General features: G+C 45.7%; 9 protein-coding genes and 2 long non-coding RNA genes across 14 annotated transcripts in view; 6 read left to right on the top strand and 5 right to left on the bottom strand.

The window, feature by feature from the left end:
- LOC136478316 (transcription factor SPATULA-like) overlaps positions 1-1,892 on the bottom strand; it is a 3,695-nt gene extending 1,803 nt beyond the window's left edge. The window contains exons 1-4 of one of the 3 annotated variants that reach the window (XM_066476718.1): positions 1,312-1,892; positions 1,064-1,159; positions 892-957; positions 710-775 (exon numbers count right to left, since the gene is read on the bottom strand). In XM_066476718.1, coding sequence (XP_066332815.1) covers positions 710-775; positions 892-957; positions 1,064-1,159; positions 1,312-1,380 — 297 coding nt within the window. In that variant the 5' untranslated portion in view covers positions 1,381-1,892. Of the gene's footprint in view, positions 1-709; positions 776-891; positions 958-1,059; positions 1,160-1,311 lie in introns of those variants that run through there. The other 2 variants (XM_066476719.1, XM_066476720.1) reach the window with 2 other exon arrangements.
- Positions 1,893-3,747: 1,855 nt separating this feature from the next.
- Positions 3,748-7,441, bottom strand: LOC136470711 (protein CHUP1, chloroplastic-like). Its single transcript, XM_066468459.1, has 8 exons — positions 7,361-7,441; positions 6,626-6,820; positions 6,452-6,541; positions 6,184-6,307; positions 4,848-5,931; positions 4,529-4,694; positions 4,270-4,437; positions 3,748-4,180 (listed from the first exon to the last, which is right to left on the bottom strand). Exons 1-8 carry the CDS (start codon positions 7,439-7,441, stop codon positions 3,854-3,856), a joined length of 2,235 nt encoding a protein of 744 aa, XP_066324556.1. The 3' UTR covers positions 3,748-3,853.
- Positions 7,442-7,926: 485 nt separating this feature from the next.
- On the top strand, positions 7,927-9,367 carry LOC136475143 (F-box/kelch-repeat protein At1g67480-like). The gene has a single exon (XM_066472697.1). It carries the CDS (start codon positions 8,048-8,050, stop codon positions 9,224-9,226), a length of 1,179 nt encoding a protein of 392 aa, XP_066328794.1. The 5' UTR covers positions 7,927-8,047; the 3' UTR covers positions 9,227-9,367.
- Positions 9,368-9,517: 150 nt separating this feature from the next.
- LOC136475142 (3',5'-bisphosphate nucleotidase AHL-like) lies at positions 9,518-12,453 on the bottom strand. The gene is made up of 4 exons (XM_066472696.1): positions 11,810-12,453; positions 10,544-11,228; positions 9,939-10,305; positions 9,518-9,861 (listed from the first exon to the last, which is right to left on the bottom strand). The coding sequence occupies exons 1-3, from the start codon at positions 12,165-12,167 to the stop codon at positions 10,002-10,004; spliced, it is 1,347 nt and encodes a 448-aa protein (XP_066328793.1). The 5' UTR covers positions 12,168-12,453; the 3' UTR covers positions 9,518-9,861; positions 9,939-10,001.
- A 13,454-nt stretch (positions 12,454-25,907) lies between these two features.
- Positions 25,908-29,108, top strand: LOC136475141 (uncharacterized). The gene is made up of 3 exons (XR_010763104.1): positions 25,908-26,323; positions 27,663-27,823; positions 28,884-29,108. It is a non-coding gene; the product is annotated as an uncharacterized lncRNA (long non-coding RNA).
- Positions 29,109-29,341: 233 nt separating this feature from the next.
- On the top strand, positions 29,342-32,565 carry LOC136475140 (uncharacterized). Its single transcript, XR_010763103.1, has 5 exons — positions 29,342-29,563; positions 29,654-29,785; positions 29,912-30,014; positions 32,084-32,284; positions 32,365-32,565. It is a non-coding gene; the product is annotated as an uncharacterized lncRNA (long non-coding RNA).
- A 7,818-nt stretch (positions 32,566-40,383) lies between these two features.
- Positions 40,384-43,242, top strand: LOC136475139 (3-dehydrosphinganine reductase TSC10A-like). Its single transcript, XM_066472695.1, has 3 exons — positions 40,384-40,981; positions 41,104-41,251; positions 42,778-43,242. Exons 1-3 carry the CDS (start codon positions 40,442-40,444, stop codon positions 43,077-43,079), a joined length of 990 nt encoding a protein of 329 aa, XP_066328792.1. The 5' UTR covers positions 40,384-40,441; the 3' UTR covers positions 43,080-43,242.
- A 2,809-nt stretch (positions 43,243-46,051) lies between these two features.
- LOC136475138 (uncharacterized) lies at positions 46,052-48,430 on the top strand. Its single transcript, XM_066472694.1, has 2 exons — positions 46,052-48,099; positions 48,207-48,430. The coding sequence occupies exon 1, from the start codon at positions 46,472-46,474 to the stop codon at positions 47,402-47,404; it is 933 nt and encodes a 310-aa protein (XP_066328791.1). The 5' UTR covers positions 46,052-46,471; the 3' UTR covers positions 47,405-48,099; positions 48,207-48,430.
- A 329-nt stretch (positions 48,431-48,759) lies between these two features.
- LOC136475137 (uncharacterized) lies at positions 48,760-52,027 on the top strand. 2 transcript variants are annotated; one of them, XM_066472690.1, is made up of 6 exons: positions 48,762-49,076; positions 49,177-49,356; positions 49,721-49,802; positions 49,881-49,988; positions 51,233-51,391; positions 51,605-52,027. In XM_066472690.1, the coding sequence occupies exons 1-6, from the start codon at positions 48,819-48,821 to the stop codon at positions 51,799-51,801; spliced, it is 984 nt and encodes a 327-aa protein (XP_066328787.1). In that variant the 5' UTR covers positions 48,762-48,818; the 3' UTR covers positions 51,802-52,027. The 2 variants fall into 2 exon arrangements, with proteins under 2 accessions (XP_066328788.1, XP_066328787.1); XM_066472691.1 differs by lacking the exon at positions 49,881-49,988 and having other exon boundaries at positions 48,760-49,076.
- A 796-nt stretch (positions 52,028-52,823) lies between these two features.
- Positions 52,824-54,633, bottom strand: LOC136478313 (uncharacterized). The gene is made up of 4 exons (XM_066476717.1): positions 54,315-54,633; positions 53,611-53,722; positions 53,472-53,522; positions 52,824-53,306 (listed from the first exon to the last, which is right to left on the bottom strand). Exons 1-4 carry the CDS (start codon positions 54,476-54,478, stop codon positions 53,241-53,243), a joined length of 393 nt encoding a protein of 130 aa, XP_066332814.1. The 5' UTR covers positions 54,479-54,633; the 3' UTR covers positions 52,824-53,240.
- A 135-nt stretch (positions 54,634-54,768) lies between these two features.
- Positions 54,769-62,286, bottom strand: LOC136478312 (protein ACTIVITY OF BC1 COMPLEX KINASE 3, chloroplastic-like). Its single transcript, XM_066476716.1, has 17 exons — positions 61,748-62,286; positions 61,453-61,656; positions 61,191-61,357; positions 60,924-61,101; positions 60,775-60,827; positions 60,512-60,655; positions 60,261-60,365; positions 59,751-59,876; positions 59,463-59,660; positions 59,042-59,148; positions 58,690-58,852; positions 57,172-57,237; positions 56,964-57,057; positions 56,712-56,824; positions 56,441-56,511; positions 55,764-55,968; positions 54,769-55,652 (listed from the first exon to the last, which is right to left on the bottom strand). The coding sequence occupies exons 1-17, from the start codon at positions 62,136-62,138 to the stop codon at positions 55,167-55,169; spliced, it is 2,871 nt and encodes a 956-aa protein (XP_066332813.1). The 5' UTR covers positions 62,139-62,286; the 3' UTR covers positions 54,769-55,166.
- Positions 62,287-67,445: the final 5,159 nt, after the last annotated feature.

Below are 67,445 nucleotides of genomic sequence, written 5' to 3'. Positions count from 1 at the left end.
CCGTAAGCAATTGTAAAATGTTTTTCTTTCAAAGGAGCCATCATTTTGGCACTTTTTAAGTAATTTTGGCATTAATCTGTTGCATGATTCATTCTCATACACGTGTAAGAGGAATTTGATAATTTTTAGGCAATTCACTTCGGTGTAAGATCAGCTAAATCTACAATATAGTGGCACCGCAATTTCTCCCAAACTTGTTTTTGTCACGAGCATCTAACTTCATGCTTTCACAGTTTGATTGTTTTGCAGAACATTCAGCTACTTCACATCCTGATATTGCCTTGTCAATCTAACTTCATTCGTTCACACACTTTGACCGTTTCGCAGAACATCAGCTACTTGACATCGAATATGGCCATATCAACTATTATTAGGGGGTGTTTGGTTCGAGCTACTAAACTTTAATAGCTACTAAACAGTTTAGTCACTTTTAGTAACTCCAGAGTTACTAGAGAGGACTAAAGCCCTTTTAGTAGCTTTTAGTCATAGCTTTTGGTTAAAAAGTTACTGAAATGACTAAAAGCTACTAAATTTAGTAGCTACTAGACGAACCAAACAGGCCCTTAATCATTTAGCGAGCCTACCAGCTACATATAGTCTATTCATATGTGTTGCTTACTACCAGGCAGTCCAGCATATCCCAAATTGTAGGTAATTAGTAGTAGTACTAGCAAGTAGCAAACAAGCAGTGTGGTGTCAGTTTGGTCACCTGCACCTGGAGCTGAAGCTGCTTCAGGTACTCAATGGCATCATCAAGCATGGAGGCCTTGTCCGTCTGCACTTGCGAAACATTCGCCAAAAGCAGCAGAAGCAAGATTAGCTCCCAAGTTCCAGGGGAAACGCAGAAACCGCAAGAACCAAACAATATGACAGGAAAGGAGGGGAGCCGACCTTGCTCGAGTTGGGTACGAGGGTCTGCAGCGCCTTCATCTTCTCGTTGATCCTGCTCCTCCTCCTCTGCACCAGTCTCATCGGCGGTCAGGACATAAGTTCTCACCTACCAAACGGTCCAGTCCAACGGCGGAAAGGAGCTAGGAGAGACAAGGACCGGTCACGCACCCACCTTCTCGGAGAGGTTGTGCACCTCGGCAGCGCGGCTCCTCTTGCCGCGCGGGCGCGCCGGCCTCGCGGGATCAGACTCCGACGACCCCAGCGCGTCCTGCAACAACCACCACCACCAAACAACCCAACCGAGCAAAACCCGGGGCAGCGACCAACACACCAATCAGAACAAGAAGATGATGAAGGAGAAGAAGCGAAAAGGTGGAATCTTGGGACGCGCGGGGAGGGAGAAGGAGACAGCCACGCCACCTCGCTCTCGCAGACGGTGGCCATGCTCTGGTGACGCATGACCAAATCCAGCTGCTGCTGCGCGTCCATCGCGGCACCGGCTGCGATTCCACTTCCACCGCCGCCACTCCACAGCAGCAATGCTTGCAGTTGCAACTAAACACCCGCAACAGCGAGGGTTTCTAGCACGAGGAGCCAGCCCAGGAGCACGCGAGGACCGAGACAAAGAGTGGTCGCCGCTCTCCTCCGTCCCTGACACGCCTATGGTTTGAGCCCATGCCTCGCTGCCGTGAGCATGTCCTCACCAGCGACAGCGCCTGCGCGCCTCAGCTTTCTCTCTCTCTCGCCTTCTCTTCTCCCTGACCCTCTCTCTATCTCTCTCTCCTGCAGTCCGTTTGTCTGTTTCGGCTTTTCTCCGCCCCGAGAAAGCTGCCAGCGGAGCGCAGAGCTTTTGAGACTTGTTGAAAGGGCCAGCGGCCAGCCAGCCTTTCGATCGGTTGCCGTTGCTGCCGGCGGGCCTCGGTCGCGGTCCTCCCTCTCCTCCGGCCGCGTCGTCGTCCGTGGCATCGCATCCGGCGGGTGCATTTATCGTTGGCGACGGGACGGTTCGCTCGGCGCTGCTGCTACATGCCCTACATTTATGCCCGCCTTTAATGGCGTGGCGTGCCCAGTTCAGTGTTCACCTCCCACAGTACTCCCACCCCAGCACCAAAGACCAAACAGTACGCCCTGTCACTCGGAACAGTGCTCGCAGTACCAGCTTACTGTTTACTACGACAGCCTACAACAGTGCTACTCCTGGAATGTTTATATAGGCCTGATTAAGATTTTAAGTTTTTTCATTCTCTCTCCATCACATCAAATCTTTGATACATGCATGGAGTATTAAATGTAGATAAAAAAATAATTAATTACATAGTTTGATTGTAAATTACGAGACGAATCTTTTGAGCCTAGTTAGGCCATGATTGGACAATAATTATCAAATACAAACGAAAGTGCTACAGTGCCAAATACTTATTCTCAACCATTATCGCAATATACACGCATGCCGTAAATGACGGTAGATTATATCAGGAACGTAATTTTTCTCACACACCAAATTAGTTAAACCAGACGACAGTAAATAATCTATGATTCCATACAATTGCAAGATACTCCATGTACTATCTTCGTCATAGAAAGTAGGACCACGCTATTTTACAAGTATTAAATCAATCTGTTTTCCCCATTTTATTTTCGACTAGAAAAACAAAAATATTTATATGACATTAAATAAGCATGTATATATTTTTTTTGGCTATATCTAAGGTAGTCCTAACAAAAAAACTAGGTGATATTTATGTTCATTAATTATGATGCCAACTAGAGGTGAGAGCTGTGGCTGTATGTTTCGTGTCACTTGGACCTCTAAACACGGGAGGCACATCCGGCTATGTCAGTATAACACAGTCTTTGCTTTGATCCAAACACAGTTCATGACATGCTGTCACGCCTTTGTGCTGTACTAATCCAAACACGATCCTCAAATATCTTCCCTTTATTTTTCAGTCTGCTCATGACATACAAAGCATATATTTTGTAGGTACCATTTTTATGAAAGTTTGCATGATTTTCATAACCCATTGAAGAATTCGATGAGAGGTACTATAATTAGGAGTAATAATTGTATTGTAGTGTTGCAGATGTATTTACGTGCAATTTTCATGGGCTGCGACCTAAATAGAGCTACAAATATTTCGGGATGGCCATACAACCCATCATGCTAATCATAGGCACGACACGACACGGCATGAGATTTTGGATCGTGCTGTTCTTGGGCCGTGACAAGAGACCATCGCCTGTTCGTTTCGGCTGAAATGATCGTGGATTATTATTACTGGTTGATTTGGTGAGAGAAAAATACTGTTCTGACTTATAATCTACGATCGTTTACGACCAAACGAATATGCTGCATAGCTTGGCCCGTCCCAAGTCTCAGCTCTAGTAAAACTAAGCAAAATAGTGGCGTGGCATTGAAACTAAACAAAGAGTTGAGAAAATAGTTTCTTAGACGAGAAACTATATGTCTGAAAAGGAACTAAGATATAAAGAGATATGATAGTTAGACGGCAGAAAGAGAAGACACGTGGTTGGATAAAAAAAATTATTCTGAAGAAACTATTAATTGAGAAATATGGTTTCTAGGTGTAATGTCTATATGATTTTAACAAATATAGAAACTATCTCTTAATTTATGAGTTGGAACTATCAATTGGGAATCATGACTGGATTTGGATAAAATTTATTTAAACTTAAAATAGTGTGACTTGACCGAGACAAAGAACTGTATCTCTTGGAGACGGAGTGGGTGTATAGTATGGCTTCATTCGCGTGTCTTTAAACTTAGCTTAATCTGTTTTTTTTTCTTTCAAAATCATGTTTTTCTCTTATAGATTCCTCCCGCATTTCTTCAAACCATCCAAATTTCTCCGAGCGAAGAGGCTCTGTGACTGCACATAACATGACACGTACTCTTTCTCGCGTGTACACACCGAAGTACGTACACGTCGCACGTGAAGGTTTACAGGCGCCGCGCCTCGATCTCGTGCGCCAGGATGCTCGTCAGCCTGTCCGCCCGTTCGTCCTGACCTCCGGCGAAGCTGTACACCCGGAAGGCTAGCTGGAACACCCGCCACAGCATCCTCGACGCCCCATCGCCGTGGCTGCTTGCCCACTGCGCACGCGTCGTCGTCGTAGTCGTCGTCTCTCTGGCGTCCTGGCTCTCCTTCAAGGCGAGCTCCATGCAGGCGGATGACAGGTCCACCATGCCCTCCTTGATCCGGACCAGCACGCTGAAGTCGAAGTGGACGCCGTGGGACTGCAGCCGCTTCGTCTCCTCCTCTTTGACCTGCACGGAGTCGCACTCGCACGCATGAGCAGCGTTCGTACCACCAGGCATTCTCCAGTGGCCACTGGCCAGTGCAGCAGTGCACGGACCTTGTTGAAGTAGCTCTCGACTCTGTCGAGCTGCGGCGAGACGGGGCCAGCGGTGAGCTTCCAGCATTTGAGCCTCGAGGCGGCGCCGTCCAGCTTGGAGTAGAGCGCGGCCGCCGTCCTCAACGCCTCCAGCTTCTTGGAAGGGAAGCCCTTGAACCTGGCCAGCACCTGCAATGCGGCATGCAGTTCGACGGCGCGTCAGAAAGGCTTAAGGCTTCGCCGAAGCACGGCTGATGGCTGAGCTCCAGGGGAAACTAACCTGTGTCTCGTCGGTCAGGGACACCAGCTGCTGCTCGACGTGCTGATGGAACCTCACCAGCTCGGCCATGTCCTTGGACTGGAACGAGCCGATGTCGTCCTTCACCTCCAGGATCGCGGCCGCGTGCTTCTTGGCGTCCTCTTCGATTTGCCGGAAGTACGCCGATCTTTCAGTTTCAATTTCGACATACAGGATTTTATTAGCATAAAAAATGTTTACTTTCATTTCATCGTCACCAAGGAACGAAGGAAATGAACTATACTGCTCCATGGCTGATAATGGCAGCGTTTCCTTTCCACGCAAGCGCATGCAGAACTACCTCTTGGTCATCTCGGCCAATGCATCTGCCATGTTCTGGCCGCCGGCGTCGCTCTTGGGCGCGCCCGCCGTCCGGAGCCTCTTGCCGTTCTGCCGTCTCTTGCCCCCGTGCGTGCTGCCAGAGCCTTCCACTCTGTCACGCAGGCGTCTGTACAGGCTGCCCATCTGCGACGATCGTTTCAGCTTGGTCGCAGCTCTCTTAGCGCGCACCGCTGCGGAGATGCTTCCAGGGGGCGGCGGCGGCGCTGACTTAACTTTGGCGGCTGGCGGTGCCCCTTGCACTACAGACGGCGGCGGAGGTGGTGCGTCTGGCACTGCCCGCCCGGCTTCGTCCGTAGACGGCACCTCTTGAAATCTGTCTCTGTGCGCCGGTAGTGGCGGCGGCACGTTTGGCACAATGGCATTGCTGTCCTGCACTAATGGCTGCGTACTCCCATTGGGTGAAGGTGAATCCATGGATGGCTGACCAGCTTCAAGTGATGCAGAGCTCGTAGAGCCTTCCATGCTGGTGCTGACGGGCATGGTGTCTCTCGGTGCCGTCGTCGGCGCTGCCTCAGAAGGCTGTGCGACGACTGTAGGTTGCACAACTGCTGCGGCGGCGTGGCCATCTTGCATTGCCTCCCAGGATTGCAGAAGCATGGGCAAGCCAACAACGGGCATGGGGAACGGTGGCGGCGCCGACAGCAGATGTGGGGACACCGACGACGGCGTCGACTGCAGCAGTAAAGGGTCAACAGTAGGACTAGGAGTTGACGGTGGTTCATGCCTGCTGCTGCTGGTTTGCCCATCCTCCTCCAGCCCAGGCGCCGGTGTCCGAACTTTGCAATGTCCTATGTGCCTCGCTGTGCCGTCTTGGCGAGGCATCGCAACCTCGTCACCGTCTGATGGACGATGGCTGGCACTTCCGCGATGCGCCGGAGATCTAGTGCGACAGAGAACAGGAGGGAGGCTCCTTCTTTCTGGGAGATCCTCAGGCCAAGCTGATGATGCAGATGCTGCCGTTGCAGAACTGGAGCTTTCCATGAAACTGAACATTTCTTTCACCACTGGAGTCACCTGATCAATCATCTCAATGACACGCTCACCTACAATTCCAGTTTAAACAGCGAGTAATGAACTCGACGGACGGCGACAGTTCAGTATGATGGCATAAGCTTTCTGCGCCTGTTCGTTTGGGCTTGTTTGGCTTATAAGCCATACTTTTTCAGCCAATGAACAATATTTTTCTCACACCAAATCAGTCAACGGTACTTTCAGCCATGACTTATCATCCAAACAAGCCCAAACGAACAGGGCAAGACAGCTAAGTATCAACATGGGCAAGACAAACTGCATACCTACATGATCTAAGCTCTCGCTTCCTATGATTGTTTGCTTCTCAGAGCCTGAGCTAGGAAATTGCTTGTTTTTTGAGTGGCAATCCTGGACCAACATGAGGACCCTATGGAGGTGAACAAGACCCTGTTTGTTTTTCAGTAGCAGATGATGGATCAGACTTATTTAACACAGCATGGAGAAAAGGGATAGCATTTTTTTATGAACATGTGTCCAGGAGACGTTTTGCAAGTAGGGTACAGATAAAGGGATTCAATTCAGATGACAGACCTCCCGTACAGAAGATGTATGATTTCCTGATAGACCTAATAAACATTTGGGATATGCAATCTTCAGAACCCCCAGGGTATCCAGAAGCAACTGCGTTAAGTGTGGAGAACAATTTGTATACGCCCATCATGATGTCTGCCGAAATGGGAAATGATGTCAAGTTTTGGCATGAACCTGATCCAATACGTCCCATGAACTTTGACATGGCAGATCCAGAACCTCTCTCAGCCGGAGGATCTTGCTGGTGAGACTTTTCTCCAACGCCGAGTGGTTTGGCAATGGAGGACTAGGATTGCAGCAGTCAGTGCCCTCAGCAATTGTCGTCAATAATGCCAGGCCTTCAGGTCTGTTGGACACAGCCGAGGCGTCCTGTAAAATTTTAATTCAGATTATTTTTTCGCCAGTACAATCCAATTCCCATAATCGGGACCTGTAACGGTGACACATCACGGCGATGAAGCGTCGGGTTAGAGAATGACAATGCACGGTGAAGGATGATTGGCGCCATCCTTGTCACTCTCACCCACTTCTCATTGGATCAATGCAACCTACATCCCTTGGGGCCTTGTGGCACAATCACAACAAAGAAGACGAAGAATTATCTGATTCTGAGAGGCAGAATCATCCTGTGTGATGGTTGTGCTGTTGAATGATGTGGATGGCAAACAAAGGGGGGAGTCTCAGAGAAATTGGATGGCCCCATCACAACAAGGGCAATGTGCAAGGATATATGCAAGAAGAGAGGAAGGAGTATGGAGGGACCAAAGAAACTGATGGAGAACGGCAAGGACTTATTGAGACAGGAACAGAGCAATAGAAAATGGAGAAAGGCTTATTATTAGTGGCAGGAGTTAGCTAAAATAAGGGTCTGTCTTAAAGTAAACAACAATCTAAAATAAGGACAAGAACCGAAGGAAACGCATCAATGCTTGCTAGAAACTGAGTATCGTCCTGTATTTTGTTCAAGCTGTCCTTGCACACCGTGGCCATTGACCGCAGCCTCTGAGGCTTTGAGTTTAGATGAGTCTGTGGGCTCTGGACTAACCAGAAATGCCTAAATTATAACATAAAGTTCAAAATAGACCATGCCAGTAATTTGGTGGTGGCCTCTCGGTCAAGACCTACTATCACCTTGGTCGCTCATAATGTTCTTACTAAATTGCATGCCTCTTTGTTACTAGTATTTTTATAAAAAGAACCACTACAATTGGTTTGCAGTTGCAAGGACATTTCGCTATGGAACATCTGAATCTGTCCTCACATTGGTAGAACCTATGCATGGGTACAAATAGACGGGCTTACAGACGCTGTTCATGCAAGCAAGAAGACAAGCTCTAGATGCTCGACAAATTCCACGGAGCGGCCGGAGTTTCCAATAAGCTCCTTACAATGCCTCGCATCGATCACTCCGTCCACCAGAAGCCACATGGCAAATTGCACAACGGAGTTGCCACACTGCAAACCTGTATAAATAGGCACTTGCCTGCACCTTTGCAAACTCCCCCGGCTAACCCAGCTACACTAATCGCAATGGTAACCACTTGATGAGCATTACAAGAGAAGGCATAGATACCAGCTCGTACCTGGTTTAGAGCCATGGGCTCCTTGTACTGCGACGTCGCCGCCTCGCCGTCCTTCTCCAGCACCGGAAGCAGCAGCGGCAGCAGTGGCAATGTTGCCGGCGGCGGCGATGGCAGCGTCAGGATATACGTGTGCTTTGCGCTCGGCAGCTCCAACAGCCTCGAGTGCTACGAACCTGGCGCCAACACGTGGCGCCGCGTGGGCGCGCTCCCGGGCGTCCCTGACGGCCACATACTGAAGGGGTTCGCCGTGGCGGCGCTGGGCGAATCCGTGTACATCATCGGCGGCCGGCTCTGCCGGAGGGAGCGTGGTGCCGAGGCCGGCGAGTACCACGACACCGACGTCGGCGTGAGGGCAGACGTGCTGCGGTACGACGCCCGCCGGGGCGAGTGGCACCACTGCGCGCCGCTCCTGGTCCCGCGATTCGACTTCGCGTGCGCGCCGTGCCGGGGCAGGATCTGCGTGGCCGGCGGGCAGTGCTCGCTGTCCGGCGCCCGGGGCACGGCGGCGGCCGAGGTGTACGACGCGGAGAAGGGGCAGTGGTCGGCGCTCCCGGACATGAGCACGCTGCGCTACAAGTGCGTCGGCGTGACGTGGCAGGGCAGCTTCCACGTCGTGGGGGGCTTCGCGGAGAGCACGCTGACGGCCAGCGACGCCACCCTCCTGCCGCCGGGAGCCACCGTGCTGCAGTCGTCGGCGCTGGAGCGGAGCTCGGCCGAGGTGTTCCACTGCGCGAGGGGCACGTGGGAGATCCTCCCGGGGATGTGGCAGCTCGACGTGCCCCCGAACCAGATCGTGGCGGTGGCCAACAGGCTGTTCAGCTCCGGCGACTGTCTCAACAGCTGGAAGGGCCACGTCGAGGTCTACGACGGCGAGCTCAACATCTGGAGCATCTTGGACCACTCCGCCCTGCCCGACCTGTCGCTGCTCGCCAGCCTCCCGTCTTCAGCCCAGCGGCTCTACCTCACCATGGCCGTCGTCGGCACGCAGCTCTACTTCCTCGCCGGGTACCAGGTGCCGTCGGGCGATGATAGCTTCAGAACAGTCTCGCTGGTGCACAGCTTCGACACCAGAGCTGCGCCAGGTCTGGTGCCGGCGTGGAGCAGCTTCCGGCCCGAGACGAGTCAGGAGGACGCCGAGGACGGCGGCAAGGAGCTCTTCAGCCAGTGCTGCTCGGTGCAGCTCTCCAGCTAATCACATTTACAGTCTCAGTCCTCCAATCCAATCACAGCATATGCATCACGGTTCTGAACTTTTTTTATCATAGCATCATGCATTGTGTCTCATCTACAGACTTGCTATTTATCTGGTATATAGTTGTGCTCATGTGGTGAATCTGTTTGATCCATACAACACAATCTGCATGAGAAAATGTGGACTGTCTTCTTTAGTTCTTTCTGACCTGAAATGGACTGGTAATTCATATGCAGGAAAGCATTTAATAAAGCGAAAACTGAAAGTGTTAACATGGTAGATGAAAGAAAACTGGCGGACAATAACTCATTTGATGAATCAGTTGAAGGTTCTAACATTATGATTGTCAGCAAATGGTGCTACACTGTCTTAACCAATATGCCTGACGATTGACAGGCATAAGTTGAAAAGAAACAGATCAATTAGTAAACAAAAAAAAAGCATGCGCACATGCTTTTCATCAACAGACACCTATACAAAATTACATATGGCCCAACAATTTGTCAACCTCGAGACAACTTCTTGTTTATATGAGCAGACAAGCTATTACTACCCTAGATGCTGCACTGTTTCACCTCATAGTCACAAGTCACAACAGCACCACAATGAATACTTAAACCAATTCCCCAAGTTACCTGTATGAGATATCAGAATGTAAGGCAAAAGAAAAAAGATTGGATCTAAGGATGAAACAGTTATTTGTAAAACTAACCTTAGCATGCTATGACCAACACGAGGCCATTCTCTCCAAAGATCTTATTGTCTGGACTCTGGATCATAGTGTTGATGAGTTCCAACTCGCATCAACAGCATCTAAAATTCTACGATGAAGCAATGCTCTGGAACAAGCTATTATGCCTCTATCCAAACCTTCCAGGTAAACACCCCTTGAGAAGTCCAATGGGCGGCCTCCAGCATCTGTGACCACTCCACCAGCCTCCTGAATGATAACCACCCCTGCAGCATGATCCCATATCTTCTCTTTGTATCCAGCTCTTGCAAATTTCATGAAGATCTCAGCATCACCTCGTGCTATTGCAGCATATTTCACCATGCTGTACACGCGCAGAGGTTGATTCCTGGAAACAAAGCAAAACGATGTGAATAAAACAGTACAATCAAAAGAACAAGTTGAGCAACTGTACAAGAGTCACATTTTGGACAATATTGCACTAAATTTGAGATGAAAAAGCAGTGTACTATTCAACAAAAACCAGATGTTGACTAATGGATGCCATATACAAATGTATGAATGAATTTTTCATGCTAATGAAATGATATCAGCAAGGTCAGACAGAAATGAAAGAAAGAACTGACCTTAGTCCTACACTTTGAGCAAGTCCTGCTGTGAAGGAATGGCTTGAGTTGGCTTTCTCAACTGGTTCACAGAACGTAGCTGAGATTGGATCACTGATGGATGATACTTGAATCTCCCTTGGGTGGTGCCAATTTAGCTTACCGAAGTCATGGACCAGTGGCTGCATCCAAGCTTGCCCACAACCTTTCTGGGCGTACATCACACAACCCTTATGCCAGGATCCCAGTGGAGGAGGAGCAACCTTAGACATCAACCTGTAGTACTTTTGATGATAGTTGAGCCACTCTTTCTTCATTGGATAATTTGGGCACCCAAGAACACCAAGTATAACTTCTCCATCTTCAATCAAGGCTAGAGCAATAGCATATTGGTCCCCTCTCACAAAACCAAGGGTGCCATCGACAGGATCAAGCACCCAAAATCTTCCTTTCGGGCCTCCAGTTGAGCTGCATTTCCGTATGGCTTGAATAACATCATGAGCTCCGAGCTCTTTCTCAGGGGATCTCAGCCCATAGTTTCGAGCTTCAACAAGACAGCCATTGACAGCCTCAACAACAGATTCAAGCAAAGTTGCACCATCGCTACTAGACAGTGTCTCATCATCTTCTTCGGCAACGATAGATATGTTCTCATCATGAAAGAAACTGGAAAGCAGCCAGCTTACTGTCGCTTGAACACCCCAATCTGCCATAAAGTAGGAAAACAAAAATTTCAAATTACAAGGGCATAAAACACTGCACCCAGATATTAGCCTATCAGGTGTAGATTTCCTAAACACATAGAGCAAGTAAGCGACTAGCTGTGCAGCATTAGTTTTATGTATGAGTTACTCCTGGGTATCCTGGAGCAATGATTCTATCTCACTCTAATGATCCAACCAAGCAACTAGATTGCAGTTCATAAGCTAGTGCTGTAACTGATCAACCAGTCCAAGTGCAAATACAGTATATCTAATTGTGCTCATTAAACATTGGAAAATCGTGTTTCAGCCAAATGATGATGCAAACCAACACATATAATGATAAACTAAGTATGTTGGTAATTGACTGAGAATCCTGGAACTTCCCACGTTCTACTGGTATTTATTTATTATTGAGAATTGAGACTCCCAGGTACTCATCCTACATCCGTTGCCTGCAATTTTCTACTGCAGCGCAATCCTTGTTGACCTAATCCTCATTGCTAATCGCGCGACGAAGAGGGTGACCGGGTGAGCACGTGGAAGGAAAAGGGAACTGATGGAAGGGCAGCAGAACAATACGAACCAGCGACGGTGACGGGGGAGAGGTCGAGCTTGGCGTGGACGCGGCCGCCGCCGGCGGCAGCGTCGGGGCCGGGGCGGAGAAGCGAGTCCTGCACGCGCTGGCACAGCGTGCAGGCCACCTGCACGACACGCACCGCCACCTCCATCTCCCTGGCGTAATCCCTCGCTCCGCCGCCGCGGCAGTCCCAGAGCCACCCGTGCTCCGTCCCCACCCGGAGCTGCCCTGCGCCGAGGGAGGCCGCCGCCGCGCGGGGGCGGGCCAGCGGCACCCCGCGGCAGCAGCGGCGGCTGCGGCGCACGCCCCATTCCGGCGAGGCGGCGGCGGCCCACCCCAAGCCGGCGACGCGGAGGCTGCCCATGGCGAGGTCGGGGGAGTTCGCCGGTCCGACCGGATTAGGCCTCGCCTCGCCGGCCCTCCCTCCGTCCCTCCTCCTCGTCGTCGTCCGGAGGTATGGGCGGATGGGCCGATCTAAATACTAGCGGGAATCTGTCGGTGTCCCGGGATGCTTCGGTCGGTGCGTGCCCACCTCCCGGCCGCTTTTGTTAGCCGCCGCCGGCGCCCACGGCCACGATTGCGAAGCAGCGCGGGTGCGGGTGCAGGACTGCAAGCGCAGGGCCCCTCGCCCGCGTCATCATCCTTTTTGTCTTTTGCCATGTTCCCACTCGCTTCGCTTCCCCACACCAACGTCGATGGATTTACGATACGGCGCGTCAGTGCGATGAGATAGATATTCAAGCAAGCGCAGTAAATTTCTGCATTATATTAGTAGTAAATTCAGTCGAGGGACTAAAAACTAAGGGATGTTTGGCTTCTCCTTGTAGCATTTAGTTGCTGTTTTATCGGAGGTTGGACATATGTATGAAATATTAAATATAGATTAATTATGAAACTAATTGCACAGTTTACGACTAATTTATGAGACGATTCTTTTAAGCCTAATTAGTTCATGATTTGGCAATGTAGTGCTACAGTAACATGTGCTAATGACAGATTAATTAGACTTAATAAATTCATCTCGTGGAGTACTGATAGATTCTATAATTTATTATTTTATTAGTATCCGAACATCCCATGCGACACCCTTATATGACACCTCCTAAATTTTAGTCACCAGATCCAAACATCCCCTAACCCCGGAGCTAAAATGTGTTGACGCTTTAAGGGCAACTTTGGTAGAGCTCATTCTTTATTCTTGGACTCACTTCTTGATTCTCCGGAAGAATAATTCTGGTGGAGGAGAAAGGTGAGGAGCATATGAGAATCAATTCTAAAGTGTTTCTTGTGGCAAATAAATGGGGAGCACTGGAAAGAGACGGAGAGTGGTTTTTTTTAGCTCTCAGCTTGTAATGTAAATGAAAAAAAATCTAGTTGTATTTTAAGCGTTTGGTAAGACTCCGTGGAAGCTTAAGTGTAAAGCTGGCTTACCGCTAGAATTCAGTTGTATTTTAAGTGTTTGGTAAGACTTCGCGTAAGCTGAGCGTAAAGTTAGGATTGTTGGTTAGCTTTACTCAACTTGCTCGTGCCTCGACTTTTTACCCTTAAATAAAACTAAACGTTTTTACTATTTTTTTAGGTCGCAAAACATTTTTTTTTGGTGGAAGGTCACAGAACAATTGTTAAGGACGTGATTGGTCCGTGGATGACTTCAGCCTGCCTCGCATTTAGGCCCACGGCTCCGAGCCTCCGATGGCCAGGCTCATTGGTCATTGCAGGGAACGCTGCATTTTGGTAAGCTGATTGCGTAACAACAATCACATAACCTTTCAGTTAAGTTGAAGTAAGCTATAATTGAAATATACCAAGAACCCCAAGTCACAATTCAGGCACTTCAATAGCTGCTTTCCAAGTACTCATATTCAAAGCTGATTGCATAGAGTTTCCTTAAAAAAATTGATTGCATAGAGCCAGGTTATCATGAAAGACTATTGGTTGTTCTTACAAGACCAGAGCTACAGTGTGATTAAAAATCACCACCATGATATTTATCATGTCCAACTATTTTGTCATAGTGCTTAATTCCTCGCATTACTCGATAGTATTATTTGATTTGAGATATAAATTCAACATGTACTAATAACATCATTAGGTCAGTCATTGCTCGCATCTTGCTAGCCAGGGTCGCGAGAAACAGATAGGGTGTGTTTGGTTTCCTGGTCTATTTCTATGCTGGCTAGAATCCTAGCTTGGGTAGCCTTATCCTGCTCCCATCAAACTAATCTCTAGTTGTTTGGTTGTCTGTGTTATCTAAGTCTGGTTAGTAAATGATGTGTTTGGTTGTCTACTTTACTTTGCATAGAGTCAGCCCCGACCCCCGTCACTCGGTAAGTTTACCCCCTCTCTGTTGGGCATCCTCGGAGAGCACGACAGCAGCTTGACGACCTCGCCGCCGGCGTCATGCGCACACTGCCACGCGAATGGAGGCCTTTCACAGCGTGAGCGTTGTCTAATGCTGTTCATATTTGCCGCCTCACAGTCAGGCTTGATTCATTTTCTTACTGCAGCGTGTAGCTTCACTCTTTTTCATCTTAGTGGACCCCACAAACAATTAACAATAGCACAACTAACTAATCTGGCCATAGCACTACACGAGAGGATCAGTTTGCAATGAATAAAATATTATTTTCCACTGTTTGGGCACCGATGCATGTTCTTGCTTCGCTCCCCAATGGCACGACATCGGTATCGCTAGTTGTAATGCGAGAAGTGGTGCTTGAAAACTCTCTCCATCTGAAGCATCACCACGAGCTAACGTTGTGGAAGGCCTAAGTGAATCTAGTAGTACTTGCGAGTTGCTCATGTCAAGTTTGAATTTATAGCGCTTGATTTAATTGCGCAATTAGTTTGTTTTTTTAGCAATTTTTGAAATTGGGTCTTCCTAGTAGTATTAATTAGTAGTTTAGCACATGTTACCAGGTGTTTAGATCCCATCTAGATTATAGTAATCCCACCAGGTGTTTACATCCCACTATGGATTCAATTATAATAATCCAAACGCTAGATTATTATAATCCTATAATCTCTCTCTCTCGCTCTCTCTCTCTCTAACCTGCCTTTCGAAATTATAGGTCATTTGCACTATGACTATTAATAATCCACCTCTATAATCTAAGGGTTTAAGGGCTTGTTTTGATCACACCTGGGTTAGTGTCTGGATTTCTAGATTATCGTGGTAGATTATTATTAGTTAGAGTGACAAATACTTATCATCATGTCCTTTAGTTTGGCGTCACTTTAGATAAGGTGCGGCATGTTGACTTTTATCACTCATAATCTCCCCAAAAAATGTAATTATAGGATTATTGTAACACGGTGTTTTGATTATAATAATCCACCATATAAACTAGCCTGTTTGGATTACAATCATATTATCTTAGATGATTAATACAACCACAATGGATCCAAACAATCTTTAAAATTATTGCCATTCATAATCCATATTACTATAATATAATTAACATCAAACAGACCCTTAATTAAGCAATTATATTGTAGGTTCCTTAGATTGTATATGTTGATGCCCCGCGCATTTACACAAAAGCTTGGTGACTACTAATACGAAACTTAAACCTAGGCCATAAACCTTGGCGAGGTTAGTGTTGCGTACATTTGTTAAGCACAAAAGGACGATTCCTTTTTGTGTGTGAATCGCAAAAGGACGATTCCTATTTTGCCCGCAAAAGAAAAAGGCCTCTCAGCAGGATGGGAGTTTTTTGATCGGGTACAAAGTTTGTGTGACAATTGAGCAGACCCAGTTCGTGGTTATATTGGGCCAAGAACTATGATGGGGATCAAAATTTAATTTGAGAACCACGAACTATGACAAAATTTAATTTGAGAACCACGAACTATGACAAAATTTAACTTGCAAGAATCGGCAGCGGCCGACGTCGGTGGACCAGCCCACCCACCAAGTGCAATGTGTGCCACTGATCCAGGCCATGTGCAATGTGGGCCACTGATCAAGGCCATGCGTCTTCCCTGGGGCGCCGAGGTGGGACTAATCCCCTCACGCTTCTGGGTGCTGAGTGCTGAGACGACGAAGCCGCAACGCCGCTTGCCGCTTGGATCCCCGCCCGGACGCCTGAGCGGCTTCACGCGGTGCGCTCCAGCTAGGCCGCGGTGTGGAACTGGGCCGATAATTTAGTAAACTAGTATATGGGCCGAGCCTGGTTAATAAAATATTTTCTAGTGCCGATTTGCTCCAACCATGCAGCTATTAACAGCCTCCACTAAAAAAAAAATGCAGCTATTGCTATTGACAGCCTCGACAAACAGATGCAAGCAAAGTTGCACCATCGCTACTAGTACAGTAGTACTAGACTAGATAGTGTCTCATCATCTTCTTTGACAACGATCGATATGTTCTTATCGTGAAAGGAACTGGGAAAGCAGCCAGCGTACTATCGCTTGAACACCCCAATCTAAAATAATAAAGTAGGAAAACAAAAAATTCACTACTGCTTGAAAACTATAAAGGCATAAAACACTGCACCCACCAGATATTAGCCTATTTGGTGAAGATTGTCCTAAACACATGGATCATATGAGCAACCACTAGACTAAGGTTCTGTTTGGCGTGACTCCAACTCTGGGTGGAGCTGCTCCACTCCAGAACTCCAGGTGGAGTTAGCTCTGGGTGGAGTTGGAGCTGTCTGATGATGGTGTTTGGTTGGGAGGGTGTCCCCAGCTCCAAAAAAGATGAGTTTGATGGTAGATTGCCATTCTTACCCATGGTTTGTCTTGAACTACTTCTCACAAATATGAAATGAAAGTACATGCAGTGGAGTTCAAAACAATAATAAATTACATGTCATTTGCCTAGAACCGAAATTACAAAATAAGTTCATAGTTCTAAAATAAGGTCGCTACAATAATTATTACACTAATTCCATGTTAGGGCGATGGATGTAGCCATATTACGAACCACTGCTTACACAGATCGTTCTAATTTTTTCGTCGTCTTCTCTTCTCTCCCATCGTGACGCTTCTTCTCTTCTTCTTCACCGAACCACCGGTGGTCGGCCTCGCCCCTTGACCCCACTATCGCCGGCCTTGCCTCCCGTCCGCACCGTGACCAGCGAGCCGCCCCGGCCTGACTAGCCTCCGGCCACGCGGGATCCACGAGCGCGCCCTCTGGCCGGCGAGGCTCCGCCCCGACACCGTCTGCCCCGCTCCGGCGAGGGTCCGGCCGCGTCTGCGTGCCCGGCCCCGCCCCAGTACTGCGAGCTCCGGTAGCAAGCGCCCCCCACCCCGGGCTCGCCTTCACACGCGTCCGCGCCCCGCCGCCCCGAGCTCGCCTCCACGCTGGCCAGATTTCCCCACGCTCGCCTCCACGCGCGGCCGCACCTCGCTGCCCCGCCGCCCCGGGCTCGCCTTCACACACACCCGCGCCCCGCCGCCCCGAGCTCGCCTTCACGCTGGCCAGATTTCCCCGCGCTAACCTCCACGCGCGGCCGCACCTCGCTGCCCTGCCGTTGCCCTGGCGGCGGCGGAAACCCTAACGGGCGGTCTCGCGAGAAGAGGACAGAGGGAGGCTCGGTAGGGGGAAAATGAGATGCGCTGGGGGGGGGGGGCTCGGAGAATAGAAGATGGCACACTTCGAAACGTTTTTCTGTGTAACCAGTGGTATTGGTGGGTAATTACCCACCAACTCTACGAGGAGGTTCAAAAGAAAGAGTTCTGGAGCAGCAAAAGAGGTGCTCCAAAACTCCACCTCTATTTGCACTACAGCTCCATAAAGTTAGCAGCTCCATGGAGTTTTGGAGTTGGGGTGTTTGGCTGGATTTTTTGATAGAGTTACTAGAGTTTAGGAGTGGAGCCACGCCAAACAGGACCTAAGTGTGCATAATTAGTTTTATGTGTCTGGGTATCCTGGAGCAATGGATTCTATATTTGTGTCTGACTCCGATGGCTTGAGCTTATCACCCTGGCTTTTCAGTCATGGAACAGTGTTTTTCTCTCACGATAAATCAGTTTTATCCGGTTTATCAGCCGCAGAAACCACCAGCCGAAGAGCTAAACAAATATAACTGACTGTTCATGAGGTGGCAGTGTAACTGTTGAACTGATCAACCAGTCTAAATGCAAATATATCTGACTGTCGTCATCATTAAATTAAATGTCACAAAACTGTGTTTCAACCAAATGACACGGCAAGTCTGAAACCCAACAAAGGTCAATGATAAATTGGTAGTAATTGACTAGGCGAAATTATGAAAGTATCTATCGATAGAGATCTTTGTTTTTGGTGAAATTCACTGTGCACCCGCTTTCCCCTCACAGATCCGTCCGATTTTGCTCAGGTCATCAGATTCCTTCCACGCGTACTGCCATACGCCCGTGTGCAGAAAGCGCCCCCGTCTTGCCCAGCCCTCACCGAGGTCACGCACCCACCAAAAAATCCCCATCCCTGGCCTCATGTCCCCGCCATTCTCTGCCTCTCCGTACGACGCCTCCACCGCCTGCCTTCTGGAGCGCCGACCCGCCTGCGCCCTCAGCCGGCTGCGCGGCGCGAAAAGCATCCCCGCCGGCCGCTTCTTTGCACGCCCTTACGCGGTGGCAGGAACAGCATCGCCCGGTTCTCGGACCAGTCGGAGGAACATATATATTGAGCTAACAATAGAACTTTTTAAATTAGCATGTAATAAAGATGATACTATATAAATGATTGAATAATAAGCATCATTTTCTAGTCGGCTCGGCTCTTGTGAGTTGGAACGGAAATGTGTAGCAGGTTCGTTTGTCGTATTTGCCTTATAAATCATGGCTTATCAATCAACGAACAATATTTTTCTCTCACATTGAACCAGCCAACGATACTTTTAAGACATGGTTATAAGCCCAAACAAATCTGGCTTTGATGTGTGCAATCCGACTCCACCCGCCCCTCCCTGACATTTATTGACAGGGTAGCTAGCTAGTACTCCTACCACAATATTTAACAAGCGACACACAACCCCAGTGAATTGGATTAATCAAAGGGGCTAACCTGACTTGTTCCAAGGCCGTTTGCCTCTCCTTTGCATGATCGGTCGCCTCTGGCATCCATGTCTGCGTACACCTCTGCCTGGAAAGGAACACGAGCAGAGATGGAGTATGTTAGCAACAACCAGTAAAAGGGGAAGAACAACTATGAAACTTGGAGGGGAGGAAAGGATTAGCGACGAGGAACGACGAATGATTCAATTCAGAGTTTCAGTTTGGTTACAAATCGTTCATACCCTCTCCAGGCAACATCTCAGATACATATATTGAACCCACTCAGGACCGCTCACATGTTTGTTGGGCCAAGCTTGTCTTCTAGGCCTCGTTGGGCCGGACTGGGTTTGCTCCTGGGAGGCTTCCTCTGCATGGCTAACACTCTCCCCTTCTTCAGAAGCGGCTTGCCCCCAAGCCGGCGCACGTGGAAACTGCTGACGCAGTTGCTCCAGACTCCCAAGTGGCCAAAGTCATAGGCATATGAGACCATTCAACCAGTCCTTGCTCAACTGGATGGGCACCCTCGGATCATCGGCGCTGAAGAATGCGAAGAGGAATATGAAATTCCACCGGGTCAGTAGGAGGAGCTGTACTTACAGTCTGATTCCTTGGAGAATGCTTCAGTTGCGAAAAGTGAAAGATAGGGTGAACTGACGCCGAATCCGATAACTGAAGCCGATAGGTAACTTTGCCGATACGCTCCAAAATGCGATATGGACCAAAGAACTTGAATGTCAGCTTGTGATTGGCGCGGGGAGTGACAGAAGACTGGACGTAAGGTTGCAATTTGAGGAACACCATATTGCCCACTGCAAACTGACGCTCAACCCTGTGTTTATCGGCCTGCCTCTTCATTAGTTCCTAGGCTCACAGTAAGTGTTAGCGAACCAACTGTTGCATCAACTCACGCTCCCGCAGCCATTCTGATAATTCTGGGACCGGAGCAGCGGCCGAAAGGTCCAAACCCAAATGACAGGGAGGAAAGCCATATAACACTTCAAAGGGAGTTCGGCCCAATGTTGAATGAGAGCTGGTATTATACCAAAACTCCGCCAGCGGCAACCAACGAGACTAGCGACGAGGACAAGCTTGAACAAAGCACCTCAAGTAGGTCTCCATACACTGATTAACTCGTTCCATCTGACCATCACTCTGCAGGTGATAAGCAGTGCTCATGCACAGATCAGTACCAGGGAGTTGAAATAGCAGCTGCCAGAACTTGCTAGTAAATACCCTATCGCGATCAGAGATTATGGCAACCAGAAGTCCATGGAGTTTATATATGTTATCCAAGAAAACCCAAGCCACAGATGCCGTAGAGTAAGGATGTTTCAATGGTATGAAATGAGCGAACTTGGAGAATTTATCCACGACAACCAAGATGACGCTGAAAGTACCAGACAATGGAAGGCCTTCCACGAAATCAAGCGAAACCACTTCCCAAGACTGCCATGGCACCTGAAGTGGCTGCAACAAACCGGGGTACCCTGCGTGATCCGGCTTGGCCTGGGCACACATAGTGCACGACTGAACATGCAGGAGAACATCCTTACGCATACCTGGCCAATAGAACAAGGGTCAGAGTTTGCTGAAAGTTGTCGGAGCTCAAGAGTGCCCTCCAATAGGGCTATCATGAAGAACAATCAACACTTTGCGCTTAAATCTTGATTAGAGCCCAACCACATGCGGTTCTGATATAAGATGATTCCATCCTTCAGTTGAAATGGAGGCCGACTCGAGCCATCCAAAAGCAATTGTGAGAACAAAGCTTTGGCCTCAGGATCTGTTGGGTACCAAAGACGAAGCTGATCAAGCCATACGTGAGTAGGTGAAGAAACCGCATTCAGCTATTGAGGATGGTCCCGGCGTGACAGAGCATCTGCAGCCTGATTCTCAGAGCCTTTATAGTAAACCACCTTGTAACGAAGTCCCAACAATTTGGAGAACACTTTCTGCTGCCAGGGCGTATACAACCACTGCTCATTGTGGTGGATCAGGCTGTGATGATCAGTATGGATGATGAATTCTGAATTCATGAGGTAATGCCGCCACTGATCGACTGCCATAAGAATCGCCAGGTACTCATTCTCGTAAACTGGCAATCCTTGATTGCGAGGTCCTAATGCCTTACTGATGAATGCCAGCGGATGACCATTCTGTAGCAATACTGCACCAACTCTAGACCCAGATGCATCAGTCTCCAAGTGAAAGGGGATCGAGAAATCCGTAATTCCTAGCACGGGTGCAGAATTGAGGGCTGCTTTCAGAGCAAAGAATGCATTATCATGGATAGAAGTCCAGAAGAACAGAGGATCCTTGCGGAGCAGATCATTCAGAGGTTTGGCAATGAGCCCAAAATGCTTGATAAACTTGTGGTAGTAGCCCGCCAAGCCAAGGAATCCTAGCAACGCCTAGACATTTGTTGGCATAGGGCAGCTAGAAATAGCCTGGATTTTGGCAGGGTGCGTGGCAATACCATGCTCACTGATAATATGGCCTAAGTAGAATATTTTCTGCTGAGCAAATTTACACTTTGAAAGCTTGATTTTCCATTGATCTTTTGCCACCCACTGGAACACTTGAGTTAAATGATCAAGATGCTCTTCAAGTGTCCGGCTGTAGACAAGGATATCATCGAAGAATACCACCACAAATTTACGCAAGCCAGGGGCAAGAGTAGAATTCATCGCCCCCTAGAAAGTTCCTGGCGCACCAGTGAGGCCAAAGGCCATGACCTGAAGCTCATACTGCCCCACATGAGTTTGAAACACAGTCTTTGGTTCTTCTCCCGGCTGCAACAAGATCGGATGAAAACCCACTCTAAGATCGAGAGTAGAGAACCAACTGGCATGTGCAAGCTCATCCACTAGCTGATAAAAAACGGGCATAGGATATTTTGACTTGGCGGTGATTGCATTCAACTGACGAAAGTCAACATAGAAACGGTATGAGCCATCCTTCTTCTTTACCAGTAATACAGGTGATGAAAATGGGCTAGTACTGGGCCAAATCAATCCTTGAGCCAACATTTCCTTGACTTGAGCTTCAATCTCATCCTTTAGTTTTGGAGGATACCGATAGGGGTGAATAAACACTAGTTATGCTCCTAGAATCAAGGGAATAGAATGATTACAAGACTAGGAGGGAGGCAGTTCGGTAGGCATTGCCAAAATTGTAGGAAATTGATCCAATACTGACTGCACCAATGGATGTATAACAGACGAGCTAGACTGTTCATTAGTGACATTAGACAATTGACAGACTTGAAGCATCAGCTTATCAGGTAACTCATCATCGAGACCTTGTAAGAAAACCCATTGCCCCTGATATGGAATCATAAGCCACTTTTGCTGCTAATGTATATGCATCGGGCTCAAAGACTCAAGCTAGTCCATACCAACAATAAGGTCATAAGAACTCAATGGTAGAATCCGAAAATCAGTCTAAAATGTACAATCACCAATAGACCAAGAAAGCTAATGGCAAATGGCTAGGCTAAGCAAAATACCACCACCAGCAATCCGAACCTCACTATGTGTAGGAGTAGATGACATACCGTTAAGTTTAGATGCAAGAGCTGAGCTAATAAAAGATGCAGAACTGCCTGAGTCCACAAGAACCAAGACTAAGTGACCATGAACCATACCATGCAGCCGAATAGCTCGAGCAGAGGAAGAAGCACCAACAACAACCTTGGACAGAGCCATGAACAATTGTGCAGGCTCAACAGATACTGTATCATCGACTTTCAAAACCGCATCTGAATCCCCAAAAGAGTCCCAAACAGCTTCAACGGCCAGCGAAACCTCAAGAGAACATTTACGATCCTTGGACCATTTAGCACCACACTTATAGCAGAGCCCAAGAGCCTTCCTGTATGACTTGATGGTCGCAAGCTTGGAATCAGTCGTAGAGGAAGAAGACTCCCGAGCCTCAGCAGCCGAAAGAGCTTTGTCCTACCGAGGGGGAAGCGGCAAAGGCAAAGGGCCTTTGTTGGCTTGGGCAAAACGACTAGTATGCCAATCACCAGCTCAAGGCAACTTCGATGGGGAAGCAGACGCCACTTCTTCCTGCAATAAAGCCAAGGTAGTAGCAGTATCCAAATCCTTGGGACACTGAACAAGCACGACCGATTTAATATCAGGTCGCAATCCATAAAAAACACATGGTGAAATACAACTGGTCATGCTTAGGAGAATAGGCCTTCAACTGATCCATGAGCTCAGTGAAAGCGGGAAAGGTAATCAGAGACTGATGTAGTTTGTTTAACATGGAACAATTGGCGAATCAAGGACTCGTGCCTATCGTGATCAAAGCAGTCATGAATGTGAGCACATAAATCATCCCATGACCAGTCAGGAATCTGGAACTCAACAGACTGGTTCCACAAAGACGCAGCACCATCGAAATGCATTTCAGAGATACTGATCCAAAGAGATGGTTCCACGAAGTACATCTTGAAGTACTTTTCAGCGCGAGTACACCAACGACGGGGATTGTCACCATCAAACCTAGGGAATGGGACCTTAGGAAGTTTTCTAGTGGGGTTGCTCAGCCGATGGGGATCAGTCAAGGGTGGACAAAGGGGTGGCTGAAAACCAAAGGCTTGTGGGTGGGTAGGGCAAAAAGGGTCAGGTGGAATTGGTAACGGTGGTGGAGGAGGCCGAGGAAAAATAGGTGCATGACCATGAAACTGAGCCTATGAATGAAGAACAAAAGTTTTGGGAACCGACAACATATCATTGGCCGAGATGGGGATCCAGGTGGTGATGACCCTGGATCCCAAATCCAGTGTAGTCATATCAACGCGGTGCCCCATCACGGGCGGTTCGGCGATGATTTCAGCAGCGTGCTACGCGGCCGCCTTGGCAGGAGCAGGAAGTGGCCTGGTTGGCTGCGGCAATTCATTGAACATGTCATGCGCACGGGCCTTGTCCAGCTTCTGCACCGAGATACGGACGTCGTCGAGCAGCCTGTCCACTCCCGGACGCCACGCGGTGTGTCCGCCGCTGCAGCCTCCAGAGTCGCCATACGGTTGTCTGGCTTGTCTGATGTGTTGACGTGATGACGAGCTTCAAGGTTGGTGAGGCGTTTGTTGAACTTCGCATCGCGATCGGTGTAGTTCGCTCCAAGCGTGGCGATGTGGGCCGTGGCGGCGAGGGTTTACGGATCCGCAGGCGCCGACTCGAGGTCAGCCACGCGTCGAGAGAGGTCGCTGATGGTGGAGGAGTGCGAGGCCTCTAGCGCGTCGATGTGGCGAACGGTCGTTGTCGAGCGCTCGGAGATGCTCTGCTCCAGGCCAGTGAAGCGCCTGGTCCAACGCTCATCCTGCTCGTCGAAACGACGATTGAGTTGAGCAAGCTCATCGAACAACATCTTCATGTTAGGTTCTATTGCTCCCCGAGATTACTGAAAACGTGTATAGTGGTGGTGGCTGGCGGGATCCAGGATGAACTGGAAGCCGTAGGGGGAAGGAATCAGACAGGATCACGAAGTCTGATACCAGAATATTAGCAACAACTAGTAAAAGGGGAAGAACAACTAGGAAACTTGGAGGGGAGGAAAGGGTTAGCGACGGGGAACGACGAATGATTCAATTCAGAGTTTTAGTTTGGTTACAAATCGTTCATACCCTCTCCAGGCAACATCACAGATACATATACTGAACCCACTCAGGCCCGCTCACACGTTTGCTGGCCCGAGCTTGTCTTCTAGGCCTCGCTGGGCCAAACTGGGTTTGCTCCTGGGAGGCTTTCTTTGCATGCCTAACAGAGTATGAGTGAGGGAGGTTGGTGCGGACGCGTAGATCGGGAGGGGAGGCGATGCAGATCGGGATCAAGAAAGGAAGCACAGATCGGGACTGGGGCACACATGTGAATCTCGATAGCAGAGAACTACTGCAGAGGCAACAGCCCTAGTCCAAATGTGGGGATTTGCAAGAGGAGGCGTAGACTGAGGAGCCAGCGTTGGTACCTGATGTGGCCGGACGGAGCTATGCTGGACGGGACAGCATGGCGTAGCGGTCGGTGTAACACCCCAGGTGTTTGTCACCAGTAAGCAATGGGTTTAAGCTTAAACATGACAGATTAAGTGACGATGGAGGTGTCAAGGTCAAACCTATGGAAATAAGCCCCAACCTAAGCTTGGATATTGCACCCTTGCTTTACATATAGGCCCTTTTCAAGATATATGCTTGGCTAGTGTTATTGGAATATCTCCATGTGTCTCACATCAATAACCATCTATATTAATCCATGGAAAAGTTTTGTGAAGTTTGGAATCAAGAAGTCACATGAAATGACAAGTTATGTCCTCGCCTAAATTGTTTTATAAAGTGAATGGAATTCTAGATCATCAACCAAACCTTGCAACCTTGCTAAAATGACTCTAGATGAACTCTACAACAAAAGTCGTGAAAGGTTCATGTTGAGCAAATGTCCAGAAAATGTTTCTAAGTGTGGGAATAGCTAAAATTGTCTTTTTCATGATAGGATTTTGACCTATGTTGACCAACTGTTTGGAGTGCTTGCATGGTGGTGGGCCCTAAATACAAGTTGGAGTTCATATTATGTAGAACAAATTTTGTTTAAGGATCAAGAGCTAAATTAGTGCCTAGCCTAGTCAAATGTCGCTCGCAAGATCGAATCCAGTGCTGTTTTCAGGGTTCGAAAATCGGCTAAGTCTGGAATGACTGAAATTCTCGATTCCGTTTCCATGTACCTGCCTTTGGTGATTTTTAGTTTGCAAACCGTGTCAAACTTGGCCAAACTTATTTAAGCAAAGTTGTCGTCCTCATGTAGCTCTACGACACCGTGCAATTGGTTTGGTTTTTCGTCACTCCGTTTATGAGTTATGAAGGGGAGAAAAACGATGTTCAGTTGTACATTTGAGGTAGTATTAGCTTTTCAGAAATTTGAATTGATAAGCAGCAGCATCACTGGCCGACCACTGGCAGGAGCCAAGCGCCGCGTGGCCTCGCGCTCGCTCGCGTGCACGCCACCGCACCCGGCTGCATAAGGCCGAGCGCCCGCTCCTCCCTCGCCCAGAGCTCTCCTCCTCGCTCGTTTCCCCTCTCTGCTCGTGCTCTCGCGCACACAGAGGCTGAGCACCATGGCTGCCTGCCCACAAAGCTCCCTGCTGGGCCGCTGCTCCTCCTCTGCAGCATCCCCCTCCAGCTCCTCCATCTTCTCCCTCCTACGCCCTTCCTCCTCCCTGTGCCGGCGTTGCTGCTAGCGCTGCTGCTGACACTACCGCCGCCGCCACCATGGCTGTCCGGACCGAGCTCGCGGTCGCCATGGAACCCCTCCTCAGAGCCTCCTCTGCCGTGGCCACCGTGGGCCACCTTGGGCTAAGCCGAGCAGCCCCGCGGGTGCGCAAGGACCCCTTGGTGCTTCCCCATCACTCCCCCGCCGACGACGTACCTTCTCCGGCCGCAACAGCAAGCTCCGGCCATCCTCTACTCTGTTTTTCCGACCAAGGACCTCGTACAGCAATTTGATGAAATGGAGGGTCCTATCTGCAATGTCATAGACTCAGGTGAATAGTGCCGTAAGGACTGGTTTGTAATTATTTTGTAGGAACTTTGGAAATTCATAGTAAATCGTAGAAAATTCGTAAAATAGTAAATGAGGACTTTTTGGAATCCTTGTGAAATTGTCTATGCAGTGGATCTATAATATGGCATGTTTTAGTTTAAATATTTTGCGGTAAAAATAGATTTGTGCAGTAAGGTTGTAATGCTAGTTGAATTTGTTATTTTTCATAACTGTAGATCTAGGGCTCCAAATGAAGTGAAATTTTTGTGGCATGCTACTTATGTGATAGTTGATGTGTGGTAAAAATTTCATGAGTATTGAATGAAGTATGAGTGAGTTATTGGTTTATCTTGCTCTCACATGAATTCTTGCTTTAGCAACTTGTCTTTTTCATAGAGGTTGCTATACATATCCAAATGGAGTGAAATTTGTACAGTAGACTATTGAGAGGATATGTGAGCCACTGTAATTTTTGTAGAAGTTATTGTGCACTTTTGGTATATGTTCATTAAGTCACCTTGTTATCTAAAATAAATTAAGAAATGCATTAAAAGAATTTATTTGGTCATGGACACTAGGTTTTCTGGTGTTCTTTAGTCATGTGTGAAATGTTGGTAAAGTTGGTTTTGCCCAATTATGTATTTGCAACATAAGTTAATAATTATTTTCTTGCCGATGTGGTTTATGGACAGATCTGGAAACTTAGCAAAGTTCTTCATGATAATGTGCTTTGTTGTGAAACTTGTTTATACAAAAGTTGTAGATAATTCATGTATCTAGCTTCTATTAAAATTTGGTGTCATTTGGCCAAGTAGTTTAAGAGTTACAGCTGTTTAAAGTTGGGTTTCAGAAATGGCTGTTTTCTGTCAATTGTGGACCAGTTTCTGTAAATGGATACATTTGACTTAGTTAACTTGAGAATCATGCTAAGATGATTAAAGATGAATTGTAGAAAATTTCATAAGCTTTCCATAATGTCTTCTTGCAAGTCATTTGGATTTGTGTAACTTCAGTTATAGCTAAATCTTGTAGCTGCTGTTTGCATATCCAGAAATTGGCAGATTCCAATTATAGTGCTTGCTTGTATATTGTTAAGTGTGACGTATGCCTTGAATGATGACTGAGTTAGAGCACTTGAGATCTGGGGAAACTTGTGTCATGATTGGTGTTGTCGTATTCTTTGCCATCTTAGCATGATAGATTGTGTGATGTTTAAGTTAAGCATCGCAAAGTACTTAAGTGTGTTAGTGTAAACTATGCTTGTCTTGCTTGCTATTTTGTGATGTGTCTCATGGTACTATTCTTCATATTTATGCACTTGCATATTGCATCTCATCTAGGTATGCTAGATGAACCACGTGAAGGACGTGATGTTGGAGCCAAACCCGAAGACGATGTTTGATAGATCTGTCCCGAAGATGGAAGGACTAAGCGAGTGCTAGGATCTAAGATGTCACCAGGATGGTGCAAGCTAACTGAACTGACTTGTGTCGGATCCCAGGTAAGCCCCAGAGCATTATAAGTCTCCTAATTTATAAAAGCAATTCTTTCTATATATGAGTTATATATTGTTGCATTAAGTTGTAGGAGTTGATTGAAACCGTTGATGCATTTATTACTATCCTTGCCTACCTTATTACCTTTTTACCCTGTTAGGTCAGGATCGAATAACTGCTTAGCCTTGCTTAGACCGGTAGCGATCGGTGATATCCGGTCACCTACATTATAGGTGGTTACTGGAAGAATTTAGCTATGGAAAGAATGATATCCTGAAATTAACCATATGTGATGGATAATTGGAGACCGGACGGAAAAAGTTGGAGGCAACCAGACAGGGTTCTGGGGTGCTGTTAGTTTCCGTCTGTGTTGATTAAGGACCGACCGTTGTTGGCCCTCGAGTCATGTTGAACGCATGCCTTACATTTAGCTGGCCGGATAAAGTACCTTCCGACCGCGAAGCTGGGAGATTTTTCGGGCCGAGTAGATTGCCCGCAGCGCACTGTGCCGGAGCAGGTGTGGTAGGACACGGGGGCGAGATGATAAGACCAAAGTGCAGTCGGTCGGCCCCCGGGTACATGTGGTTCCTGGCAAACTCGAGATTTCTGGAAAGTTGACTCGGTGATCAATATCTCACTTTAGCGGGTGAGTAAGGTTTGTGTAAGGAATAAATCACCAGCTGGTTAGGAATCGATTCGAATCGCCATCGCTCCTGGATAGTGAGCACTTGACTTGAGTTACTACATCGTAGTAATTATTATGGAACAATAATGGTTATTTGGATAGTATGGGATATGCTAAATCTAAATTGGTAATTGGTTGTTATTGGTTAATCAAGTGATTGCTATAGTACAGGTGCTTACCTAGATGGATAGGTCATAATAAAGATGATGCAAAGTACTTAAAATGGTTTCTTCATGATAGCTTATGCTTTTCGCAAACAAGTCAGCTAGCCCACTAAAGAAAGCCTTGCATAATCCTTGGTGTCGCTTTATTTTGGTTTAAGATGGGTAAGTCTGGCTGAGTACATTCGAGTACTCAGGGTTTATCCCACCTTGTTGCAGGTGATGTTCTCGACCTGTTGATGATGGTGGCTAACCGCCGGTGGGCTCGGTGATTCTATACTTACTTCTCATCTATATGCTTTTGTCGGATGATGTCACTAAGCTAGCAATATATTTGGAACTTATATTAATGTAATCATTTGAAAGCTATGTTGTTTTCACTAAGCGGTTTTGAAACCCAAACTTGTACTATTATTTGTTAACCCCTTTGTAATATTATTTCCGCTGCAACCCGATGTATGTGATGTGTATTTGCTTAATCACACGATCTTGGTTGTGATGTTGATTTACCGAGGTCTTTCGGGACACTCGGCGGACTACCGGGTTTATATGAGTGAAAGTATGGGTGTGTCAACATGTTAGCGGGGACAACCGTACTTGATCTTGTATAAATTGGGCGGTTCTGTCACAGTCGGGTAGCCAGGCAGCGCATCAAGGCGTTGCCGCATTGGTGTGGTGGAGCACGGGGCGTCCAGGCGAGATGAGGAGGTGCGGGGCTGGGTGGAATGGCGGCGTAACGGCGAGGAGCGAGGCAAGGTGTGCGGCGGCAGACATGTAGGACTAGAGGGGAGCGTGAGGCGAGGCAGTGACCTGCGGCTGGGTGGCTGGCCCACATGTCAGCGCAAATAGGAGCGTCGGAGTGCCATCGGCGCAGCAGCTTCACCACGGGCGGTAGACGGGTCCGTTTGATATTTTTTAGTTGCAGAGATTTTGCCAATTACTTTTCCATACACACTTTTAGCTTACTTTTAATATTTTTATTCCTGTAGTTGTTTGTAACAGTTATTATAACCTTAGTATTATGCACCTCTCCGATGAAGGAAGAAAGAGATCGTGAGGTACAGCTTTGCCAGCAGCCCGGACTCTGCCGCTTTACTCTCCAAAATTCCTGCCACCGTGTAGTGAGTCATCTTATTTATATTTTTGCAGACTCATTTCCTTCCTATCTAGTGACATGTAAATATGGTTGTTCAAATGGATTTTTTTTTTCGCTATAGTTGTGGGCTGATGCTTAGACTTATCAACAGGTATATTCATCTGCTTGGATAATCTTGGCCTCAGGATGATGGCAAATGAACGTCTTCTTTTATGCTCCTGTTGCAGTCTCGGCTTACTCTTTATCCCAACAAGGTACGTCATTTCAGTTTGATTTCTTGTGCGTGGTCAGATTTAGGCACCAATGTTTTCCTGTCCGATAAAAAAATTGCCATTTTTAGTACCCAGATTTGTTATTCTTTGCAAGATCGCATATTAGGATTGTCTAGATGTTGCTCCCCAAATTATGTTTCACACTCCTTCCTAATTTATTTCCAATTCACTGCATTTGCCTGACCGCCATCCTCCATAAATTTATGTACGATGTTCAGCCTCATTTCGCATGACTCCGAAATTTCAATTAAACATATACTGTCCATACAGGGTGTGTAAAATATTTGAATGTCACACTTTTTGCATGTGTTATTTTACATATACGACTCAAACCATTTACTTGCGCAAGGTTTGACATAGGTTCTTTACGTAATGAATACTTCCTAACCATTCTTATTCCTATTCATTTTTCGTTCCTATGAAGAACTGTAGTAAGTTTGTTTAGCCAGGAGATGCTTATCTTCCAATTCCGTTATACATTGTGCTTCAATTATTTAGTGTGAAGCTACAACATAGCCTAATTTATTAGCCTACACTTTAGGGGCATCTGGTACCTAAAAGATGACAGAGCACACATTTTCATTTTTCTGCTTATGTGTGAAAAAACTCTACGATCCCAAATACCAACGCCGGGAAGCATTTAAATGCCATTGTATGGTACATACTATTGGCCTACGAGAACTGGTAATAGTACTCTTAGTCAATAAATATAGAATATTTTTGTTGCGCACATAGAATCTAATTGGTGAATCAGTGATGAAAGTGAACTGAACTGCCTCATGGGCCTGACGCGATTAGTGAGACACTCAATTCAAACCAAAGAGAAGAGTTCCATTAAAGAATGCTTCTTTCTATAAGTTTACATTACATAAATAATGCCCTGGCTGATCACAAGGATTTTAACACCTCTTATGAAGGTATTTCAACGGCACCTTCTCCTTTGTTCTATGGATGTAGATGTCAGATCAGTTATAGCTTTGAGGTTATGTTTTCATGCATATGAAACTCTGTATTTTGTCTGTTCTTCCTTTGTTTTCCTGAGTCACCCGTTATATCATTTGGGCACACATTTGTTTTTTTTGTGTTCTCTAAAATTGGTTCATAATTAGTTCATTCATTTGTTTGTGCCACGAATTGTAGGCGTTGTTCCAAAAAATTGAGGAAATATGCAATTGATGTACTCAGATTGGCCAGATCTTCTCGCTACTCTCAAATTTCTTTACCATCAATGACCTCTAATTTATTATTCACTAATTCAGGTCTTGCTATGTGATTTTTTTTTTTAATTTTAACCTTTTTTTGAATATAATTTTAAATCTAACACTGTCGATTTTTTTAACTAACACTTTTGGCCGCGCCTATTGCCATGGCGACGCGGCAGAGGCCTTACGTGGCAGCGACCATCACCGCTGACCGCTGACATGGCAAGGCTCTGCCGCGCCACCGATCTTGGCGCGGCAGTGCCACGCCCTGATTCGTGGCACGGCAGAGCCCGGTATAACCACCGCCGCTGCCTCTTGCCCGAGCAGTCGGCGTTCCACGACAAAGGCAGCAAGGCAGTGCCGCTGCGCCTGCCTTCGCCTGCCCGCGGTCGAGGACGCCGTCCGCCGCAGCCACGTCCGCCCATGCCAGCTAGCCCGCCCGCGCCAGCAAGCCAGCCGAGGCAGTAAGCGAACCGCGCCTGCCAGGCCACCGGTCGTCCGGTGCAGCCACCGCGCCCGCACGCAGGCGCGCCTCCCCCTCCGGCCAGAACCATCCCTCGTCGTCCTCGTTTAAGGTTCTGACGCATATTTTATTTTCGTTTGAATGCTGGATATGATATTATGAATTGAGTTAAGGTTAGCAGAAAAATTTTGTTTGGGAACTATAGTGAAGATATAAGTTTGAGTTTGTCAATGTTAAGGTTAATGATTTAGTTAGAAGTATGTTTGCCATGTATTTTTTTGTTGCTATAATTGTTGTTTATAATATTTTAGTTCCATTGCAAATGATTACATTTTTCATTAATTTGCGTTGTTTTGATTGATGTTTAATTTGAACCGTTTTATTAGATGGAAGATATGTTTCGGGAGCAGTTATGGCGAAAACAGGGTCGTCCTAGAGAAATGTACCCCGACGAGTCTAGCAAAGATGCCTCCGTCCCTCCTGAACTCCCTGTCTCTAATTGTGACTGTGGTCGTCCGGCCGACGTATTTCAATCGAGACATCCGAACACAGCGGCTCGTTGCTTCTACATGTGCAGTTGTTTTAATGTAAGTAATTATTTCCGTATATTTTTCTTTTCATTTGTATTACTAGGTTACTAATATTTTGTTGAATTTTTGTTGTGTAGGATCATGAGAGATGCTTTTTTCTTTCAGTGGATCGACGGTGCAGACAAGTTTGACCCCAGATACCTCCTTTTCGACGATTGGTGGAGAGGGCGACATCCACGAGAGCACTTCGAGCGGTGGGTTCCACCTCCCCCTAACCCCCCTCCAATGACGGCTAAGGAGAAGCACTTAGCCGCAATTAGATGACTCGAGGAACCTCCTCTGTACCATTACGAAGACCGAGCCGTGATAAACCCTGATAATACGTTGGAGTTTATGTGTCCAAACAAGCATGAAGTAAGTGCAAAGTGTATTTGTTCAAAAGTTGAGCTATATGTGTCATGTACTAATGTCACGTTATTTAGGTGTATTCAATGGCGAAGTGTCGTTTCAAGGAGTGGTTGTATGGTCCTAAGAACAAATGGCTCGAAGAACCTCCAAAAGCAAAACAAAAGAAGCTAGATGAGCACAGAAAGCGAGCTGGTCGCACCGTTGAATCACTGATTGTGGTGTTTGATGAGGGGGACGAGGAGGAGGACGACACTGCAAGACTGAGCGAGCTCATTGCTCTAGCAGAGGCGGGTTTGCCGACGGAGGAGGCTGAGGACGACACTGCCAGACTGAGTGAGCTCATCGCCCTAGCAGAGGCGGGCTTACCGACGGAGGAGGCTGAGGACGACACTGCCAGACTGAGCGATCTCATCGCTCTAGCAGAGGCGGGCTTGCAGGCGGAGGAGGATGACGACGCGTTCTTCACTCAGGCCGCAGAGGCCGCAGATGAAGCGGAGGCCGCTTACTATAGGTGAAAGGCAGATCAGCGCAACGCAGGTGACCCTAGCCACAGCAACAGGGTTATGGTTGAGGATTGGTACTCGGACGACGAGTTGCTGACTCAATATGTTTCTGACTGAGAGTTTTTGACTGTGACATTTGTTAGTTCCATGCATTATTCGATTTGAACTACTGATGTATTATACCCATGTATCATGTACTCGAATTACCCATGATCGATCTTAAGTGATCACAACTGTTTGTATCATGCATTCAAAATTTATAAAATGAACATAATCATTTGCCGCGCCGTAGCCCGGGTTTAGTTGCCACATAGGATGGTTCTACCGCGCCATAGGCCACGGCGGTTAGTGCCGCGCCATAGTATATGGCGCGTTAGTGCCGCGCCATAGTACATGGCGCCTCGGTGACGCGGTCAGCCAACGGCTATCCTACAGCAATAGAGTTGTTGTCGGTGTTGTGCTAAACTACAAGTGCTGTACAAAACGAACATGAAGCTAATAAATGACGACGAGTTGGCACATAATATTTTTATTTGTTTATGAGTACAAGTTTTCAACGATAATATTCGTTCGACATAAGTTCGATGTAATGAACTAAGTCCCACGAATGTAAGGATCCCTTAAACGCCTCTTGGAAACCTCGTCGTCCAGTAGAAGAAGGGGGTCGTCGTACTCCACATCAAGAAGGGGGTACAGCTGGTGCGGCGTGGGAGGGGCCATCATATTACAAAATGATAAACAAAGGGTTAGAGTATTCAAATTAATATTTTTCAGATAAACATTATGTACCATAGCACAATTTGAACTACTTGTTATGTAATACGAACACAATATAAAATCACCTGTTGTCTTCTATGCCGGCTAGCCTTGTGGCCAGCTTGCTTGCAAACGGAGCAAAGATTCCTGCCACGGGTCTCGTTGAAGTCTCCCCCGCCGTACATGTCTTCGCCGTACCCTCTCATAGCGTACATGTTCCCCTTCAGTCGCTTCTTCTTCCTTCTACCCTTCCCTACCTTCATTAGATCCGGATGCGGTACGTAGTCATAACCATTATAAGGTGGCCACTGTGTTGGGTCTAGGTATGGCTCGAAGCTCATCTCCCAAATACTAACGGTGTTCGAACAGAGATACAAGGTTGACATATATGGTAGATCCTCATAGTTGTACCCGCGAACCCTGCAGGCCGTGATCATATGAGAGCAAGGGGCATGCATGATCTGAGGGACGTTGGAACTGCACTCTACCTTCTCAAGATCAACTCGGTAGTTTCATCCACCATAACGTTCACCGCCCAAGCTTGTGCCACCCTTGCCCCGTACACTAAAGATATGGCGGCGAGGTCCATACGGCTCGGCGGTGTGCTGCTTGGCCAATTCCTCGGCCTCCTTCAAATGTTCAGCTCTGGCCTTTCCAAAACACCCCTGTTCAGCTATATTTCTCTGTGCAAGTTCCCACCTCTTCACAAAATATTCGTTGCACTTACGAAAGGAGAACTCAACAATTCCAGACACAGGCAACGATCGAACTCCGCTGAATACACGGTTGAAGGACTCCGAGGAGTTAGTAGTCATGATGCCATACCTGAAACCCCCCTCATCATATGCTAACGCCCACTGAGCCTTCTGTTCCATCTGCGCCTCTAACTAGGCCTTTTCCGCTGCATTTACTATCTTGTCTAGTTCTCTTTTTGTCTCCTTGAACTCGTGCTCTGTACGTACACAACATAGAGCCCTGACTTTGTCACATACCTCCTTCTTCCGCTGACGCCGCCAGAAATTTGCGGCAAAGTGTCTCATGCACCATCTATTTACTAGAGGCGGGAACCCATCTATTTGCTCACCTACAGCATTAAGAAGCCCTACATAACGGTCGGAGATAAAACATATAGTGCGAGTTGGGCCGAGCACTTGGACACGTAGTAGCCGCATGAACCAAGACCACGATTCATTGTTCTCTCCCTCTGCCAAAGCAAAAGCCACGGGTACTATCTGGTCCTCAGGATCAACAGCAGCAGCCATCATCAAGGTGTCCCTGTACTTTTCTGTCAGGAAAGTGCCATCAACAAGTACGACTGGCCGACAAAACTAGAATGCATGTTCTGTTTGCGCGAATGACCAGAACACATGATAGAGGACATGCCTCAATGGGTCCCGAAAAAACATCCCTTCAGTGTCCATAAACCATTTCAAGCTAGGGTTGTAATAATGCATTACACATAAGATGCGGGGCACCCTGTTGTATGCTTCCTCCCAAGTACCCCATCGAATTGCGAGAGCGATTTGCTTAGCATGCCAAGTCTTTCCGTACGACACATCGTACCTAACGAATCCAGATATGGACTGTTGTAAAGAAGACACCAAGATGTCGTTATTGTCATCAACGAGGCCCAATATACGACGAGCAAGGTAACGTGCAGTGAGCTGCTGATGATTTTCCTTCCCCCTATTATCTAGGCAAGTGTGGGGTTCAACAACTTTAGTTATCCTCCACTTGCCATCACTCTGTCTCCTTCGTGCATTTAACCTCCACAGACAACCGTTTTTGCATATCAAGTAGTACCTCAACTCCTGGTCCGAATGAGTGACGGTGTACGGTCTATGGTGGTACACAGCATAGTTCTGAAGGAAGAGTTTCATCTCTGACATTATGTTGAATATGATCCCCTTCCTAAGGGGTTCTGTCTCATGGTTATATAATGAATTCCTACACATCTGGAGACCGGTATCACAAACTGTCATATCCTTCATGCTGACATCCCTATAGTTCGGAACGACCCTGAAAGGTACGTTCTTGGACCTTAGTTGCTCAAGCTCAGTCGCTGTGTAAGGTGGTGGTGGAACATACTACTGCGCTTCGCTAATTTTGGCACATGAATCATAGGGGTTATCATCTGTAGCCAAATCTGTGACTAGTCTACCCTGAACATGGACACCATGTAAAACCTCGGTTCATACTGGTAATGGCATAGTATGAACCGGTACTAGCATGGCATCAGCCGGTGTTGCCACAACATCTGTACCTCCTTGGTCATCATCAGAATCGTCTGAATCACTGCTAACTACATCACCGATCCTGTCCTCCTCCTCCTGCTCCTCCTCTTCCTGTTTGAACTCATTCACATCGAAGTCATTGCTTATACAGCCTACTGCAGTTGAATAAAACTGCTCTTGCATCAACTGACCGTCCAAATCCATATTATCCTGAGTTGCTTCCCCTTCGACACATAATTCTTGTCCATTGCCTCCAAAACCATCAATGGACGGCCCGTCCTGCGCACCATGGATCCTGTACTCATTTTCCACCACCACCTCAGCCATGGGCGCATTGGAACCTTGAAGAACCCTAGTGTAGTGGGACCAGTGAGCAGGGTCGCGCAAGGGCATGAGGACATAGTGTGCCCTAGTCTTCCCAGTATCAAACCTCCCCTTGAGTGTGAAATCACTCCCAAACTTTGTATTTAAACGGACACAAAGGTCGTTGAAGCTAGGAGGTTCATCAAACTATTCCAATTCTTCTTCCGTATCCTCAAACATACCATCTTCTCTCCTAACACTTCCTTCGAACAAAACTCTAACACAACAATCCATCTGGAAAACCATTTCAAGAAACTTCGTCAAGTCGTCGAAATCATTGTACGTAATGTCCATACTAACATTATTACATTTTCTAACTATAACTATACTAACTAATCAAATATTAACATCTAAACAAGGCTAACTACAATAACTTATTAGACTAAATCCAATGTACAACTAGAGTAAATAACTGTACTAACTAAACTACCTTACTTTACTACCTATACTAACTTATTATATTACGTATGCTAACTAAACTAACTAACTTTACAAACTATATTAGTTATACTTTGATAATTTTACTAACATTATTAACTGTGCTAACTATATTAGTGGAGTACCTCGCTGGAGTACAACGCAAATTAATGAAAAATGTAATCTTTTGCAATGGAACTAAAATATTATAAACAACAATTATAGCAACAAAAAAATACATGGCAAACATACTTCTAACTAAATCATTAACCTTAACATTGACAAACTCAAACATATATCTTCACCATAGTTCCCAAACAAAATTTTTCTGCTAACCTTAACTCCATTCATAATATCATATCCAGCATTCAAACGAAAAATAAAATATGCGTCAGAACCTTAAACGAGGACGACGAGGGATGGTTCTGGCCGGAGGAGGAGGCGCGCCTGCGTGCAGGGGCGGTGGTTGCACCGGGCGGCCGGCGGCCTGGCAGGCGCGGCTCGCTTACTGCCTCGGCTGGCTTGCTGGCGTGGGCGGGCTAGCTGGCATGGGCGGACGCGGCCGCGGCGGACGGCGGACGGCGTCCTCGGCCGCGGGCAGGCGCGGGCGAAGGCGGGCGCGGTGGCACTGCCTTGCTGCCTTTGTCGGGAACGCCGACTGCGCGGGCAAGAGGCAGCGGCGGTGGTTATACCAGGCTCTGCCGCGCCAAGATCGGTGGCGCGGCAGAGCCTTGCCACGTCAGCCAGCGGTGATGGTCGCCGCCACGTAAGGCCTCTGCCGCGCCGCCATGCATGGCGCGGCACAAGCATTTGGCCGCGCCATGGCAATAGGCGCGGCCAAAAGTGTTAGTTTAAAAAAAAACGACAATGTTAGATTTAAAATTATATTAAAAAATGGTTAAAATTAAAAAAAATCTGCTATGTCAGGTTCAGTCCAGCGCGTCTGGCCTCATGTAACAATTCAGGTCTTCGGCCCATGGCAAAATGAGACTCCATATCCAACTCAACCGTCACTGTACTATACTAATGTTATCCTAAAAAGGGCAAAATGGGTCTCCATATCCAACTCAATCATCTGTAACTAATTTCACTAATCTTTTTTTTATCTACTATACTTCCACCTTGCTGGCCCGTGCGAAGCACGGGGGTACCTGCTAGTTTATTATTGAGAGTATTTTCCACTGCACCGCAGTAGAAAGTTGGTGAGAGCGTGGAAGGGAAGGGGAGCTGATGGAATGGCAGCAGACCAGTACGATTCAGCGAAGGCCGAAGGTGACCGCCGCTAAAAAAAAAATTCATAGGGACGTCTTAGTTTTTTAATAGAGATGACTTAATCTACAATCTAGTCTCAAGATTTCGAAATGAGTCATTTCTAAAAATGTATTTATAGGGACATTATATATTTCCAGTCTTCTCCAAATCCATTTGTAGAGGCAGTTCTAGAATTGTCTCTAAAAATAGGTACACTACAGTTAAATTCTTTTTTTTTCAAATAAAGTCAGATGAAGACAAACTTTGTATCAAAGTTGTATATCTCGAAGATATCTACGACATTGTAATTAACAACTTTTTCAATTCAAATCATTGGATTCAAGAAATTCCGTCTGAAGTTCTTACATTTTGATTTTTTTTTTATTTTCAAACGGCCTTGAATGGAAAAATGACCAAATGTCAAAAATATATAAGACATTGCATTTGAGAACTTTTTCATTAAAATAGTATATGGTCCAAAAATTTAGTTTGAAGTCTTCACAGGTTGAAATTCAAATTTTCAAATGACCTCGCACGGACAAATGAAAAAGAACTAAAGTTGTAGACCTCGAGTTATATAACTTTGTAGTTGACTTTTTTACTTAAAATCCTTTATATAGGGAAAATTATGTTTGAGTTTCTCACCTTTGAGATTCAAATTTTATGACCAAAATCAAAGTTTTATGCTCTTTAGTCATAGGTGACTTTGGGCTGAAGTGGTTTAGAGTAGCTGCGCGCGAGGCTTGAGATCGTGGATTTGAACCCCCATGTTTTTGCTATTTTTTTTGTTCAATTTGTAAATTCTAAAAATGATTTGTATAGTCGCCTCTGTAAAATCCCATTTCTAGAGATGGTTAGACAGCCGCTCTACAAATGACTTATTCCTAGCAGCCTAAACTCCGCCTCTACAACTGCTTCTCGGCTATTGCGGTGGGCGGTGGCATCGGTGTCGAGGTGAAGGGGCAAGTCCGGCACGTGCTGGCACGCTTGGCCGAGGGTGCAGGCCACCTACACGACGCACACCGGCCACCTCCATCTCCCTCGCGCCACCGGCGAGGCAGTTCCAGAGCTACTCGTGCTCCGTCCCGACCTAGAGCTGACCTGTGCTGAGGGAAGACGCCTCCGCGTGAGGACAGGCCAATGGCGCACACCCAACCGACGAGGAGGAGGCCGCCGATGGCGAGGACGGGAAGTCCCTGAGACTCAAGTACGCAACGGCCCTCCCTCCCTCCTCCTCATCTGGTGGTTTGGGTCAGATCTAAATACTAGCGGGAATCTGTGGTTGTTCCGAGATCCTTTTGGTCAGTTCCCACTTCCCGGCGGTGTTAGCTGTCACCTCCCGCGATCACAACCACAATTGTGAAGCAGCGCAGTTGCGGGTAACGGGTGTGGTGTCGCATGACCCTTGCTCGTGTCTTGAACCTCTTTACCGACTTGCCATGTTTGATGTTCCTAGTTCCTACTCGCTTTCCCCGCCCACCAACGGTCCATGGATGGAGTAAAATTTCAACAGTTCAACAGTTTTTTTTAATTAAACTGTTGATTTCGACAGCAGCTCAACAGTCAACAGTTCAACATCGGAGTAAATTGTTGATTTGGACAGCAGCTCAACATTTTTTTTTGGAAAGAACAGGAGGGGCTTTCTGCCCCTACTGAAAATATAAATTAATTAAAAAAAGGAGTTCATACAAACAAGCTGGAACACAAGAGAGAGTGTCAGCAGACAGGACGAGAAAGCCTAAAAAAAGGAGCTCAACAGTTTCTTTATATCCGTATCGACAGAAACTCCTCCAACATTTTTTCAACTAGATATCGAGATATTATCATCATCTATTTTTGATTTCTCGCTTGCCAAAAATAAAAGATGAGGTTGGCTCTTTGAAATATGCATAAGATATAGAAAAGTTATTGGACGGTGCATAAAAACAAAAAGTAAAATTGGCTTTCTAAAATGTAACATATAAACAAGTTGTTAGAAGGTGAAGAGAAAGTGGGCAGATTTAGACATTGAAACAACATGTTTAAGAAAGACTTCTCCAGTCGAGTGAAAATGACTAAAATCTAAACCCGGAGCTAACTTCGTCGTGCCACCCCGATCCATCCCTGCACTGAAGGCCTTTAGGGCCTGTTTGGAACGCAGGAATTTCATAGGAATCTCGTAGGAATTTCACAGGAATTAGTTCAATTTTACAGGAAAAACGCAGGAACATGATTTTTTTCCCGCAATCCAAACAGGCCCTTAAACCCCCCAACTCCCGCTAGCAGAAGTAGCTCCTATCGCTATGGCCGCGGCGCTCCTCCTCCTGCTGATCCCGCCCGTCGGCCTACTCGCCATCCTCGCCTTCCTCACGCGGCCCCACGCCGCGCGGATACCATTGAAAGGCCGCCACGTCTTCATCACGGGCGGGTCTAGCGGCATCGGGCTCGCCATGGCCAGGGCCGCGGCGCGGGAGGGCGCGCGGGTCTCCATCCTGGCCCGCAACCTCGCCCGCCTCGAGGAGGCGCGCGCCGCCATCCAGCGTGACTCGGGCCGCGACGACGGCGTCAGCGTCGGCGTCCACGCGGCCGACGTGCGGGACGCCAGCGCCGTGGCGCGCGCGCTCGAGGAGGCCGGCCCCGTCGACGTGCTGGTCTGCAACCACGGCGTGTTCGTGTCGCAGGAGCTCGAGAGGCAGGACATGGATGAGATCAGGTGGATGGTGGACACCAACCTCATGGGCACCATCCACCTCGTCAAGGCCGCGCTCCCCGCCATGAAGGCACGCGCCCGCGAGACGCGACTCCCTGGCTCCATCGCGATCATGTCCTCCCAGGCCGGCCAGGTAGGTAGATGATGCTGCGCGAAGTTGTTGGCTGCCTTGCCTGCCATGCAGCTAAGGTGTTCGATGTGCTGCTGCTAGCTTGGGATCCTGGGAGATTGATCTCTCTTTTTGCTGCGCTGCAGGTTGGTATCTATGGTTACGCCGCGTACTCAGCGAGTAAGTTTGCTCTTCGGGGATTGGGTGAGGCGTTGCAGCATGAGATCATCGCGCACAACATTCATGTCTCGTTGATATTCCCTCCTGACACTGAGACTCCGGGGTTGGAAAAGGGTAAGAGTTGCTTATGACCTGGGCAACTAAGTTTTAGTTCATCTCTGTTTTGGTAGCAACTGACAAGTGAAACCATCTACGGAAATGCTATACAACACACGTGAACATATGAATTTTTTTCACAAAGAAACACACGGCGAGCGCACGCGGCAGCGCAGCACCAGTAGCGCGCTTTCGCTTCCTGCGCCTCGACTGTCGTGTGGGCAGGCCCATTACGTACGGGATTCATGTGTGGGCAGGTCCATTACCGCCTTGTTTAGTTGAACCCCCAAAGTCCAAAAAGTTGCTACAGTATTTGTCACATCGAATGTTTGCGGCCCGTGTATGGAGCATTAAATGTAGACGAAAAGAAAAACTAATTGCACAGTTTGGTGGGAAATTACGAGACGAACGTTTTAAGCCTAATTAGTCAATGTTTGGACACTATTTGCCAAATAAAAACGAAGATGCTACAGTAGCCCCAAATTCCAAATTTTGCGAACTAAACAAGGGCTAAGAACCTGTCTTGATTGTTTTATGCACGCGGCACACGACCCATTACGTACGGGATGGAACCGACCGCTGTATAATTTGTCTTTCCAATAAAAAAATTATTTTTTATGATATGTGATCTATAATCTGTGGATCTGTGATCTTGTGATTGTCTAAGGTAGAAGAAGGCTAGAGGTAGAAGAAGGATGAAGGCGGTTAGATCTTAATCTTATGGTGCAAAAAAAATCATGTGTTGAAATTATATAAAACACATGATTGTGCAGTAGACAGACTCAACCATCTAATGCATGAGTTATCCTCTTCGATTAGATATATTAGCTTTTCAACTTGGCAAAACTGAAAATATCGGAGCTACCCTTGTAATGAAAATATTGTTTATTACTCACTTCAGCAACTGATGATCTCAGCAATCGACTGGTTTCACACGTACACTTGGCTGTAAATCAGTATACTTAAGGCCCTGTTTAGTTTCCAAAATTTTTTGCCTCCTACAATAAAAGAGCATGTTTGATATATGTATAGAGTACTAAATGTAGACGAAAAAAAACTAATTGCACAGTTTTCGGCAAAATCACGAGACGAATCTTTTAAGCCTAATTAGTCCATGAAAAGCCTTAAGTGCTACAGTAACACACACGTGCTAATGACCGATTAATTAGTATCGTTAGATTCGTCTCGCAGTTTCCTGATGGGTTCTGTAATTTGTTTTTTTATTAGTATCCAAAAACCTCCCCCGACATCCTTTCGACACATCCGATGTGACACCAAAAAATTTTCCCCTCCCTGACTAAACACGCCCTAAAATCATAGACCAAAAAATGCTGCTATAGTACACTCTTATTTGTTTCATTCGGTGCGAGGCTCATAGTATGCTCTCATTTGTTTCATTACTACATGTTTTGATAGTATCATTTTCTCAGATTCACCCGCAATAATTGTCACTACTCACTAAGCCTTGCATCCTAAGTTCTGAAGACACTGAGTACACATTTTGTTACTGATGAATGCTGAGAATGTGGTTTGCCTAATTTCAGAGCTTAAGAGCAGGACAGAATTGACAAACATCATAGCAGGATCATCTGGCGGAATGAAGTCCGATGACGTTGCCAAGAAGGCCCTGGATGGCATCAAATCTGCAAAATTCATTGTCCCCTGCAATTTCGAGGGCGAACTGTTAGCTGCGGCCACTGCTGGTTTATCCCCGCAGAGCTCCCCGTTTATGGCATCCATAGAGGTGATAGGTGCTGGACTCTTGCGGTTCGCGGCACTCTGTTTCCAGTGGAATTGGTTCTCTACCATAGAGAAGTATCATGCCAAGAACAAGAAGAGCGAATGATAAGTGATAACACAATCCGTATCTGGACGTTCCTTTCCTAGATTTTATGAAAGTCAATCCGTACCTGGACGTTCCTTTCCTAGATTTTATGAAAGTCAAATCAAAAGAAACTTATACATGGCAATCTAAATGTAGCGTGGTACTAGACAAGTTGAATTTCTCATCTTTTTTCTCCCCATCGTTTTTTCATGAGATCATGTCTACAGTGTAGATTCTGGCACACACAAAAAAGGTTCACTGAAAACAACAATTATCTAACTATTATCTAGGAGTGCAAACAGGTTCGATGAAACAATAGTACAAAACTGAGCAACACATGTCAGGGTTTGTTCCAAATACTAATTTCCAATGGGCGTAGTTTGAAGATTTTCCAATGCCCATTATCTCTGAGGTACCAGATGGTCAGTACGTTGCAGAAACAACAATTTCATCAGCCCAAGCATATCATCTAACTATGAAAAGTCTTTATCTGTAACCGGCTGAAATATGTACTTTAAAGAAGAAATCACTATGGTAAGTGATAACACAATCCGTACCTGGGCGTTCCTTTCCTAGATTTTATGAAAGTCAATCCGTACCTGGACGTTCCTTTCCTAGATTTTATGAAAGTCAAATCAAAAGAAACTAATACATGGCAATCTAAATGTAGCATGGTACTAGACAAGTTGAATTTCTCATCTTTTTTCTCCCTCTGTTTCTTTTTATCTGTTCTCACTTCCCGAGAAATCAAACATATTTAAGGGTTTTTTATAATATTTTTTTTTGGGATCTAAATGTTGTTAATATTTTTTTAAAATTTTTGTGAAATTTAAGAAAAATTTGACCGGCACAAATTCTTCAATGACACTTAAATAGGGACGGAGGGAGTACTTTTGTAAATCCTTATTTGATGTTGCAATGGTGTAGGATCGCATGGCTCTGCAAGGAGCCTCTCTGCTTACATGCACTCCAACTTCACCCGCATCCTTAACACCGGAGTTTGGGCCAAAATTAGAACAAACCATATTTTGGATGGAATCATAAAAATCCCTTAAAAACATACTTAGGAGATTTAAAAAAAACTAAAAAAAATGTGTGTCCACAAAATTTGAGATGAAAACTAATGTGAAAAACATAAGAAATTAATATGATGCATATGTACCGGAAGACAAAATTTTCGTGTGATTTTTCTTCCAGTGTGATGCACCTGGAATGTAATTTCTGTATGATTTTTACATTGGGTTTGGATCTTAATTTTTTGTGACAGATGCACACTAGATATGCATCGTTTCAAAAAAAAAGTCCTCAAGCTGTCCATGATAGTTTTGTTTGACCAGGGGCCGGTCCTCATGTATGCCTATCGTTGGCCCTCCCCAACAAAGAAAGAATTAGTCTCTTCGCCGGAGAGTGTCATGTAAACTTGTCATGTCAAATACAACTCTAATAATGTGACAGCTATTTAACTGAGTGGCTAAACAATCTTTGGTTAATTGGATGCCATAATAACAACAAGAGAATAAAAACCACTGAAAAAAGGAAAGCAGAGGGTGCTATTGCTCACAGGACCCCAGTCAAATTTTTCAATACTGTGCGTTGAACCATGCCAGGGACCAAAATTTAATTTATTAGACTTACCCCCTTTCTACCACAAGATGGTAAACCAGCACACTCACCAAGTGCAGTGTGGGCCACTGATTAGGCCATGGGCCTTCAGCCTGTTCGGTTGGCTGATTCATATCGTTGCTGGTTCGTGAAGAAGTACTGCTGTCTGGTTTGTGTGAGAGAAAAATACTGTTCCGGCTGGAAATTTACGATCGTTTATGACAAGCCACAGCCAAACGAACAGGTTGCTTGTTGCTCCTGGGCCGCATTATGTAGCAGTCTCGCCCCCTCGCGCCTTCCCTGCGGCGTCGAGGTGGGACTAAGGGCCTCTTTGGCAGGGCTCTGGCGACTTCGGCTCCCGCCCCTGTTCACCTGTCGGCCGTCCACGGACCGACAAGGGGTTACTGTTTACCGGAGCCGTTTTTCTCTCTCCTCCTTTCCTCTCTCACAGACACCGCCGGAGCAGGAGAAGCTCGTTTTTCGGGCTCCACGGCTCCGGCTCCCCTTGGCACCTATCGGCCTGTGGACGGCCGGCCGACAGGTGCGGGAGCCGGAGCCGGAGCCGCTGAAGTCCTGCCAAAGAGGCCCTTAGCCAGTTTCTCTAGGTTTAGCCCAATTTGGTTGTCAATAGTGATAGCCCGAACCAACTGGTATGGGAAGGAAACTGATAAAAGGAGAGGAACCAATGGAGATACTATTGATCTCTTATTCAAACTCACAAAGGTTACATGTACACGAGGTAGTACCCTCATTATATATACATGCATTAAATCGGTTTACTACAGTAACCGACTCCTGCAGTGCTACTGTGCTAGTGCATATCTCCTGCTGATTTTACTACTACTGCAGCAGTCAAAATGAAGCCTCTAGAGGACAGTAGCAGCTCCTCCCAGCTGTTGCTGTGCACGTAGTTCAGTAGTCAAAACCAAATTGCCTTTTGACTCAAGAAAACATATTATGTTTTTCCATAATGGTAGAGGTGGATAATTTTTTTTTTTGTAGAAAACAAATTCAATGGCTATCATATCAATACCAATAAGAGTCTAACAAATTGATGGCCAAATTTTTTGTGATAATTTCTAGGATTTACATTTTTTTTCCTCCAAATGCATCTCACAAGGATTAATATAAAGGATCCTTCTCAAATTAGTAATAGTAAGAAAAATGGTTTTAATCCAATATTCAGAAATAAGACAGATTTTATGGTTATGGGTGATAATCTGTCAAGAAATAAATAGATAATCCCTTTTTCTCAACAGCTACACCAAACGGTAACGAGTCTCCATGGATCCTCCGCCAAACCAGCAAGCTGCAGAAGTGAACCTAACGAGGGCGCTGGAGGCCTTGTCCCCCTACATCAACAATCCGCGGCAGACGGTGGTGTGGATAGAAGCTTTTGTTCTTGTGGCGCTGCTGTTTCTGCAGCTCCTCCTCGGCTCAGCCGCCGGTGGTGTGGGCACTGGTGCCTTGTGGCTAGCATACACAGTTTCCTTCCCTTTGATCACCTACACCCTTGGTCAGATGGTGTCCTCACCGATAAAGAATGCACTCTATCCTCTCTGGGATGTTTTCCTCTTCTGGGAAGCAGGGTGCACCAACTCCATCATTGCTTATGATCTTGAAGACAACAAGAGCCGGAAGCGGCACCTCTTTGAGCTGATTCAGTATTTTGTCTACCTCTGCATTATAGGGAATCTGCTTTCTCCTATTAGCAACAGTGCACCCTTTAAGCAACTGAAAAAGCAACAGCAGCAGCCTATTGTAGTTGCTATTGCGTGTTGCTACTCGTTCTGTTGATTAATGCCAATGTTATGAGATTGACTGCCGGGTGGATGGTCACAAACTCTGCTTCCAGCAAATTTGTAGCCGACTTTATGAGGAAGCAGGCTGCATCCACAAAAAGAAATCAACTGGAGAGTTTCAATCCAGATCCAGTCACAATGAAAGGCTACAAATACCTTGTCTGCTGGCCTTATCGCCAAGAAAGCCATCTTTGGGAAGACATTCCTGTTTTAATATTCCCATTTGATCCTATAACCATCGACAAAATCTGGGAGATGGAAATTGATGGCAGCTTACTCAACTCAAACAAAGGTGGCTTGGGAGTGAAAGACCTATGCCTTTCATTTGCCTTGTCACATCTGCTGAAGCGCCGCTACTTTGGGATGGAGTGTGCAGAAGCCAACCATCAGGAGACGATGGAATTCGTCCTCAAGGGTTTGCTGCTGGAAGAGGAGGAAGCCAAGAGTTACACAAGAGCATTTCAAATCATCGAGGTAGAGTTGGGTTTCCTCTACGATTTCTTCTTCACAAAGTATGCAACCCTTTTTCGCATGGAGGTCACCTATCTTATTATAGCTGTTCTCAAACTAATTTTTATAGCATGTTGTGGAGTAGTACTGCTTATATATTCCCCTACCGTCAGGACACCTGACCCCGTAATTGAAGTTGGCACAAGAAGGGTTGATGTTATCATCACAATAATCATCATGGGTAGTTTCTTTCTAGTGGAAGCGCTGCAGCTTATACTTTACGTGACATCAGACTGGGCCACCATTTCACTTGCTTGCTTATGCATCAGAATTAGTAATTCAAAATGCATCCTATCCCTTATTAAGTTGATTCGAAGATTCAAATCCACCAAGCTTCCTGGATATTGGCAAAATAAGATGGGCCAGACATCTGTTATTGCAAGCTCCATGCATTTCTTTCTGATGTCTCATTTTTTTTCGGGGCTTCCCTGACCTCCTCTTCAGTGCTATGCTTCAGTTTTGTATCTACATATTCTTTGGGTTGTTTCATTTAATGATGTTCTATGGGAAAACGTCCATACAAGTTCCTGATCCGGTCAAAAGTGAGATAGTTTCTTGCTTGAAGGATTATAAAGTTGATGATCCTCTAACTAATGGACAAAGAGGATTGAGACGCCATGGTATTCTCGAAAACTTATCTTGGACATTAAAGAACCAGAGCCAAACAAGTATCATGCTTGTTTGGCACATTACCACCGAGTACTGCAGTATATCCCTTCCCAGTGTGGGAGGAAAAGAAGGTGGAGCCAATATGTTGTTTGGCATCAAGGTTGTTGTGGTTTTGGAAGAATAAAAAGGAGTCGTCAGGTGACCAGCAAGTTGCAACCACCTTATCTAGATAGTGTATATACTTGATGTCCTTTGTCCCAGATTTGCTTCCTGGGAATTCTACAGACACAGTGTTCATCCTCGAAGGTGTGCTACGGAAAGCAGACGCAAAAGAGTTGTTGCAATATAAAAGGAAGGCACGTAAGGAAATATCGCAGGAGCCCAGCCAAGATTCCAAGTGCAGCAGCAACGAAGATACTCCTACTACGATCCATGATTCCAAAGGCAATGACGATGATATCATCACTGTCCGCGAGTCAAGAGGCGACTTCAGCACCGACAACAACACTAGGACAATGGTGTGTTTTATAGTACTCTAATGTGTGTTTAAATTTGCAATCCGGTTTGGTCTGGAATATGTTTGTTATTATCAAGCATGTGTGACAGATTTGGTCCTTTTCACTAGGATGGATGATATTTACTTGTAAGCTGTTATTATCAAGCTAGTGTGATCGGTGGTCTTTTTCACTACTCCGACGAAATATTCTTCCGACGATGAAGTAGAGACTATTGAGGACGGTGAAAACCATCCCACAAGGATTGATTCGCCGGTTTTGTTTTTACAATGCGATGCACTGATGAAACTTCTGTGGAGGACGCTTTATTTCACTTCACTACATGGCAGGCTTTGGCTGTGTTCCCTGGCCGGCTGAGCCATGTGCGCCCTGCCGGCTGGCCTGCGTTGTATAAACGGGTTTTCAGTTAAATGAGTTTTAACCATGTTTTAGAAAAACAAGTTGTATTTGTAAGTTGTTTGGCTGCACATAAATTTACCCTAATTGAGAGGAATTGAAGTGGAATTTAAACTAAATTCTACCTTAATTTTAGAATTGAAGTGAAACTTATACTAAATTTCACCTCAATCGCTCTCAAACCACGTGAATTGGTGTGGATATGTGTGGAGCGAAACAAAGCCGGGGGTGCAGGGAGTAGGGACGCGGCCACACGGGGGTCAGTGGGGTGTAGGGAGTAGGGACACGGGGGTGAGGGGTGCGGGGAAGCAAAGGGAGGGAGGAGAATGAGGGCCGTGGTGATCACGCGCGCCGGCGGGCCGGAGGTGCTGGAGGCGCGGGAGGTGGAGGACCCTCCCGCGCTAGGCGAAGGAGAGGTGCTCCTCGAGGTCGCCGCCGCGGGCGTCAATCGCGCGGACACCGTGCAGCGGATGGGCCGGTACCCGCCGCCTGCCGGCGCGTCCCCTTACCCGGGGCTCGAGTGCTCCGGCACCATCCTCGCGCTCGGCCCCAACGTCCCCTCGCGCTGGGCCGTGGGCGACAAGGTGAAATGAATCTGAACCCACCACTTGCTCCTACGGTGGGTTGGGGTTTGCTTCTGCTGCTGCTGATGTTCTGATTGGTTTCCGTGCTTTTGCTTCACAGGTCTGCGTGCTGCTCAGCGGCGGCGGGTACGCGGAGAAGGTGGTGGTGCCGGCGGGACAGCTGCTGCCGATACCGGAGGGGGTGTCGCTGACGGACGCAGCCGGCTTGCCCGAGGTGGCCTGCACCGTCTGGTCAACCGTATTCATGACCAGTCACCTCTCCCCCGGTGAATCATTCCTTGTAAGAACAGCTCTCTTATTAGTAGCATTTCTCTTGGTAATTGATTGCATTTCGATTTCTCATTTCCTGACCATAATCTTGTACACATAAATCAATAGGCGTTCAATTTTCTATAGCTGCTAAGCCTTGGCAATTGCGGACTGAAAATAGTAAAATATACTGGGTTAAATAAATAATTAAGGCATATACCTAAAATGAAAAAGGCTACCAAATTCTTCCATGCCATCTAATGGGCTGTGGGTGTGGAGTCTCTTCGCAATTACCTAACTACAAGAGGAAAAGAAGCATGTTCTCAGCATGGGATTAGCATTGAATCTATCTGCCCGTGTTAGTTCCTGATGATTGTGTATCTTCAAATTTGCAGATCCATGGAGGATCAAGTGGAATTGGTACTTTCGCTATACAGATTGCGAAGCACCTCGGAATTAAGGTTTTTGTCACTGCAGGTTTGTTCACTGTTACAGATATAAGATAAAGTCAAATGTTCCTGGTAATGGCCCTAGTAATTTTTTGTACTACTGTAGGAAGTGAAGAAAAACTAGCAGCCTGCAAAGGTTTGGGTGCTGATGTATGCATTAACTACAAAACTGAAGACTTCGTTGAACGTATTAAACAGGAAACCAACGGAAAGGGTATTAAGTTATTAACATCCCACCTGATTATCTTTGATCTTTTACATTGTACATAAGGTCTGAGTTGTATGCACAGGGCCGGTCCTGAGTATTTTTTGACCTAGAACGAAACTAAATTTTTGGGTCTTTTTATATAGACATGATAATACTACTAGTACTGCTCATTGCTAGTATATATACACATATGAAATATTACTAATAAGCAGTTAACTGAATGCAAAACAATATTCATAGGAAATAATTTGTATACATATTAAATTACCTCAAAAATTTCTTCTAACATTCCTCAATGGGAAGTCATCGATGACGGTGTCAATATCAATCTCATCCAACAATCGCTTCTCAATGCGTGCTCATGATCACTCACATTATATATGTTCATCCATGTCGATGTCAACATTGTCTTCAATATGGTCCTGATGATCTTCTGGATTAGCATTAGCGGGTTCCTCCACAGCAACTATTGCCAATACATCTGGATCTCTTGAAGTGCTTGTATTACTCTTAAGAAATTTATAAAGAGCCCCTCTCTATGATTGTATCAAATCATCTATTCGCTTTTTCTTCTTTCTTTTGTCATTACCAGAAGCATACTTTTTCGATGACATTGTACTGTTAAAATTTAGAGAAACAATTACTCAAATTAGTAACTACAATTTCATAAAGTAGGGATCACGTGAGAAACAGTTAGTAACTAGATTTCAGTTCAGATTTCTACCTGTTTGCTGGCTTGCTGCTGCCTGCTTGGTGCCTCGTCGCTGCTCTGCTGGAACTGCCGAACTGGGATCACGTCAGATTAGGGCCCTGTGTGAGATCTCTGTACGCGAGAACTGGGAGCACACGCAGGAACCAGGAAGGAAGGCCGAAGAGGTGAAGACGTTGGGCGCGTTCGCCATCCGCGTGACTCGTGAGGAAGGAAGTCGAACAGATGAACAGTCGAGCCGCCGAAGCGGAGAAGTCACAAGTCGCATCTTGCAACGCGTGCTGCTTGCGTGATCGCGGCGTACCTGGGGAGGGGCCTATCGCCTAGCTGGGCTTGGGACGGCTGCCCCTCCCACCCCGCCCCAGGGTCGGGCCTGTGTATGCAGGCATGCAGCTACTGATACAGAATGCTGATAGTTCATTAATAGCATTTCTCCTTGTAGAAACTACTTTGATGCTCTTTTTCTTAGAAGCTAGTATTTACCAAGCATTATCCTTAAATAGGCGACATCCTGACTGTAATCTGAAAATCTCACTACCAGGTGTTGATGTTATTCTTGACAATATTGGAGGATCATATCTCCAGCGCAATCTGAACAGCTTAGGTGTTGATGGTAGACTTTTCATCATTGGCTTCCAAGGGGGCATAGTAGCTGAAGTGAACCTGCAAGCTGTGCTTGCACGGCGTTTGACCATACAAGGTATTTTAGTTGCACAAGCCTACAAGGCAATGTCATCCATTACATTTCAGTGATGCTCAGTAGGAATTTTTATGCCACTTTGCTGATGTTTTGTCAGCGTATAGGCAATAGCAACCAACCTCTACGTTCCTAAATGCCACTCCTATTTTAGCACTTGATTAAATTTTTCACATTTTTTTTATATTTGATATATTTTTTCATGATTGTGTGCAGCTGCTGGACTGCGCAACAGAAACCTTGCTAATAAAGCAGAGATTGTTAGTGAGGTGGAAAAGAACGTGTGGCCTGCTGTCACCACTGGCAAGGTGAGGCCGGTGATTTATAAGACGTTTCCATTATCTGAAGCTGCTGAGGCTCATAGGTTGATGGAAGCTAGCACCCACATCGGCAAGATACTGCTGCTTCCATGACTGCGCCTGTAGCATTTGCGCTCTTAGTTCCGGAGGAGTCAGTACATATGCAGCTTCTGTGACGGTCTGCATGAATGGTGTACTGGTGCAGCATTGCCTTTTTATCTTGTATACTAGATTAGATATTTCCCCTGAACAATTCTGTTATTTGGATCCTTCAACTGCTGATGACATTTTTCTGTGAGCTATGATATAATAAATCTACTAGACGGACATGTGCATGCCACTAGAGTACGTCAGTACGTGATGCCAGTGTACTGCTGATGCAGTCTACAGATATGTAGAGATATATATGTATTTATGCATCGTGGCCTGATGGCTCTATCTCATCGGCCGGCCGACGACGAGCCGATAGCACATTGGTGAACTCCATTTTCCGGGTCAACCAGACGGGAGCCTCAGCCTTCATGAATCTCATGGACCGTGGGGTGCTTCTCACGGTTGAAGACAAGGAGCCAAAGAGATCGCTGGATTCTCCAGGAGCTCGCCTCCTTGGATAACTACCAAGAATTTTTGGTCTGGATGGAGAAGTACCAAGAATTTTTGGTCTGAATGGAGAAGGATGCATCAATTCCTGCACGCCTACCTTGCTGGTGATAATGGAGAAGCAGCAGGTTTTAGAACCAAAGGATGCCCAAGATGCATAAACTTTTTTAAGCATTACTTCTCGTTATCGAATGGCCCACACGATACCATCCAAGTGTTACAAAATCGCTAAAAATTGGCACTAGTCAAATTACTCGTTTCCATCATGTCTAGTGACAAGATGTGGTTATAAAATAAGGCTCCTAGGGAAATAAACGTGCTCTTCATAAATTAATATGCTGCATTCCATCTTACCCTCTTTAGTCACATGGGTTAGCATAGGAATTATTAAGTTTTCTTACCCTCTTAATAAGTTACTATGCTAGTAAATGAAATATTTGTACACATAGGAAGTGCACATGCTGCCAAGGGAAGGAACTGCAAGTGATCAATAATACAAGGGATTATTAAGTTTCCTGCCAATAAGCCCGGTCCTGGATTTAAAACTTGTCACTATTTTTTTGCATCCCGAGTACAATGTATATTTACAGATAGTCAGGTTCTCAGAAACATGCAAACTGCCACTGCGAAACTACTCAGAAACTGAAATCCTTACTCAGAAACAGAAGCTAAGCGCCATGGTGCCATCTTTTGCGTTTTTTTACTTCTGCAATTTGCATTGTCACTCATGAAATTGCAACTAATCACTTTGGATGAAGTGTGCAGCTCACCATTGGTATAACGGATGAACACTATGGTCTACCATAGCTATGTTCTCAATCATTTTCATATGTCCTAATTCCTAGAACTCAATCTGGGTTTCCTCCCTCTGGTGCTGGACAAACAAAAAGTGTTTAGCTAATCCGCCAAAGAAGCTGAAAAACTTCTTCCATGCCCTTAATCTTGCGTAGTTTTCAATGGAGAGTGCAATTGCATTGCTGCCTCAGTGATTCAGTCTGCCGCTTCTGCAACTCGTTATCCTGCAGCAATGGAAATGATTAAGTGGGGTGTACACATTTAGAGAGAATAAAAAATGAGAAGGGACGGAGAGGAAGGCCTGGCAAAAATTTAAAGGTCACCCAGGGTAGAAAGGGAATGGTATAGTAGAGAGAAAGGACTAAATTTGACCGCCCAAACAAAATTACCTTCTGCAACAACTCAAGACGACGGGCTGTACCAGCTAACGAGGCCTTAACCTGTGAAGAGAATTCTCACATGAGCATTGTAGATGGAGTGTTGGAGCATAGCATAGCCATGTACAAGTATTTGGTAAGCAAGCAATACCTTTGAAAGTTCATCATGCAACTGCCTGTTTTTCTCTACCTCTTTGTCATATTGCATCCTCCATTCGGCAGATTCATCCATCGCTTCTAGGTTTGCTTGTTCAAATTGTCTCCTGATGGTTGATGCGGCAAAAACAAACATATGAAAAGAGAAGCAAAGGTAATGCTTAAGGTAACATGATAAATCAGCAAAGTGTAATATCTCATAGTTGCTCTCTTCCAAAGCTAAAATACATGGATGGCAGTAATGAATATGTCCATATAATAAAGAGGTTGCTAGATGTACAAGAAACAAGATCGGGCCTGGCTACATGGCCGAATAACTAATCTATGTTCGTCCAGTTCCTTTGTCTATGTTAATAACAAGCAGTTAACTCTATATATCACTCGATAAAAAGTGCTGTATGGCGAGTTGACTACATTTGTGTAAGGCCATTGATTAACCATATTCAGACATTATTCAAGGAAACCGAACCAAAATACAGTTAGCACTCGACAATCTCCTCTCGGTGAATAATTCAGGCAATTGATTAACCAAATTCAGAAATTAGATGAAACACTTGGATCCATTCATCGTGTGATCAGAAGTCCGAGCAAAAACTGTTTGATTCCTTCCATTTTTGTTTCTGTTGATGGTCCTATACAGGAAATTATAAATCGTAGGCGGGTGAAAAGAAGGAAGGTGGGGAGGAATTGGGGGTGAACCGGAGCTCCTCGCGGTCGTCGGCGGTAGAGGAGGGGTCGCTAGACTGGCGGGCCCAGATGCGGAAGTAGACGGCGGTGCCCATGAGCAGCGCCAACGCGAACGCCACCATCAGGGCCTGCCGCTCCTGCCGCCGCCCCATCCCTCCTCCTCGTCCCCCCACCATCCTCCGCCCTCAGCCCCTCACAGGTCAGATCACCTCCGAAACTCCGTCCACCTCTCAGACCCGACTCGAGCTCCGTCGAGGAGAGGCGCAATAAACACGAAGCAATTGCCTCATCGTGGGCCGTGGGTTCCCGGTACGACGAGCCCACATTTTGCCCCAAAGGGTCAAATATTGTCGTCGGATCCAGCCTTCCAGCCCATTGCGCACTGAGCTTGTGGCGGGAAATGCTTACAGTTCCGTTTACCGCTGTTCATATAAACAATCCGATTTTCCTCAAAAAAGAATATAAATAATCCGATAAATTTACAAACATCTATGATATATCCAAACGATTCCACCCAAGTTTATACAAATTACTTGTCAAAGATAGGTTTGGTTTTAGACCACATTTCTAAAACTGAGGGAGCAGCTATAGTTCATGCCACCCAAGTTTTCTAAAAAGATATGTGAACTAAAATTTCACAAGCCTATGTGACACCTAAACAAGTTTAGGGACCGCTATTGCACTTTACTCAGCCACAGAATTACTCACTGGTCCTGCAACGTTTATATACAGCTACACAGTACATGAGCAACCAAGAACCATGTTCTCAGCGGTCGCTGTTCATTATAGGCTCTGAATCTGAAAAGTAACCCCAAAACAAGAGTACGAAGCAGCAACAAAATCCTTCACCAAAAGCACCACCATTCACCGAACTCCTTCAATCTCCAAATTAGCCGTCCGTTTCCAGAACTCCATCAGCCAAATCTTCATTTTCTTGACCTTGTCATCCAAGAACCTGGCATTGCCCTCCTTCAAGAGGAACACCATGAAACGGTGTAGGCCTACAGCGGCAGCTGAGACTGAGATGAGGAACATGTTCCAGCTCACCCTAATCATCAAGACGGGCTCCTCTCTCAACTCCCTCACAAACTTGGTGAATATGAGCTGCATCCTTCGGTCTTTTACTGCCGCTTGGAGTGCCATCAGGGTCGATGATTCTTCAGCCAGCACCAGATGTTCCTCGTTCTTTCCTGTGGTCATGGGCGTCTGGATCCTGGTCTCCGCAACTCGTTTCAAGCCTGTGGCATTCAACATCCATTGGCACACAACATCCGCAATAACCTTACTAAGGAGCACCCGGAACATCAAAGCATCTCTGGAGATCAGATCACGGGCAAGAGATTTTGCATTCTGCACAATAGGATTCAGAGTGAGCTAACTAGGTCAATCTCAAATGTCGGTCAGGAGGGCCTGTTGCTACAACACAAGTAAAGAAGGGTGCAGATAAGATGTGATACATACCGCTGTCATAATAAGTCTCCTAATCACAACGCTGTCCTTTGATAATAAAAGCCTCACACACAGGTTTGCAGTATGCAATGCCCTCTCTGGTGTAGCTGTAGCACGGTCAAGTGAAGATAAATCACCGATCTCTACAAGGCTAGCCACATTCATGGCCTTCATGTCAAGCTCTGGCAAAACTTCACTGCTATACTTGAAGTTGGTCCTTCAAACATGAAAATAACATAAATAGGCATGTAAGTATAACAAAGAATTGTCTGTTTGCTTGCCAAGTATAGTTAGCACATGCGTATCATCCTTCAACTCAACAAAACTAAGCATATAACATCGTCCAAGCATTTTGTTCTTCCTATTTTCTTTAACTAAAAAAAACACCAAAGAGTTTAAGTCCCCGACCTTTTAAACTATTTAGTTTGAAAATGTGTAGGTTATATGTGTAGAATTGAAATGAAAAAAGTTTTTAAGAATATATTCTAGAAGAAATTGGTGGTCAAATATATACATCAAAGACCATGCAAAGCCAAATGTGATATTTTGACCGGAGGGAGTACTTGACTAACCAGAAGATATCGCTATCACTAACTAAATAATTTAAGAGGGCATTGAAAGAACCAACATATTAAAACAAACCAAATCAGTTTATACCAAAAAAAAAAGATAAGAACTATGACACAGACCTTGCTGAAGCCAATTTTAGAAACGCAGCAATCTTCTGCCATTGGAACTCTTTCCTTTTGTTGAAAATTGCCTGTGTAAGAAAACTGATTGGTGTTAGTTATCACATAAATGCAGTCTACAAGCAGAACAGGAATACAGAAGAACATGGTTATATTGGTCCAACTTTGATGTTTGCCAACAAGGCCCCGATACTGGCCCTAGTACTACACCGATGGGCCTACCTCAGAGGATAGTTCTGCAGACATACTAAATGAGATAAATGAATGTTACCTGATTCAAGAGTCTTCTTGTTTCAAGTGAATTATCGGAAAGAAGTTTCCGAACAACATACGGGTATGCTGCTTGAAATGTTTTGAAAGTCCCATCTGCTGCCACGGCCAGTCCTATCAGCAAGAAAGGAAGGAAAACAATAAACCTCTCAAAAATAATTGCCATCAAAATATGCGTCTTTGAAAAGAAATAAGCCTATATGCATATGCATTGAATTAGTTCGGTATCTCAATTTCAACTGAACAAGCTAACCTTCCAAAGAGGCAAGTGACCGGAGAACCAGTGTGTAGTAAGGTGGCATACGGAAGTGATATTTAAATGCCACAGACCAAATTTTTCCAAGCACCTAAAAGGTATATGCAGCAATAAACAAGGGCAAAGCAACGTGAAAAGAACTGCATTAGGTATGGTGCTTCTTTTGAAATAAAATAGAGGTACGAAGATATCAAGCTACCCCCACCTTACTAAACTTGATTTCTGGAATTCCATCTTCAAAGGTTACTTCGCCTAATGCATCCTCCAAATCCTAACACATGGAAGACACAAAATACAATCATTGAGAAAAATGGTTAGCGTATGCATTAATATCTGTATACTATATACAGATAATTCACTGAACAATGACTAGACCACATTCACATGGGATATCAGGTCATCGATTATAAACTCCTCTTTATCCAGCTGGTAAAGAGGGATCATACAAAATGCAAGATAGACATCAACATCAAACAACGCCACAAAAAGTAGGTGCTAGCAAGGCGCGGTGGTCCCCCCCCCCCCCCCCCCCCCCACCCACCCGTGCGCGTGTCTAGGCAGCCATCAGCAGGCGAGCAGCCAGCCCCAACGGCTTGGTGGAGCTTTTCTGCTCTACTTGGAGAGCACATTTCTCACTGCAGTTCTTCACACCTTTCTCAGTAATCTAAGACACTATTTCAGGATAAGTGGTGAAACAAACTAGATGCTTCTGAAAGCTTGTATTTTCTTGATTTGATAAGTTCCTTTAATTTACAGATCAGATGCATGTTAACCTGCCTTGAGAATACAATACTGACAGTCTGATACGAATACTGCATATGCAGAAGCTTTTTACTGCATGCTAAAAAATAAATGCAGAAGCTTTTCTACGTAATTATTTGGGAATCATTGTTCACATCTAGTTTAGTATCTTAATGGTGATGAGTGATATTGATTTGCCAATTATGGTAACGCTATCTTAATGGTGATGAGTGATATTGATTTGCCAATTATGGTAACGCTGCTAACACCTGAAGTTGTGCAGGGCAATGTCTTTGTCAATACGGTGAATTTTGGCATGTATGCTGTCCAAATTTTCCAAAGTTTCACAAATTTTGCCCAAATTTATAACACTAAAATGAGTGCATAAATTTATGTCTAATTTTGTTGCCAACATCCTACCAATATGTCAAAAGTTTAATATTGAAATTGGGGTAAAATCACAACATTCTTTAACAAAATAAGGGTAAAATCACATGGGCAATCTTGTCTATCCATCCAAAAGTTAACACCGTTAACTGGACTTAACAGAACAAGGGCAAACTCTTCCTTCAGTTCAAAAACACAGGGGTAAAATCACAAAGTTTAAAAAACGAGGGTAAAATCACCATTTCACTTCAAAGTGAGGGCATAAACGCTTAAGCCCCTTTAGTATAAATCCTATCTTAAATATAACATTAAGCCCATGTTCAACAAAGATAGCACATGCCACTTGTTGAGAGGTTGACATGAGGGTCCATGGCCCACAAGTCACCAAGACATAGTTTCTACATGAATTTCAATAAAACAAATGGACTCTAATTGACTAGTTTTACTTCTGTTGCTCATTTCATTTAGTGACTGTCTTATGTTCAATAATTTCATTGCAGCCAAACATCAAAAACAGACTATGTAAGTGGCAATTCCAAGGAACTGAACTGAAAACATAAAACATACGTGGTACAGCTGCAGTTTGCTGAATTACCATTGTCACACGACGTAGATTGGTTTTCGGTGGAACTACATCCATTTCAGTCAAATCATAAACGAGGGAAGCCCAATCTCCATTTACTATGTGTACTATGCTTGCAAGCATAGCACGCTGATGTTTCCTCTCCATCAAGCAAAGCAAACCAAAATCTAGAAACCTGATATATTTAGGAATATGTTGTCAATAGTTTCAGAAGTATTTTATTACAAAAGCTTCATACCTATAAAATATAAATCCACAAAAGGGGTATCTCATATCACATGAAATGTGAATTAAGGGAAACACGAAAAGCTTAAGTATACAGAATGTGAAACCATGTTTAGAATTTATTTGGAGTAGAGCTTACCCAACACGACCTTCAGGAGTATAACGCATGTTACCAGGATGAGGATCAGCATGCAACAAGCCTGTCTCAAGAAGCTGCACTAGCGATGCCTCTACACCTTTATTGACCTTATGAGTAATTAACAAAATGTTAAAAAAATATTGGGAAGCAAGTTTAAATTGAGCTTGTGAAATCTACTAGTAGTCATTGTAAGTTTATGCTACACCATCATAACAGAAAAAAATAGCCCTCAAGATTCAAAAGATAGATGTTTTAAAGTGCTGTGATTCTGAAATAAGTGTGAAATGGTACACAACTACCTAAGTTACGATGTGAAATTGATAGAGAAGCTCTTTCCCATAAAACAACTTCAATTCCAATTTTTTCCAAGAGGAAAATACTGGCTAGTTGATAACAGTTTATTCAAATCATTAGTAAATACCAGGTCAAGAAGGCGAGATTTTGCTTCCAACTTCTGCTTATCTGAAGCTTGAGTAATTTTTTCAGAAACTCCTTTAGACAAAGAAAGCAAATCCTTGGGGTTCTCACCATCCACCCACTCCATTGTCAAAACCCTCTTTCTAGTAAATTGTTTAAGAACCTTAGGAACTAGCATGAAAGGATATCTGGAATGAACCTCCTGCAAGAATGGAAATTATTAGCTAAAATACCAAACTTAACAGGATCGTATAAGTTTGCAAAAGCACAGGTAAGAGAAGAAAAAAAGCACCATAAATTTGGTAGCGTTAGCAGCTTCAATATTGTAGTCCAACTCACCGACGAAACCTCTACCCAACTCATCAGCATAAAGAGAAATGTTACTTCTTCGCTTGGCTATCTTCCGTATGAAAGAAAGCTGAAATAAATTGTAGGAGGTAAACAACTGAATAAAAAAGCATCACAAGAATGAGACTAAAGTGATAAAAAACGCTGTGATGCTACAGTCACAATTACACTAAGTTATAGCTAAAGCAAGTTCATGAACAGGGAAGCTAAGTGCAGCATTTCTTAAGGTGAGAGAAAGGCTATCCGTATTGGAAATAGGACCATGCATTTTGCTGTTACAAACAAATCCCATGAACAGGCCCATGCAAACAATAAAATCACAGATAGCACCAAAGCCCAGGAAAACGATCATGGCCAGATGATGAGAAAGAATGCAAAGAGTGTCATAAGCACAACAAAAATCACCGGATGAGTGAAGAGCAACAGTGTATATGTTAGATGAAAATATACATACCCCAAGGCGTAGAATATAGATGTCTCTCAGTACAAAAGGTAGAAGGTCTGGCCGCTGAACCTTTATTGCAACAAGAGCACCATCAACTGTGCGCCCCTGGTAGACCTGAAGTAAAAAACACAAGACTTCCTTGAGCACAATAGTACATGCTGAGAATAATGATACAGAAAATTGAATAAGACTACACCAGAAATTCCAAATAACTTGTTCTAACATAGCACAGGCAGGAAGGAGGCATATGAGGATATTACCTGTCCAAAGGAAGCAGCTGCTACAGGCTCATCCGAAACGTAACTGAACATATGCGACACAGGGCACTCAAATTCTCCCTCAATGATCTTCATTGCATCCTCTCTTGGGAAAGTAGGAACTCTTTCATGCAACTCAGCAAGGGCCTAAAATTGAGTAGCAATGAACTAGTCAATTTCTAGTAAAAGAATGTGAAGACCACTTAACTATCAAGCAAATGCTAATGAGGCAACAAAAATGCAGAACAGGGAGAAATTTACCTAACCTCACAAATCTCTGAACCTATGATATCAGGTCTTGTAGAAAGTGATTGTCCAACTGCATACATAAGAAAAGACAGATGTCATGAGGCAATCCGAGCCAGGTGACCGCCACCTTGCCTTGATGCTGTCTTGCCAAGCATGACTACCCAACCTTTAACAAAAGTAGGCCCAAGGTTAAGAAATGTCTCCTTGAGAAGTTGACCGACCATATATTGAGTATCATCAAAGCCTTTGCTGCTGCTCCCACTACTATAGGTAGCATCTGTGGTCAACTGAGCTCTTTTAGAAATCTGCATCTTTACCACAGCTGAGAGAACTGTGAAGAGTATCTGCAGAGCAAAGGTTGACCTATTAGTTACAATAACTGGAAGCAAGTATAGGTTGGTACTAAAAAGCAAATGAAGGGCTCATAGTTAACCTGAATGACGCGAGACGCAAGGATATGAGGACGCGAGGCGAAGTACTGAGCAAGGAGGTCAGGATCGTAATGCTGGGGAAGCGGTGTAGTGAGGATGGCTGAATAGTAGTTGATGTACAGTTTGAGGGCTTCAAGATCAGCCATCATCAACTCCATACAGGACAACCCTACCATAATAACATTGATAAAATTAGCCAATAATGTGACTGACGTAGCTTAATTTACACCAAATCTAGAGCTCCTGCTGCATCGTGCTAGAAACCTGGTGGGTACGAGGGCGGAGGGAAGGCCGGGGCCTGAAGTATCTGCTGCTGCTCTTTCTGCTGTTCCTGGGGTTTGGGTCTAGATTGCTGTTCAAACTTCCCCTTGTTACCGAGGAATCGCCGCGCGAGAGAATGCTGCGCGCTACCGGCATACACCTTGAGGGCCTGGAAGTCGGCCGCCATTAGCTCCACGCACGACAACCCTATCAAAACCCGGAGAAATGTGGCCATCAGCAAGACGATGCGCGCGGAATGGGGTCGAATTGAGATGAGCTCTGGTAGCCGGTAAGGAACCTGCCGAGTACGAAGGGGGCGGGAAGGCCGGGGGCGACTCATCCACCACTACCACCTCCTCCTGTTGCTGCTGTCGCAGAGGCTTGGGCTTAGGTCTCGCCTGCTGCTGCTTCCGCTGCTTCTTCTCGAGGAAGCGAAGCCAGAAGACGTCGCGGAGCGGGGCGCCGGCGGCAGCCTGGAGGAACTCGCCGTCGCGGCGGAGCACGCCCAGCAGCTGGTCCAGCGCGCCGCCGGCGCCCTCGCCTCCTCGCGCCCCGCTCCCGCCCGACTGCCGCGGCGAGACGGGCTTGTTCCCGCCCCACCACGGCCGCTGCGCCACCTTGTCCTTGTTCCCTCCGCCGCTGCTCACGGCGCGGACGTGCAGCACGGGCGGCCGCACCAGCGTCGCCATCGCATCGAGCTTTTAGGAGAAGCCGAGGAGGAGGACAGCGAGAGGTGACTGGGAGGGAGCGGCTGAGGTGGTGGTGGTGGTGGACGGGCTGGACTGGTGGTCGCGAGTCGCGACGGGACAGAGCGTGGGGGAGCCCACTGGTTCTACGCTGCGCACCTCACCGTCGCGTCCGCGTCCGCGTCCACGAACGGCAAGCCAACAAGTCGCGAACCCGCTTGGGGAGGATGACTTCTTCGCCCTGAAAGGCCCAGTGGATTTGTTGGGCCGATCCGACCTCCCTGCTGCCTTGTGGGCCCGTCAGCACGGAGATAGCGAGTGGGCCTGCTCCTAGCCGTCAGTGACGGGATACGAAAACGGGCCAAGCAGCGAATCAGATCCACGCGTCTGTCTGTGTCTGTGTCTGTGTCTGACTCTGACAGAACGCGAAACACTCCGTTGCAGTGAAGATTACAGGCAGGAACAAGTACAAAGAACAGAGGTGGGCTAGGCCGATGGATGGATAATTGGGCCTAATTTATGTGAGCTTGGGCTCCTTTAATCGTGTCAAGAGGAAGAGAGCAGCAGAGGACTGCAGGAGAGCTTGGATGGAGGTTGAATAAACAACATGAGCCATCTGAATAAGTGTTCAAAACTTCAAATCAACCAACCGTACAAAATTGTATTTTTTCACTCACTCGGTTGAAAAGGCACCTTCTTTTTTTTGCACGGCATTGTTAAGCGTGTTAGCTCTACGCTGATGAACTGATGAGATGTTGCCCTAGCATTATTTGGGACTTGGAGAAAACACTGCTATGTTGTTGAGATGCTTATACACGGTGTCTTCTTTCTATAGATAGAGGGTCAGTATTGGGTCCAGTGTAGCTGCCAATTACATGGATGTCTGGATATAGGGCCTGTTTGATACACATAACTAGGTACTAGTTGGAACTAAAAATTAGCCCAAATTAGTTGTGGTTGAATAGCTAGTTGACTAATAACTAGTTGAAGGCTTGGCTAAAAATGAGCTAATTTTAACTAATTTTTAGCTACCTAGCAATTAGCCCTTGTATACAAACATGCCCATAGCCGTGCACATGCAGATAACCATTTCTTTTTGTTAGAAACAAATGACATGGTTGATACTACAATTTGAACAAGTGGATCATTCCTTGTAACCACGTAAAACATGAGGAAACTTTGACCTATCTACAGCTTCCAAAAGAAAATGCAATACACAACCAATTCAGGGCAGTTAGTACAGTTCATTTAAAGTTTATTGCTGATTATCTAGGGAAGTTCTTAAGAACAGTCAACTGATTCATCCAAGGAAATGCTGAGCTGAATTTGAATTTCCATTGTTTAGAATTGGAGGTCCAAGTAGAGGCTCGAGTGATGATTTGGGGATGCCGGCCGGGCCATGGGCCATGGCATTGCATCGTGATGTAAACAACATAGCTGCCCTGCGCCTGTACAAAGAAAAGCCCCGTTCGGTTTGCTGAAACTTAGCTGAAAAACACTGTTCTGGCTGAATTGTTGTGAGAGAAAAACACTGTTCCGGGTGAAATAAGAAGCCGAACAAGCTCCGGGGCCGTTTCAAATGCATCCATGTAGCAAAAGGAGCCAAATAAATGGCCAGAACCTAAGATAGCAAAAGGAATGCAATACAGCTTCATGACGAAGCTAGTGCCCAAAATTTGAACTGTACAAGTCGATTTTGGTCAGAAAATGAAGTTGGAATACATAGATCCTGCACAATGCTCCTTTCACATGTACATCGGTTGGTACATGTATTATCGCTTGTTCACATGAATTGGCCCAGAGCTCCTGACAGATAGCCTGGAGAACTGAGGAAAATTCTTACAATGTCAGCACTTACTTATTTTGTGCTTGACCCCTTGCTAAGAATTTTGTGAAGAAACTATATATACACAGAGATTTAGAATGCAACTTTGTGGCATAACTGGTGACCATTCAGACTTATCATGCAACTTGCAATTTCAGTTGTACACAATTTTGCAGTTGAATTATTTATGCATGGTGGGAGCTGCAATTTCACTGCCCATTTTCTGCTGCAGTTTCCTGAATCCTGACCAGACGCTTACCTGACTGTTCATACAGTCACACAGTTAGCAAAGCTCGAATCCTAGTCCTAGACCATGGGCCGGACGCACCCTGAACCTGAGTGCCTGACCGGCCATTTTCTGATCTTGTATGGTTGTTGGAGCATTGCATTGCTTGGAACATTTTGCGCTGGTTTGATCTATGAAATGAGGAGATTTTGCTGGTGTCTGGTGACTGGTGAGTGGGTGGGGTGGGGAAGACTAGGGAGCAGCAGGTGCATGGGCCTGATCTGAACTGAAGAAGAACATCTCACATGGGATGCATACATGCACTGTCCTGGAAGCCCACCTCTCTCTCTCATCATATCCATCTCCACACCACCACCAGCAGCAACCAACATGGTAGATACACAAATGCATGTGACTCAACGAATTCTTCACATCATTTTTGTCTCCCTTTTGCGTTGCGCGGGGCCGGCATTATGCTAGCTCTCAGTAGCCACATACATTGCCTTTGATCAGTCTTTGAGATTCAGATCGGCAGGAGCTGTTTTTTAACGAGGGAATACTCCACTGTCGACATGCATATATACCAATACCACTGCACCGCGCGCTAAATGGAGGTTTAGCAGATGAGATGAGATCCGCCGCGCATCCAGAAAATGTTGCTCCATCGATCAAACAGAACAGTGGAAGAAAGTGTGGTTTGATCGGGTTGAATTTCTGATTTGGACGTCATTTCGTTTCAGAAAATGTCGGATCAGGTCGTCGCGTTTTGTCAGTAGCTTGATCCTTGACCTTGACTCGTTATATGTGTGACGCTAGTAGCTAGCAGCTGGTATGCTCACATTTGTCAGGCACTCGCTCGCGTACTAGGAACCACGTCCGTCGTGGTCCTCCATCTATTCGTTTTGTTTAACTTTTGTTCGAAGGTCCGGCAGCAACCAAAAAAAAATATAGAATTCCGCTGCTAATGTGGTTGGGTGGGGTGATTTGACCGGGACCATTTGACATCGCTGCCGCGGTGGAAATTCCAAGATTCAGTTGTAGATTAATATTCAATATTTAACGTATTAAACATATATTATTGAATTTATCGTGAAATATGCTTTAATAGTACATCTCTGTTTGAAGTCATAAATGTCCATACTATTCTCTATAAATTTAATTAAAATTAATTTGATTTAAATCTGATCTAAAATTGTGTCTTTTTTTAAGGAGAGTAAACCAATTCATCAGAGCAACATGGCATGAAGGCCTGCACCTGCGCCACCGCCGACCGCCGGTGCCAGGCGCGGGCTGCAACCGGTGGAGTCGCCGTGTCGGTGGCCGACGCTGGCAAGCTTAGCTGCAGGCTCGGTCGCAGCGCACAGTGCATAGGTATAATCACCAACGCCTGAGTTCACTCTCCTACAGTGTTCAAATCTTGTACTGTTGCATTATTATTAGTGGCGTGCTTAGAATATACTCCACATGGCCGACGCTCCCTTCTCTGTCCCCCCTGTCCCAAGCCCTGCTTTTTCTTCTTCTATATACTTTCATTCACATCTCCTAGTCGATGTCCATGGCAAAAGCCAAAAGGTGTAATGTTCGATAAAGAGGATCTCCCAAGTAGCTAGCCTGAAAAGAACTTGGAAACAATTAGTATGCAAGTGTTCACATATTCAGAGAAGATCACGTTTGTTGGAACAAAGACATCACAAAAATGCTTGTAAGGTAGAGAACCAGAGATGTTATATAGAGAGAGACTTATTATTGTAAGGAACTAAGGATTTCCTGGTGAAGAATAATTGTGTTTTTGTGTAGCATCAGTAGTGCTCGGAATGTTGCTAAGGAGCGGTCAACCTTGCAGCTTATCATTTCTCTTTTTCTGTTTTTTCTCTCTCCAAAGCTAATGAAAGAACCATGTATATTATATTATGTATCATCATATATATATAAAGGCCAAAGTTTCCACTCTGATTGATTTCTTTAGAGCAAGTATAATAGCAGGCTGTAAGCCGACTAAATGCTGAGGTGGAGGAGAGAGGGGAGGAGAGAGAGGAGAAGCGGGCTGTAAGCTTACAGCCGGCTTGAGCACAAAAACTAAGAAAGTCTGTGAGAGAGACAAGTGGGCTATGTATTAACTGTAAAAAGCTAACTACTGTATGAGTGGGCTAAGAGAAGGCTACAAAGAACCTTACAACCAGCAAACCGACTGTTTTATTATCCTTGCTCTTATACGCGCAAGGCAACTGGCCTATCTTAGTAATAAGTAGTAGTTGGTCTTGGTACGACCGGAGGAGTCTTGCCGCACATGCAGGCAACGTGATCCCATGTTTGTATTCTCCTTTTTTTTCCCTCCTTCTTCCAAATACCTTTTTTTTGTATGGTTGAGCATGCAAGTCCTGCCTGGAATCCCATCACCTAATGTTCCTAACTAACCGATGGAAATAGTCGGTGGTATTTGACAATGATGAGCTAGCTAGCCGTGTCTAGAATTAAGCACCACCAACTTTTGGTTAGCTACGGAGCACTGCTACAGTGTGCGCAAACTAAGGCTCTCTTCGCTTAAACTTATAAGCCAGAATCAGTTCTACTTTTTCAGTCATGAAACAATGTTTTTCTCTCACAACAAATCAGCCCTACAAATCAGCCGCAGCATCAATAAATCCTGCCGAACAGAGCCTAATGTACGTACAGTACAATACTGCTCGTACTAGTTACACTACTACCATGCATGCAAGCAAAATTCATGTTTTTTCCCTCTTTCTGTTGGATAAAAAGTTCACATATTTATTTCAGTGTTCGTGAATCGTGACTCGCTCATGCATGCATGCGGACGAGACGAGGACGATCATTGATCATTCGTTTGCATTGCAATTTGCAACCAAACAGAGAGGCCTCCCCTCCTACTCTCCTAGTACGTTGTCTGTTCCACCCGCTTCAGTACACGCGCACGTACTGTACACATTATATTGCTGATTACGAGACCGCAACGGCAGGCGTAGCGGGCGCGCGCCAACGACGACGAAAATTGGGAACAGCTTCAGAAGAAGAAGAAAAAATCATTGGGAATGGTTTTCAGGCCAGTCTGGGTGAGAGCTTTATGATCAGTATACTGGTGCATAAGTGTTTTTTTATGATATTTGAAAGTTTAAAAATATTTTTTTAAGAAGAAACATAAAAGGCGAGTTTCATGTAGATGAAAATCTTTTGGATCAATTTTCAACTTTACATGAATCATAGATTTAAATATCTATAAAAACAATAGAATGAAAATATGAGC

The sequence above is a fragment of the Miscanthus floridulus genome, chromosome 8 (genome assembly GCF_019320115.1).
Source record: "Miscanthus floridulus cultivar M001 chromosome 8, ASM1932011v1, whole genome shotgun sequence".
NCBI classification, from domain to species: domain Eukaryota; kingdom Viridiplantae; phylum Streptophyta; class Magnoliopsida; order Poales; family Poaceae; genus Miscanthus; species Miscanthus floridulus.
The sequence above is the reverse complement of the archived record's forward strand: the minus strand, read 5'-3'. Positions and strand labels throughout refer to the sequence as shown.

Excerpts from the sequence above, each read along its gene's own strand:
- LOC136470711 (XM_066468459.1), bottom strand. The coding sequence starts at position 7,441 with ATGGCCACGGTGTGCAAGGACAGCTTGAACAAAATACAGGACGATACT. Across the intron at positions 6,821-7,360 it reads GCATTGATGCGTTTCCTTCG|GACGCCTCGGCTGTGTCCAA; the intron begins GTTCTTGTCCTT and ends AAAATTTTACAG. Across the intron at positions 4,181-4,269 it reads TCGAGAGCTACTTCAACAAG|GTCAAAGAGGAGGAGACGAA; the intron begins GTCCGTGCACTG and ends GACTCCGTGCAG.
- LOC136475143 (XM_066472697.1), top strand. The coding sequence starts at position 8,048 with ATGGGCTCCTTGTACTGCGACGTCGCCGCCTCGCCGTCCTTCTCCAGC.
- LOC136475142 (XM_066472696.1), bottom strand. The coding sequence starts at position 12,167 with ATGGGCAGCCTCCGCGTCGCCGGCTTGGGGTGGGCCGCCGCCGCCTCG. Across the intron at positions 11,229-11,809 it reads CTCCCCCGTCACCGTCGCTG|ATTGGGGTGTTCAAGCGACA; the intron begins GTTCGTATTGTT and ends ACTTTATGGCAG. Across the intron at positions 10,306-10,543 it reads GCTCAAAGTGTAGGACTAAG|GAATCAACCTCTGCGCGTGT; the intron begins GTCAGTTCTTTC and ends CTTTGTTTCCAG.
- LOC136475139 (XM_066472695.1), top strand. The coding sequence starts at position 40,442 with ATGGCCGCGGCGCTCCTCCTCCTGCTGATCCCGCCCGTCGGCCTACTC. Across the intron at positions 40,982-41,103 it reads TGTCCTCCCAGGCCGGCCAG|GTTGGTATCTATGGTTACGC; the intron begins GTAGGTAGATGA and ends GCTGCGCTGCAG. Across the intron at positions 41,252-42,777 it reads GACTCCGGGGTTGGAAAAGG|AGCTTAAGAGCAGGACAGAA; the intron begins GTAAGAGTTGCT and ends GCCTAATTTCAG.
- LOC136475138 (XM_066472694.1), top strand. The coding sequence starts at position 46,472 with ATGAGATTGACTGCCGGGTGGATGGTCACAAACTCTGCTTCCAGCAAA.
- LOC136475137 (XM_066472690.1), top strand. The coding sequence starts at position 48,819 with ATGAGGGCCGTGGTGATCACGCGCGCCGGCGGGCCGGAGGTGCTGGAG. Across the intron at positions 49,989-51,232 it reads ACAGGAAACCAACGGAAAGG|GTGTTGATGTTATTCTTGAC; the intron begins GTATTAAGTTAT and ends TCTCACTACCAG. Across the intron at positions 51,392-51,604 it reads ACGGCGTTTGACCATACAAG|CTGCTGGACTGCGCAACAGA; the intron begins GTATTTTAGTTG and ends GATTGTGTGCAG.
- LOC136478313 (XM_066476717.1), bottom strand. The coding sequence starts at position 54,478 with ATGGTGGGGGGACGAGGAGGAGGGATGGGGCGGCGGCAGGAGCGGCAG. Across the intron at positions 53,723-54,314 it reads GACGACCGCGAGGAGCTCCG|GAGACAATTTGAACAAGCAA; the intron begins GTTCACCCCCAA and ends ATCAACCATCAG. Across the intron at positions 53,307-53,471 it reads GTCTTGAGTTGTTGCAGAAG|GATAACGAGTTGCAGAAGCG; the intron begins GTAATTTTGTTT and ends CCATTGCTGCAG.
- LOC136478312 (XM_066476716.1), bottom strand. The coding sequence starts at position 62,138 with ATGGCGACGCTGGTGCGGCCGCCCGTGCTGCACGTCCGCGCCGTGAGC. Across the intron at positions 60,828-60,923 it reads TGGGCCTACTTTTGTTAAAG|TTGGACAATCACTTTCTACA; the intron begins GTTGGGTAGTCA and ends TTATGTATGCAG. Across the intron at positions 55,653-55,763 it reads GGAGACTTATTATGACAGCG|AATGCAAAATCTCTTGCCCG; the intron begins GTATGTATCACA and ends CCTATTGTGCAG.